Here is a 70,291-nt window from a genome sequence, read left to right on the forward strand (position 1 = left end):
ATGTGCCTACCTCGCAAGGGAGGGAGGTAGGTTTTATATACTATCTTCTCTGGTGTCATATACATAGACACCAAACAATAAGAAATTTCTAGCTGAAAAGAAAATACATGGAAATATATTCTCTGTTCTTTTGGCAAGCCTTTACTCAAAGAGATAGGTACTGTTTTTTGAGAGAACATTCACTTGATTTTGGTTATCTAACAATGCCCCGGCCCTCTCCCAGATATTCCGACTTTGCAACTTCTCCTTAGCAACTACCGTAGCAACTCTGGTTCAGAGCTGGGCACTTTTCCAACAGAGTGACCAGATACAAAAGAGGGCAGGGCTCCTGCAGCTTTAACTGTTGTGATGAAGAGGGCGTTTCATCAGGTGCTGCATGCATACAAATGATACCTGCTGAAATTACCTTTTCTGTGCAGCTGTTAAAGACACAGGCGCCCTGTCCTCCTTTCCATTCGGTCACCCTACCTAGGACAAGTCTGTCCTATCACTGAACACAGGTAAATTCCCACTAGACAGACAGAAGTTCAACAGGCAAAGCCTTTGCCATCAGAGAGATGCTATGACAGGAAATAGTTTTCCCTATTAACGCATTCCACACTATGACCCTGTTCGGATGACACGCTAAGCATTTTGAGCTAAACATTACGGCTTAGTGTGTCATGTGAACCATTCTTAACCATGGTGACTACATAAACACAGAATAAACATGCTCACTATCACTAACCATTTGCTGCAAAGGGGCTGGCGGACTAACCATGTCGTAGCGTGTTGTCTAAACAAGCTCTACTTGTGATTTGAGAAATCCCTATCATCTGCTGGTTTGGGCCAATTTTGTATATTTTATTTAGTATTGCATTTATATCCCGCCTTTTTTCTCTTGCAAGGAGCCCAAGACAGCTTACATGGTCCTCCTTCTTTCCACTTTTATCCTCACAACAACCCTGTGAGGTAGATTAGTGTGACAGTCAGCAATTGGACCAAAGTTACCCAGGGAAGTTCATGGCTGAGTGGGGACTAGAACCCGTATCTCCTGAGTCCCAAGGTAACACTCTAACCACTACACCACACTGGCTCACCATATCGTGCTGCATCTAATCTTTTGCCAGCTTCACTGGTATATAGAGTGAATTTTGAAACAGGGCTGAAGGAAATAGTTTCCAGGGATAAGGTCCTGTTTGGACTTGCTCCCCTTGGGTCCTGTATCAGAGTCTTTTGTCTGTTCCTGAGGAGAGAAAAGGGTGCTGCCATTCCCATCAAAGGGGAAAAGAAATCAGCCTGGCCGGGTTTTGACCTCTGGGCCACTTGCCAGAATATTTTGTGTAAAAGCCAGGATTAAACGGTGTAGCCCACACATTCACACTAAAGCTCCAGACTCTTCAGCTCCAGCACTGAGTGCGCTGTTTCACACGCTGTCGCATGTGAGTCTATGGGACGCATATGTGAAGTTTGTCTGTGGTCATTCCCCCTCCCACACACACAGGTGGTGGAAACAGAACAACACGGCAACATGGTTTTGGGACTGCTCTCCCACGTGCCGTCCCCGAGTGCCCGTTCCTCCTGAGCTGTCCCACACGCCATCCCCAAGCCTCACCCAGTACCAGAATATTAAAAATTAAAATAATGTTCATCGCCATATGCCTCTTAATACCAGTATCAGAAGCAATATGCCTCTGTATACCAGTTGCTGGGGAACACAAAGTGAGCGGGTGCAACGCGCTCATGTCTTTCTTGTGAATTTCCCAGAGGACATTGGTTGGCTACTGTGGGAACAGAATGCTGGACAAGATAGGCCTTTGCGTGTTCAGAGGAGGGCAACCAGGATGATCAGGGGTCTGGAAACAAAGCCCTGTGAGGAGAGACTGAAAGAACTGGGCATGTTTAGCCTGGAGAAGAGAAGATTGAGGGGAGACATGATAGCACTCTTCAAATACTTAAAAGGTTGTCACACAGAGGAGGGCCAGGATCTCTTCTCGATCCTCCCACAGTGCAGGACATGGAATAACGGGCTCAAGTTAAAGGAAGCCAGATTCCAGCTGGACATCAGGAAAAACTTCCTGACTGTTAGAGCAGAACAACAATGGACTCAGTTGCCTGGTGAGGTTGTGGCCTCTCCCACCCTAGAGGCCTTCAAGAGGCAGCTGGACAACCATCTGTCAGGGATGCTTTAGGGTGGATTCCTGCATTGAGCAGGGGGTTGGACTCGATGGCCTTGTAGGCCCCTTCCAACTCTGCTATTCTATGATTCTATTTTCATAACCCTCTGGGGAAGTGAGAAAGGCTGTAAGAAAGGCCTTATATGGATTAATTTGTGAGGATCCTTAAGCTGGTTTTGTGATTTCTCCCTTGCTTTGGGGAGCGGCCACAGAGCAAATGTTTTTAATGCGGAAGGTTCCAGGTTCAACTTGGAACTTTGGTGTGGCCTGTTGCAATTTAAAGCAGCCCGTAAAGCATTGTGAAAAAAGAGGACACACATCACCAAAAAAGAAGAAGAGAACACCGATTGGCATATGCTTATATTTATCGATATGTATTTAGAAATGATTACTATAATTTAAATAGAAATACAATACATCTGACCATAGTGGGGCAGACTGTGACCAGGCAACCTATGTGCCTGCCTGTTCAGTCAGCTGTTGTTCGGGTGCTAACTATGGGTCGGCAACTTCAAGGCCCCCAGCCTGTGCTTTCTCCGGTCTTACATTTCTTTAGCTTTAACCCGGAATTGGACTGGGCAGCCCTTCAAATAGAGGATGCATTCAAATAGAGGATGGTCCTCTGCAAATTAGGACACATGGCCACCCTAGCACAGATGATGCTGGCAAAGACCCCGGAGAGCCACAGCCAATCAGCAGGGCCGGCCCTGCCATTAGGCAGAGTGAGGTAGATGCTGCAGGCCTCCGGCTTATCCGTCATGAAAGGGCAGCAAATTGTTAGTTGCTTGATTTATTATGATTGTATTTTAACTCCCAGAGAGAAGTGCTTACGTTATTTTTTACCTCAGGTGCCAAAATAACTTGCCGAGGCTTATTTACCATGCAGCTTTGTGGTTTGACCTGAGGGAGAGGGCACCATTCGCTGCTCTGCTTCAGATATCAAAATATCCTGGGCCGGCCCTACCAGCCTGAGAAGATAATACAGAGCTAGATCAGGCAAATAGTCTGGCCTAGTAAAAGGCAGCATCCTAGATTTCCTCCGTTGCTGATCCATCCCTGGATCTACCCATGCCTGCTTAATCACGACCCCTCTTTCCTCAGAAAGCTTTGAGAAGTAATGCTATTGACACCTTTTTTTGAGTCTGAGGGGGCACATCTACATGGCCGCTTTACACCGAAGTAAATGCGCAGATCCGTGTTTTAGGTCACACGACGCAGCCGTCCATTCGCCGCAGCGGTGGCTTTTACCCACGATAATGCACATATTCGCATTTCCGATTTACCGCGACTTTTAGGCTAACGTCCGACTTTGCATCGCATTATGGTTATGTGTTCTTGGGGGAGTTAAATCGCATGCGGGTGCAGCTTTGATCCGATTGGCCGATTTCCTGCCTTCCCAACTATCGGCTGCCTCGTTCCTTCCTGCCGTTTTCACTTTCAATTTTACAACAAAGATGGCGAACGGACACCGAGCAAGCAGTCCCCCCTTCGGTTCCTCGTCTGCTTTTGTCAATAAAGGAGCCACATGGATTGCTTGAAGATTGATGGAAGCCATTTGCAATCCAGTGGAAAAGAAGCAAGGACTGCTTGCACTTCTGACAACAAACGCTGCTGACCTGCAGCCAGTGGGAGAAGGGGTGGGTGGGGAGAGGGGGGTAGTTCAGGTGCTGGGGTGCAACCCAGGGCATGACCCTGCCGGGCAACACCACACTGGCCTCTCCTTTCACCAATATAATTAATGGGATCTCCGCCTATACAATTGTTTTGCTCGGCCCTCCGTCATTGCAGATGTACGAATGTGCGCAACATCACAATTTGAAATATATATATAAATCGCTGTTGCTGCTGCAGTGTGACGCTCGTTGACTAATTCGAATCAGCTAAAAATTGGGTTAAAATTTAATGAGAAGCAATTCCGCTGTCGTATAGACGAGGGCAGGGTTATCGGTTGAGTTAGAAAGTGAAGCTTGAGGCGCGGAAGGTGCTAATTTTAAAACAGAGCCTATCCTCTTTTTTTTTTAGCTGATGTGTTAATTTTACATTCAAATTTCAACATTGAAATCAAATTAAGCAGCGGAAAGGCAGCCGTGTGAAGAACGAGGCCCCCACAAAGCCCGCTTTCCCAGCATGCCTTGCAGCGGTTTCTGAAAGCAAAGGTTGAGCCAATAAAAGGAAGAGAAAGCTGCTTGCTGCTGTGCCTTTCTTCAGCTGCCTTTGCTGGGCCAGGGGGGTGGGGAGATAAAAGGAAGGTTGACGTGGGAAAGGATCTGTTGGCTTTTGAGAGCCACGCAGAAAACCAGCGGCAGCAGCACTAAGCAAGAGCAGGAAGTGGTGGTTTCCCGTGTAGAAATAGGGGCGTAGCCAGGCAGAACGGCAGACGAAGGAACCCAAGGAGGAAGAAACAGCCCCAGTGGGTTGGGGATGCAAGAACCCGAACCGGTGGCCAAGCAAGAGACAGAAAGATGGGGATTTGGCCCTCTCGGCGACTGTGGGATTAAACACCAGACGAACCAAAAAAGGTGAGCGCAAAACAAGCAAAAACAGGAGCATGAAAGCTGTTGAGATGCCCCACAACGAAAGTTGCTTCATGAGTTATGGGTTTCCTTCATGCAAGTCACGTCCGTGTAGGAAATGGCCTCTCTAAAGTTAAGAGTTCCTCAGAGGGTCGGCCGCTCTCTGCCTGAGGCCGTAGAGCGAGGGTGGGCCACTTGTGGCCCTCCAGATAGTTTGACCAACTCCCATCAATCCTTCACCGTTGGCTATGCTGTCAAGGGCTGATGGGAGTTGTAGGCCAAACACCTGGACCGCAGCGTTGCCCGCTCCTGCCTTAGAAAGTTGGTACCAGTCAGAGTTGGCGATCCGGGGTTGGATGAACCAATGGGCTGTCTTGATATTAGGTAGCTTCAGGCGTCATTTCTCATGTGTGACCTTCTGACATGCGATTGTTTGTCTGTGTACATGAGGGGCCAAACGAGGCGTGATGTTACTCATGTCATTTGGTCTTACATAGTTGTTTATATTAGCGAAATAGCTGGGGGGAAGAGTTGGGATTGGGACCCTTTGCTGTCCCCCATAGCAATTACAGCTGGATTTGACACACACACACCCCACCTCCGCTATCTGCAATGGGAGGAAACTTCATGCTGGCGCTCATGAGAGCTTTCTTCCCATTGTGAATAGGGTGTGTATGTGAATCAGATCCGGACTACGTGTGTGTGTGTGTGTGTGTCTCTCCTCCCTATACCCCCAGTCTGATTCGGGCTGGGGACCATGCCGGGGCAGTATAGAAATGCAATAAATAAATTAAAAAAAACTCCTATGGAACGCAAGGTCAAATAACGTCAACAACATCTGTGCGCAACTGTCACGTCACAACCTACAAGAGAAGTCTGCGCTGTTTCCTGGGCAGAGAGCGCTATCTGGTTGCCTTTAACAGCTGCATGCCAGGTAGTAATTCAAAAGGTGAAGCGATTTCCCTCCAGCGCATCTCCACACCGGCAAAAGGTTCTCATGCAGAAGTTCTGCCGGTTGCGCAGTTCTTAAAGGCACAGCAGCATTTAAGATTCAACACTGGTGACAGAGCAGAACTAGGGGTTGCTGACTTCCGAGGCCAAAAACCCTGGCACGTTGTGTTGAATGTCAGGTGCAAAGGTATCGCCATCCATTCTCAAGGGTCCATTTTTTTGTTTAAGGGTAAAGGATTTCTGAGCATGTGCAGAGTGCTGTCCTCCGAAGGGTGTCGATGAAAGCGCTGAATATGTACAAATGTTTCTGGCTGAATGATCAAATTGTGGCTGATTGGGAAATCCTAAGGAGGTCCCACGGGTCACATGTAATATAGCTTAGTATATACAATTAGGAAACACATTCTCTGAGCATGTATCGTTATGTGAACAAAATGGCACAATCCATGCACAAGAGGGAGGTAATACAAAGGCTGGGAGGAAACCCAAATGCTACAGAAGGACAAAAATACTTGGAGGGAGGGACCCCAGAACTGCCCAATAAGGGTTGAGCATTCTCAGTGGGCACAAAAAAGGGGGAAATGGCATAGAATGAATATATTCGGGAGAAAGCAACCCTCAACAAAAGCACTTCACACTGCAACATTTTGTTGCAGGTCCCGCCAGTATTGTATATCCCAGTCACTTCTGCCAATGAGGGAAAGGAAAAAAGAAGCTCTGAGGGTATGCAGTTTGAGAGAAAACTTTACTTTGTACATGTTCAGAAACAAACCCTTTCTTTGGTGTTGTGCTTCTCTTGTTCCATAGCTACATCCTGACTTTAAAAACAGCCACCCATAGGCAAGGAGAGGCTGAGCTTGCCTTGCGGTTTCTGACACAAATGATGCCCTGTGGCTCAACCTGGAATTCAGAGAGGAAGCTGTAACAAACCACAGGCCTTAACATGTTTTACCTGACACCAGTAAGAGGGAAGGGAGGCAGAGCAAGAAATCCGATAGCCGGTCATGCAAGGCTACGCCTGCTGAAATCCCTTCTTCTGTGTACCTTTTAAAGGTGCAGGAGCCCTGATCTCTTTTTCACCTAGCTGCCCTAGCCGGAAAGGAAGTGGTGCACCAGTATAGAATTAAGGGGAAAGGAGTGAAGTGGCCACCTGCTTTTCCCAATCAGGGCTCCTGTGCCTTTTAACAGCTGCACTTCATACAGAAATTCAAAAGGTGAAGTTATTCCACCCACTCCACCCCATCCAAGTGTATCCCCATGCCTCAAAAAAGTTCTGCCGCTTTGTGCAGCTCTTAAATGCACAGGAGCACAGCAAGAACTTCTTTTTGGCAACCCTGACAAAAAAAACACAGACATTGTTATTAAGCTAAACTAGGGTGATCACATGGAAAGGAGGACAGGGCTCCTGTGTCTTTAACAGTTGTGTAGAAAAGGGAATTTCAACAGGTGTCATTGGTATGCATGCAGCACCTGGTGAAATTCCCTCTTCACCACAACAGTTAAAGCTGCAGGAGCTATACCAGAATGACCAGATACGAAAGAGGGCAGGAAAAATGTCCCGTGCCCATGGACCAGCATGGCACAACTCCCCTCCCCCATTTGCCAATTTCTGCAGATCTCCAGCTATTATAAAAGGCACAGGTGCAGAGCGGGCAAAAGCAAAAGCAGCAACCCTGACTGGAACGAAGTCTAAATTTGCATACCCATATTTGTTCACTTTCATCTCAGATTGCCAGCTTTTGGTTACCAGCATCTGCTCCTGTGCTTTTAACAGCAATGTGAACTGCGAAGTATAACAGGCGCTGATGCTTATCACCAAAGCTCAAAAACACTTGGCAGCTGCCTTTTTTTCTGCACAACAAGCCACATTAAAGGCACAGGAGCAGGCAAAGCCATTTCCCCCTCATAAGTTGGCAATCATACTTTCATTCCTCCGCACCCTTGCCCCTCCCTTCCCTTTATTTGCCAGGGTGGGCAACCTGTGTATTCCTCAGGATGTCATTGGACTGCAACTCCCATCAACCCTTACTGTGCTGGCCAGGTTCTGTTAGGTAGGGTGACCATAAGAAAAGGAGGACAGGGCTCCTGTATCTTTAACAGTTGTATCGAAAAGGAAATTTCAGCAGGTGTCATTTGTATATATGGGGAACCTGGTGAAATTTCCTCTTCATCACAACAGTTAAACCTGCCCTCTTTTAAATCTGGTCACTCTAGTATAGCTCCTGCAGCTTTCGCTGTTGTGATGAAGAGGGAATGTCACCAGGTTCTCCATATATACAAATGACACCTGCTGAAATTTCCTTTTCGATACAACTGTTAAAGATACAGGAGCCCTGTCCTCCTTTTACATTATTAGAATGTAATTACATTATTTTACATTACGTAATTTTACATTATTAGAATGTAAGCCTATGCGGCAGGGTTTTGCTGTTTTATTGTTTTATTCTGTACAGCACCATGTACACTGATGGTGCTATATAAATAAATAATAATAATAATGATGATGATGAAGAGGGAATTTCACCAGGTGCTGCATGGATTAAAATGACACCAGCTGAAATTCCCTCTTCAATACAACTGTTAAAGGTACAGGAGCCCCATCCTCCTTTCCATAGGGTCACTGTACTGTTGGGAGTTACAGTCTAACATCTGGGAGGCCATGTGTTCCCCACCCTTACATTATTTTCTCCCTAGCTGCCCAGATTTAGGGTGAATGTGTTTAGATCCTCATGGTTATTTTTGTGTATGTTTAAATGCATGCACACCATCGCCCAGTTTTAAACCCTGAGTGGTTGTGAATGAGCCAGTGTGCTGGCACAGGCTTCCGAATTGCTCCGGCTGCAAGCGGGAGCAGCTAAACAACTCTGGGACGCTCCGTCCCTGGCTTGTTGGCTGTGACGTGTAAAGCAGGAACTCTGGCTTTTCTCTCCCCTGACAAGTCAGATTGGGAGCCTGAGTTAAATGTCACCGGAATCAACCCAAGGATGGCGCGTCCCTCGATCGTTTAGCCGCTCCCACTTGAAGGAAGAGCGATCGGGCAGCCTGTGTTGTTGTGACTTGTGAACCAGGCCGGTGTGTGTATGTTGACGGCGGTGCATGATTAATTCATCCGACTCAAGAGTGGTGTTTTCACTGGAGCACATGCTCTGGCTTCCTCTCTCTACCTCCTCCTCCTCCTCTTCTCCTTCTCCTTGGAAAGCAGGAAGTGCTCCATTCTGAGACGAGAGTCTGAGTCGCACTGAATCTGTTTTATTTCTTCTTTTACGCAGCAGGAGGAACTGGATTCTGTGTACCTCCTCCCTCGGGAGTCTCCAGTGAGCAGGTCAGGAGCAAGCAAAGAAAATGGAGCAGGAAATGGATTTGATGGAAGAAAGAGAGATGCTGGTGGGAGCTGATCCTGGTACAAGAATTTCAGAAGAACAGGTAAAGGGCATACCTGTTAAAGGTCGAAAGAAGAGGCATACGGGTCAAAAACTAGATATTATAGGGTGACCCTATGAAACAGAGGACAGGGCTCTGGATCGAAAAGGGAATTTCAGCAGGTGCCATTGGTATGCATGCAGCACCCGGTGAAATCCCCTCGTCATCACAACAGTTAAAGCTGCAGGAGCCCTGGCCTCTTTTGTATCTGGTCATGCTAGGCAGGGCTCCTGCAGCTTTAACTGTTGTGATGACGAGGGGATTTCACCGGGTGCTGCATGCATACCAATGGCACCTGCTGAAATTCCCTTTAAAATTCAGGAGCCCAACCATCCTTTCCATAGGGTCACCCTGTTCTAGGAGCCAAGGAATATTGAGTGTCAGTTAGGGGGGCGGGGAACAGTGTAAACAAGCTTTCCCCAACCTAGTGCCCTCCAAAAGTTTTGGACTACAGCTCCCAGGATCCCTGTCCATGGGCCAATCTGGCTGATGGTGATGCATGTTGAAGTTCAAAACTTCTGGAAGGCATCAGGTTGAGGGAGGCTGGTATAGACAACGATCAGCTAGTCAGCCTTCCTCAAGCTGGGGCGCTCCAGATGTGTTGGACTGCATCTCCCAGAATGCCCCAGCCAGCTGGAATTCCTGCTGATTTCTGTAGATCAAACTGCTGTTAAAGGCCTTAGCTAGACCTACCTGTTAGCCCGCAATGGAGGAGGGAAGATCTCGCATTGTGTTTAATGCGAGATCCCTCCTCTGTTTACACACGATGCGCGACGACCTCAGAAGGAGAGGCATTGCGCCCGCCATTTTTATTATTATTAATGAGCCAGCAGCGCACGAACGCTTGTACGCATAAGGTAAGTGTGGTTTTTTTTTTAATTTAAATTACTTTCACCAGGTCAACCCACACCACCTGGCCACACGTTCTGCGGCCTCGGGCTCAGCCTGGGACCATGGAAAAAACGGGGCCAAAGAGGAGGGCGAGATTCTGGGGCAAGGGAGGGATGATCCCTCCCTGATCCCGGGATCCCCTGTGCGTGATGTGGACACACAGGGATGATCCCGGGTATCACCCCAGGATAAAGCCCCGTCTAGCTATGGCCAAAGTCACAAGAGCAGACCAGAGCAGGGTGTTTTTTTTCTGTTCAGTCAGTATCCCGACCCGGCCCCTGTTCTTATTGCGGTGCTTTGGAGCCGCAGGCGCCTTGCACCCGCACTTGCGTTCCTTCCCGGCATCTGCACGGGAAGTAAGACAAGTGCAAATTTCCTGGCCCCCGTGCCTCCAGAAAATTAAACAAATTAAAAATGGGGGTGGAGGAGGAGAGGAACAGTGCCATTTCACTCCCCCTTCTAATTTTTTTTTATAACCTGTATCTGCGGAGCTCCACAGATACAGATAATGAAAACAAAAATGGCGGGGGAAGGAACGAGGCAGCAGAGGAGGACGCGAGAGGGACTGGACAAACCACGTCTTCTCCCTCTCGCTGCCCGTTCCTCCCCACCCCCATTTCTTTTTATTTCATAGAATCATAGAATCATAGAATAGCAGAGTTGGAAGGGGCCTACAAGGCCATCAAGTCCAACCCCCTGCTCAATGCAGGAATCCACCCTAAAGCATCCCTGACAGATGGTTGTCCAGCTGCCTCTTGTATGCCTCTAGTGTGGGAGAGCCCACAACCTCCCTAGGTAACTGATTCCAAAGTCGCACTGCTCTAACAGTTAGGAAGTTTTTCCTGATGTCCAGCCGGAATCTGGCTTCCTTTAACTTGAGCCCGTTATTCCGTGTCCTGCACTCTGGGAGGATGGAGAAGACATCCTGGCCCTCCTCTGTGTGACAACTTTTTAAGTATTTGAAGAGTGCTGTCATGTCTCCCCTCAATCTTCTCTCATCTGTATCTGTGGAGCTCCACAGATATAGATAATAAAAAAAATTAAAGGGGGAGAGGAACAGCCTGTTCCTCTCCCCTCCCCGTTCTAATTTGTTTTACTTTTTCAGAGGCACAGATGGTGAACCCATGGCAACCAATCAGAGGTGCCATGGGCGCCCCTGCCAAAAAAAGTCAGAGGAAGTACCTAACTTTTTTGGAGCGATGGGTTTGCCCCAGGGTGGATTCGGAGTGGCTGCAGGTCATCTACCCGCCACAGCCGCCACTACGAAGCCACCCAGGGACAAACCCCTGAAGCTCCGCTTTAGAAAAGGGGGTCGCTTACCCCGACTTTTTCCTTTCAGCAAGACGCGGACAAGCACCTGCCGTCTGTCGCCTGGCTTTGGAGCTGCTTCCGAGGCGTGTCTCTGAGCAGATGGCGAACCCTGATTGGTCGCCATCTGCTCAGACTGTGGGGAGAGGGCAGGCCAGCGAGCTGAACGCCCGCTGCCCTGCCTCTGCGCTTCTCCAGGACAGGGAGAAGCCAATTTTTTTTTTAAAAAAAAAAACAAACTTAGAGGGATGTGAGGAGGCCTGGGTGCCAGCAAAACCAAACCTGGATGCGAGGAGGCACGTGCGTCCCATGCACCGGGTGTCCGCACCTCTTCCAAAGCTAACAAAACATGAGGAGGCGTGGGCAACCCCTTGCACGGGCACTGCTCCTCGCCTGCGAACCCCTGCACTTGCGCTCCTTCACACGTGGGTGATGCGAAGGAGCGCAAATGCGGGGATTTTAGGGCTCGCGGCGCTGACGCACCGCCGTCAAGATGAGGCCCAGGTTTTGACCCAGCAGCCATAGTTGCTCCTTGCGCAGGAGCCCTGCCAGAAAAAAAAGGTGGTGTCACCGAAAATATACCTTCTTCCCTTACATTCCCTATTACATCTTAGGGATACTGAGCTCCTCCACCCCACAGAACTATTATCGCGTTCCAACCTTGCTTTTTCTCCTCCCCCACCTCAGACCCAGGCGTCCTGTCAAGATGACCTCAGCATCCAGCCAATCCAGGGAGCTCTGTTGCGTCCAAGGCAGAGAAATCGGCAGCATGAGTCCGCACGGCCCTGGAAGTCTCTGCCAGCCACCCCTACAGGGGAGCTTGAGAAAGACACACCGGGTAAGATGGCTCTGTCTATCTGGTCCCTAAATCCCCCTTTTTTTTAACCAGTGCTGTGCCTGTTCCTTTTAAAATAGCTTGATTTACAGCCATGTTCCTCAAACTTTTGCCCTTCAGATGTTTTGGACTACAACTCACATCGACCTAGATCACTTACCCTGCTGGATAGGGCTGATGGTGTTTGAAGTCCCTAAAATTAGGGTGACCATATTTTGGAAACCAAAAAGGAGGACAATATGGTCGCCATATTAAAATTATTTAAAAATAATAATTTTAAAACCTCAAACTCTTTTTAAAAATCCTAAAACTCAATGAATGGACAGATCTGTTTCAAACTTGGCATAGCTAAAGTCCTTGTAAAGAGCAATAATGGTGCCAAGTTTCATCTCTTTATCTTTAAAAATAATATTTTTTTTTAAAAAAAATAAATTCTCACATTTTAGAAAATCCCTAAAAATCAATGGATGAACAGATCTGTTTCAAATTTGGTATGGCTAAAGCTCTACCTAAAAGCTATCATGGTGCCAACTTTCATCTCTTTATCTTTAAAAATGACAATTTTAAAAATAATAATTTTAAAACCTCAATTTTTAAAAAATCCCTAAAAAATCAATGGATGAACGGATCTGTTTCAAATTTGGCATGACTAAAGCCGTTCCTAAGAGCTACCATCGTGCCAAGTTGCATGTCTTTATCTTAAAAAATGACGGAGTTATAAGCATTTTTGTTAATTCCCATTAGAGCTGCTCTTTGGAGAAAATCCGGATTTCCCCTCCCCCTCCCGGACTTGTCATCAAAAACCCGGACAAATCCAGGCAAATCCGGCCATATGGTCACCCTACCTAAAATAGATATTGTAGAGTTGGAAAAGGGGCAGAAAAGAGCAACTCTCCTCTGAGGGAAGGTTACAACGGCTGAGACTGTTTAGGACAGAGGCGTACAAAATTCTGCATGGTGCCGAGAAAGTGGATAGGGAGACATTTTCCTCCCAATCCCATAATATTAGAACCCAATGAAGATCCAGGATGAAATCCCCACTCAGGCGCAAAGCTCAGTGGGTCACCTTGGACCAGTTCATATCTTTCAAGCTGACCTGCCTTGCAGTCTTGTTGTGAGGATAAAATGGGGGCAAGGAAGGACCTTGTACATTACCCTGAACTTGTTGGAGGAAAGGCAGGATATGAGATAAAATACATTTCCTTTGGTCAGATTTCGCCTTTAGACTGTTTTTGAATTTGTGCATGATGGAAGATTGAAACCAAATGTTTGACAACATAAGCTACAGCTATTTACTCAGTGCCTAATTATAGCATAAGCTATTTTTTAAAAAATTTAACCTTTAGGTAACCCTTGTTCATTGTGTAATATTAAACTTCCGGAAGATCTTGTGAAACGAGAACGATTATCCGTCATTTGGTTCAAGGGGGCTGTAATTAATTTTGCGCTAGATGGGACTTCCAGAGGAGCCGTTCAAACTCAATCTGCAAATCTATTCTTTTTTTTTTTTTGCATGAAGTGGTGATGTTGATTATGATTTTAAAGAAGGGGGCATTTAAAAGTAGGTAAAAGCTTCTGATCTGAAACCCCCCCACAAAACGTCTTTCTGATGCTAAACAAATCGAAGCGGCAAAAGACTAGTAGGCTTGGCAACAGCTTACAGGCCCCGGCCTTGATGGAGGTGGGCTGCTGCTGCATTTAAAAAAGCCCGCGCTTTCTCTACTGTGGGGTGGTGGGGGCTAATCCTGACGCAGAGGGAGGGCGCGGGGCTTTCTGGCAGCATTTGGCAATCAGGGGATGCCGCCCACCCAGGAATGCCTCCGCTGCGACACTGGAGCGAGACTAGGCGGCAAATGTGCCGTATTCGCCTCACTCTGGTGAAAAAGGTGAGGTACTGTAAGTCCCCGACTTCTTCACCTTACAGCTTTCCAGGGAAGCCCTGAGATGGCTGCAAGGAGGCTGCTGCGTCGTATAACTGACACAGTGCCACCGTGGGGCTTTCAGAGCGTCTTGGCAGCCCCAAGATGTCCCCAGTCATGAAAAATTCACACTGATTATGAAGCCACAATGAATCAGCCTTCTCCAGCCTGGTGCCCTCCAGACATGTTGGCCTGTAATCCCCATAAATCCCAGCCAGTATTGCAGTCCAACACAGGGCATCAGATTGGGGAAGGCTACTGCAGATGCTAGTTAAGTTTGCCAGGCTCAGGAAATGTGTTTCTCGGGCTCAGTAGTGTTCACCTCAAAAGAGAGGCAAGCATTAGAAGATCCCTAACTCTCCTCCAAAGATTTCCAGACTTACCTCACCCCATTCAAAAAGCTGACCAATCCCTGGGGGACCCTCATATCCCATGGAAAAAGGGATGTCTTTTGGCCTCTGTCCCCAGTTTTCCAAGGAGCAATATCTTTAAAGTGGACCCCTTGCAAAAGAATGGAGATGTGTCCTGATTGCTTCGCCTATGGGGCTGCTTGGAAGAGCTGCTCTGTGGGAAACAGCGCAGATTCATACACACCCTACACCTGGAGTGGGGAACTTCAGGTTCTCCTGTGATCCCCAGAGGGCCATGCCAGCTTTTCCTGGCCGTACCCCTTTCCTCGGCTCATTTGGTAATTTGTCAACTTTTGCATGTTTTTTTATCCATTCTGAAAGGAAATGCCTCTCCTAAGGCCTAGGTAGAATGATAGAATCATAGAGTTGGAAGGGGCTGTAAGGCCATCGATGTCAGGATTCCCTCCGCCAGTGAAATCATAGAATCGTAGAGTTGGAAGGGGCCTACAAGGCCATCGAGTCCAATCCCCTGCTCAATGCAGGAATCCACCCTAAAGCATCCCTGACAGATGGTTGTCCAGCTGCCTCTTGAAGGCCTCTAGTGTGGAAGAGCCCACAACCTCCCTGGGTAACTGGTTCCATTGTCGTACTGCTCTAACAGTCAGGAAGTTTTTCCTGATGTCCAGCCGGAATCTGGCTTCCTGTAACTTGAGCCCGTTATTCCGTGTCCTGCAGTCTGAGAGGATCGAGAAGAGATCCAAAAAACCATTCCCAAAAAACAACGATGGTTGGGCCATAGGCACTCATGAATGTATTTTATTTATTTTATTATTTTATTTATATACCACCTTTCCCACAAAAATAGCACTCAATGCAGATTAAAACCAACGTCTTAATTAAAACATAACCACCGAAGTCAGATTTGGCTCCCAGAAGCTGGCGGTACGAAGGCGACCTTCCCATTTAGACTTGGACTATATACCTAATTGCATTACTGCCCCCTGCAGGACCATCTTGAAAATGCATCTACAATGCTGTTCAACCATCTATTTTGGGCGTGGGCAGAAGGGAGATCTCCAGATGTTTTGGACCAATTCCCTGAATTCCTGACCATTGAGCATGCTGGCAGGGGCTTCTGGGAGTTGAAGTCCAAAACCTCTGGAGATCTCCCATCTGTCCAGCTCTGCTCTATATTGTACACCTTTGGAACTTCAACAGGCAAACAGCTTTGCTCTGTAAAAATAAGGAGTAAAAAAAATAATACTTTAAACAAATCAAAGCTTTGTTTGGATGGGTGAAGTTTCGGTGATCAGTGTCTAGGATTCTCTGCTCTTCTATTTATTTATTTATTTATTTATTATTATTATTATTCATTTATTTATATAGCACCATCAATGTACATGGTGCTGTACAGAGTAAAACAATAAAATAGCAAGACCCTGCCGCATAGGCTTACATTCTAATAAAATCATAATAAAACAATAAGAAGGGGAAGAGAATGCACCAAACAGGCACAGGGTAGAGTAAAACTAACAGTATAAAAGTCAGATCAAAATCAAGTTTTAAAAGCTTTAGAAAAAAGAAAAGTTTTTAGCTGAGCTTTAAAAGCTGTGATTGAACTTGTAGTTCTCAGATGTTCTGGAAGAGCGTTCCAGGCGTAAGGGGCAGCGGAAGAAAATGGACGAAGCCGAGCAAGGGAAGTAGAGACCCTTGGGCAGGTGAGAAACATACCGCCCAATAGCCGGAGCTCTCTGGGCGGTTCACAAAAATTAAAAACATTCAAAGTATAAAACAACAGTATAAAACCATAATATAAAATACAATATAAAAGCTCAACCAGATCGAAACAGCAGCAATGCAAAATTACAAATTTAAAACACCAAGTTAAAATGTATTTATAGACTGTTAAAATGCTGGGAGAATAAAAAGGTCTTCTTCACCTGGCGTCTAAAAGCATCTAATGTGGGTTCTTCTGTCTTTGGGTCGCTGTTTGTGGTTGTTCCTTGATGCAAAGTGTTCTGTTTTCTGTCTTCTTTTTCCAGTCTACTTCTCTTCCCTGACGTCTCTCCAGGCGGAGGAGTTTTTCGATATGGTGGCCAAGGTCCAAGCCCGGAGGCTCAATGATCAACGTGCTGATTTTGCAGAACCTGAAGATGCAAGTGAGGAGAACCCGGGGGTCTCAGAAGATCAGCTCTATGACACCATACTAGCCCATCAGGTGAGCGGCACGGGGCCCACAGAAGATCCAAGGCTGATCTGGCCTTTTGATCCCATCATGCTTCCGGTGATGTGGTTGAACCGCCACCTGTCCCCCTGCCTGCTTCCGTTCCTCAGCACTTGGACGGTGGCCGAAGCAGCGATGACAACGCAGTCTTGGTGGAGGTCTTCGTGGAAGGCCACCCAGTGACTAAAACGCTGCCTTAGCAGGGAGCCTGGGAAATCCAGTTCCCCAGCACTCCTGAGTCCATACAAGCTCAGCTGGAGAAAACTGGTGGGTGAGGGGGAAATGGAGTTTACTTCGTGATGAAGAGGGGCGTTGTGACCTAGGGGCTGTCTTGATGTCACCTTTGCTTCGGGGTGGCTCCAAATCTGTGATGCATCGGTTATAAGACGTGGACGCAGATTCGAAGCCACCCTGGGGCAAAAAGGCAAAGATAGGCGGCTGAAAAGCCAGGGACTACTTAACCCCAACTTTTCCAGGCAGACCCAGGTCAGCCTGACTCTTCCTCCAGTCTGTCCTCGCTCGGAGCCGCTCCATTCCCGGGCGGAAGGCAACCTCTTATTGGTCGCTGGAAACTGCGGGAGGGGGAGGGGGAGGGGGTGGGCCCGGGAGGCCTAATGGCTGCTGGAAAGCCCATGCTGCCTCCCGTTGTGAGGACAACTTGCGATAGTGCGGGGTTTCATGGAATCATAGAATCATAGAATAGCAGAGTTGGAAGGGGCCTACAAGGCCATCGAGTCCAACCCTCTGCTCAATGCAGGAATCCACCCTAAAGCATCCCTGACAGATGGTTGTCCAGCTGCCTCTTGAAGGCCTCTAGTGTGGGAGAGACCACAACCTCTCTAGGTAACTGGTTCCATTGTCATACTGCTCTAACAGGCAGGAAGTTTTTCCTGATGTCCAGCTGGAATCTGGCTTCCTGTAACTTGAGTCCATTATTCCGTGTCCTGCACTCTGGGAGGATCGAGAAGAGATCCCGGCCCTCCTCTGTGTGACAATCTTTTAAGTATTTGAAGAGTGCTATCATGTCTCCCCTCAATCTTCTCTTCTCCAGGCTAAACATGCCCAGTTCTTTCAGTCTTTCCTCATGGGGCTTTGTTTCCAGACCCCTGATCATCCTGGTTGCCCTCTTCTGAACATGCTCCAGCTTGTCTGCATCCTTCTTGAATTGTGGAGCGCAGAACTGGACACAATACTCTAGATGAGGCCTAACCAGGGCTGAATAGAGAGGAACCAGTACCTCACGTGATTTGGAAGCTCTACTTCTATTAATGCAGCCCAAAATAGCATTTGCCTTTCTTGCAGCCATATCGCACTGTTGGCTCATATTCAGCTTGCGATCTACAACAATTCCAAGATCCTTCTCGTTTGTAGTATTGCTCTTTCGCAGTGGAGCGGCACCAGCTCGACACTGTGAAGGCAGCCTCCCCGAGAAATTCACTTTCCAGGCTCAGTAATTACAAGTTGTAATGGCCTCACGAACAATCAGTAGGCCCCCGCCCCCATCTCCACAGGAATCGTCTTTCTCCTGTCCACTGGCTGGCCACAGACACTAATAGCTTCATCCCACGTACCTGTTTCCCTCGAATGATCCCTTACAGGGTTTAGCTGCCATTGTTGTTGTTGTTGTTAGCTAAATCACACCCCGGGCGGCAGCGCTCCTAAGATCCTTTGCAAAGGGTTTAAGGGGGGGAAGTGTAAAAAAATCATTGAAAAATCAACGGATGACTCAATCTGATTCAAAGTTGGTATGCTTAAAGCTCTCCTTCATATCTATTACTGTGCCAATTTTGAAGTCTTTATCTTTAAAGCTTAGGCAGATGTAAGCATGTGTTTAATTCATATCAAATCCTGCTCCTGCGACCCCCAGTGGCCGCTCGGAAAACACGCTCAGAAACTAGTAGCAAAATAGGGCAGGTCTTTTGCCTTTATAGCACAATTAAAGCAGGATGCATGGGAGTACTTCACAGTCAAAGCAGATTATAAACTGGAAAACTTCAGAGTACTTCACAATAAAACTTCGGAGTCCTTTGCACGCAATTCACAGTGATTGCACAGCATAACATTGTGTGATAAAGCTCGTAATGGCCTCACGAACAATCAGTAGGCCCCACCCCACCCCATCTCTGCAGAAATAGAATCATAGAATAGCAGAGTTGGAAGGTGCCTACAAGGCCATCGAGTCCAACCCCCTGCTCAATGCAGGAATCCACCCTAAAGCATCCCTGACAGATGGTTGTCCAGCTGCCTCTTGAAGGCCTCTAGTGTGGGAGAGCCCACAACCTCCCTAGGTAACTGATTCCATTGTTGTACTGCTCTAACAGTCAGGAAGTTTTTCCTGATGTCCAGCTGGAATCTGGCTTCCTTTAACTTGAGCCCGTCATTCCGTGTCCTGCACTCTGGGAGGATCGAGAAGAGATCCCGGCCCTCCTCTGTGTGACAACCTTTTAAGTATTTGAAGAGTGCTATCATGTCTCCCCTCAATCTTCTCTTCTCCAGGCTAAACATGCCCAGTTCTTTCAGTCTCTCTTAATAGGGCTTTGTTTCCAGACCCCTGATCATCCTGGTTGCCCTCCTCTGAACATGCTCCAGCTTGTCTGCATCCTTCTTGAATTGTGGAGCCCAGAACTGGACGCAATACTCTAGATGAGGCCTAATAGAGAGGAACCAGTACCTCCCGCGATTTGGAAGCTATGCTTCTATTAATGCAGCCCAAAATAGCATTGGCCTTTCTTGCAGCCATATCGCACTGTTGGCTCATATTCATAGCCTTTCTCCTGTCCGCCAGCTCGCCCCAGCCACTCACTCCTCTTTCCCCACAGAGCCAGCGCATCGAGGACCAGCGCACTGAGCCCCCCATCCCGGTAGGAATTCAGGGCCTGCTGGATCTGCTGCTCAGAGCCCAAGGGGCCCGGATGGAAGATCAGCGCTCAGCTCTTCCTCCTGGCCTGGCTGCCCCATCCTTGCTCGCGGGGCAGCCCTCTTTCCTGCACAGCGTATGAATCCGTCGCCCGACGGCCTCCTTTCAACAGCCGTGGTTCTAGAGACGCCAGACGCGGCCCCCAAATGTGAAACTCCGCCAGACCTAAACTAAAGGTACTCGGGACTGAGAAGCCGAGCTGTGCCGTGTCAAAAAAATTTGCACAGCGGAGGGGACCCTGCAGCAAAGGTGGACGAAACGAAGGCTGGCTGTCTGCAGACGCGGCATCGCAAACTGCTATTTTTTCCCCGACCACGTTTTTCCCCGTCCTTCCTAATCAACGGTGGAGTTGCCTTCCACCCGCCGCCTGGCATGAAGCCTGCACTGGCAGCAGCAACAGCAGTAGCCCAAAAAATGTATTGAAGATACGTTTGAGAGCCAGGGTGGGACTCTCAGCTTAATCTGCCCTATAGGGTGGTGGTTGTTGTGAGGATAAAATGAAGAGGAGGAGGACCAGGTAAATTGCCTTGGGTCCCTTGCAAGAGGAAGAAAGGTAGAAAATAGAAGTAATAATAAACAAACAAATCGATCAACATTAAGAGCCATGAAATGTAAAAAAAAAAGAGAGAGAGAGAGAGAGAAGTGAGTTTTTGAGTTTCAAAGAACTCTGGTTGGTTGTTAAAACACAAAGGCAGGAGAAAGGAAAAAAGAGGAAGGGTTTTTAAGCTTCATCCCACGTACCTGCTTCCCTCGGATTATCATAGAATCATAGAATAGCAGAGTTGGAAGGGGCCTACAAGGCCATCGAGTCCAACCCCCTGCTCAATGCAGGAATCCACCCTAAAGCATCCCTGACAGATGCTTGTCCAGCTGCCTCTTGAAGGCCTCTAGTGTGGGAGAAGAGCCCACAACCTCCCTAGGTAACTGATTCCATTGTCGTACTGCTCTAACAGTCAGGAAGTTTTTCCTGATGTCCAGCTGGAATCTGGCTTCCTTTAACTTGAGCCTGTTACTCCGTGTCCTGCACTCTGGGAGGCTCGAGAAGAGATCCTGGCCCTCCTCTGTGTGACAACCTTTTAAGTATTTGAAGAGTGCTATCATGTCTCCCCTCAATCTTCTCTTCTCCAGGCTAAACATGCCCAGTTCTTTCAGTCTCTCTTCATGGGGCTTTGTTTCCAGACCCCTGATCATCCTGGTTGCCCTCCTCCTCTGAACACGCTCCAGCTTGTCTGCGTCCTTCTTGAATTGTGGAGCCCAGAACTGGATGCAATACTCTAGATGAGGCCTAACCAGGGCCGATTCTCTGTAGCGCTAAACTTTCGCAGTGGTTGTCATTTTTGCTACCGATCCTTTGCATACCAGGAAGTGAGTATAAGGGGGGAAATGTAAAAAATCATTAAAAAAATCAACGGATGACCCAATTCAATTCAAATTTGGTATGCTTAAAGCTCTCCCTAATATCTATTACTGTGCCAATTTTGGTGTCTTTATCATGAAAGCTTACGCAGATGTAAGCATTTGTTTAAAATCCTGCTCCTGTGCCCCAGCGGCTACGCTCAAAAAGTAGGGGCTCAATATGTCAAATCTTTTTTGCTTTATTGCACAATTAAGGCAGGATGCCTGGAAGTACTTCACAATCAAAGCAGATTATAAGGTGGAAAACTTCTGAGTCCTTTGCATGCAATTCACAGTGATTGCACAGTATAACGCTGGGGTGATAAAGCTCTTTGTTGTGAAGGGGCAGGATGGATGCCTTGTTTGCAATAAGTGACTGTCTTAAGACAGTGCCTTTGAAAGCTATTTGCACTTCAGGCTATAGGTTTCACTGTGCTGGGTCCAAGGGGTTGCCTGTACCAGGGAAAAGCCCCGTGGCAGCTGTGGATCTGCTCCACGCCGCAGCTTCGCAGCCCCCGCGGGGCTTTCCTGCGATGCTGCGTTTTGAAGGAGTTAGGGATTTACCCCAGCTTTTTTAAAAGGAGTGACGTCAACACAGCGGAGCCCGGTGGAAGGCGACCGGCAATTGGTCGCCTTCCACCAGGAAAAGGACGTGGGTGGCTCCGGGACCCAAATGGCCACCCAGAAACCCTGCGCTCCCTCCTCGGCGTTGGGATTATCCGACGCCACCCCAAGGGAGAGAAAGCGCGGGGTTGACGAGGGAGGCAGTGCCAACCCAGCGCCGTGAAGACACCCCCCTCTGGTTTTGGAGGCCCTTAGGCAGGATGCCCTCCATGGGCCTCCTACCTGAGTGTGTCCACCTCTTTCGCAATTCTGCTGCCCATTCGCTTCCTGTTTCCCTCTGATCTCAAGAGGGCGATTCCCAAGGCAAAGGAAGGAAGCTGCTGTACCTTCTCACTCTGTTTATGGCTTGCGCAGGGCAGGTGAACAAGCAGCCACATCCAGAAAGGGGAGCATCAGGGTCAGGAGGCACCAAAGGTTATCAGTGGGGCCTTTGCAGAGGGGGGCACGCACCTCTGCAGAGGCCCAACGATGCCTGTCTCTGGTGCTGGGACTGTAATGGTGGCTCCAGGCTTTTGAGGTCCTTTGGACAAGTCACACCCTCAATGGGCCTCCTCTCTCAGTGAGTCCTCAGCTGCTCCTGCTTCTCCTCTTTCTCCCCATTGCTCCAGCTTGTTTGCTTGACAGGCAGAAAGCCAGTGAGCAAGTAGGCCGTGGCATCTACTGCTGCTCGTCCCCATCACCACAGTTGCCTGGGCCAGGACTGGAGGCAGGTGGACAAGCAGGTTGCCATGGTGAAGAGGAGGAACAACTCCAGGAGAATCCTGTCAATGGGTCCCTGCTGGGGTGTGGGCCCTTGGCTGGTGCCCATGTATGCCTACCCTTGACGCCAGCCCTGCAGCCCTGGCAGGTTGGACTAGCTAGCAGGTAACCTGATGATGTAAAAAGCTCCATCACACTGGGGTTTAACACGCTCCCTACCTTTGCTTCTCCACTGGTGTTTTCGTTCCTCAGTTACTTCCTCTTTTCAAAAGAGGAAGTACAGAACGAGCACGAGGCCCATGGAGTCTGCTGTTCTCTCCTGCACACAGACGTGCGCAAAAGCATCACTGCTCAATTGAACTCTGCGCAACCACTGGCGTCAAAGTCGAAACACAGAACGAAGAACTTTGTTGGAATACGGATTGCGCCTGGCCGTACTACGAGCCACCCAGGAACTCAGCGTGGGTACATGGCCATGACTTCCAAAGCGAACAGAATTCCAGCAATTGACCACCATGGCGAAAAAGTGCTGTCGTGTATGCACAATTGCGCTTTGAAGCACTCATAATAAACCTTTTGTCGTTGAGTTACTGTCCTTCTGTGCCAAAGAAATAACACATTGTAAAAAATAATAGTAGTAGATGCTAATAGCAGGAGGCTGCAAGGAAGGTAATGGCAAAGGTGCAAACAGGTAATGCAAGGGTATTGAGCCTCCTTCAAGCAGAGGGCCTTATTCCCATTTTGGAGAAGCTCTCTGGGGCTGCATTTCAGCGGTTGTAAGCCTACACACACACACACACACACACACACACACACACCATTTGCTGGGGAACATGGGTGGGGGGTGCTGTTGCACCATGCTGTTTTGTGGGACCCTGGTCGACAGCTGCTTGGCCACTGCGTGAACAGAGTGTTGGACCAGTTGGCCCCTCGGTCTGATCCAGCAGGGCTCTTCTTTGGTTCTTAGTGGTGGGAGAGGCCAAAGGGGCAGTGACACCCCCCCCCCAATGCCAACATTTTAGCTTACAGTTATCATAGAATCATGAGCCTCGTGTGGCGCAGAGCGGTAAAGCAGCAGTTTCTGCAGCTGAAACTCTCCCCACGGCCTGAGTTCGATCCCAGCGGAAGCTGGTTTCAGGCAGCCGGCTCAGGTCGACTCAGCCTTCCATCCTCCCGAGGTCGGTAAAATGAGTACCCAGTTAGCTGGGGGAAAAGTAATAACAGCCGGGGAAGGCAACGGCAAACCACCCCGCTATAGGGCCTGCCAAGAAAACGTCAGTGAAAGCTGGCATCCCTCCAAGAGTCAGTAATTACTCAGTGCTTGCACAAGAGGTTCCTTTCCTTTTTTTCCTTATCATAGAATCATAGAATAGTAGAGTTGGAAGGGGCCTACAAGGCCATCGAGTCCAACCCCCTTCTCAATGCAGGAATCCACCTTAAAGCATCCCTGGCAGATGGTTGTCCAGCTGCCTCTTGAAGGCCTCTAGGGTGGGAGAGCCCACAACCTCCCTAGGTAACTGGTTCCAATGTCATACTGCTCTAACAGGCAGGAAGTTTTTCCTGATGTCCAGCCGGAATCTGGCTTCGTGTAACTTGAGCTCACTATTCCGCATCCTGTACTCTGGGAGGATCGAGAAGAGATCCTGGCCCTCCTCTGTGACAAGCTTCAAAGTATTTGAAGAGTGCTATCATGTCTCCCCTCCATCTTCTTCCTGCCAATAGCTAAGACTTGTGGGAGGGGGGGCATTTCAGCCTTTTATAATGGGGAAAACACTGCATAAATCCCAGGAACCCACCAATCAGTGGTTTGGGGAAAGGGGGTGTGGCCCTCTGGGGAAATTCAGAGGGCCAGGTTTGGTCCTGGGCCTCCCCAGAGGTAATGCAACAGAGAAATAGAAAGGTATGAGAAGCCAAGATTCCTGGGTTCGTTTGAACAAATTATGATGGCGTGAACAGTCCATTGGCTTCCGCTTTGTTCCTTTGCTCGCAGATAAACAATAACTGTTTGCTTAGCGGTACATCTGAACCTTATCCATGCTTTAAAGGTCTTTAAAGGTCTTCCACAGAAGACCTTTTTTCAAGTGCCCCCTTATTTTGAGGTTTGAAAGTTGGCAATGAGACAGGGCTTTTTCAGGGGTGGCCCCTCAGTTCCAGAATGGTCTCCCTAAGGGAAACTTAGCTGTCATGCACAGTTACTATCATTTCAGTGCCAGGTTAAGATTTTTCTATTCTCTCAGGCTTTTAAAGAAGTTCAGGATACACTGTTTTATTCCCTGTGTAGTGATAAATTCAGAAGTGCAGGGGGTTATCGTGACAGTCCTCATAGCTACGCCCCCAAGGAGAGTCAAAAAATCCAGGCAGTTGTGTTGATTCATCCCTCTGGCCCAGTTCACAAGTAAAGAGAAGCCGCCATGGGTGAATTCCCCACAGGGCTTCTCATGGCGGCAGCAGCTGCCATTTTGAACAATTAGGCATGGTGAGGGTGGGCCTTAGCTTCTCGTTTCATGTGAACCTGGCAAGGGTGGGTTGTTGACAAACCACCCACAACCCTAAAACAGCTCATGGGCTGTTGGGTGCCTGGTCAACCACCCCATAATACCAAACAAAAAGTTAAGGATATATATACAATATAACAACAATATTTAATGTACCAAAATAAAATAAAGGTTAACAATGGTATTGCATTAAAAGTGCAACCTCATATTGCACGAAAACAAATATCTAACAGAAACAACGTGAAGTAAAAAGGCCAAACGCCTTTCAACACGAGGTCTTCATCAGGGGCCAATGTGGGCTGCTGTATGCTCCCCGGAGTCTTAATTGGGCTGACTTTATAGTTCCCACAGTTATGTGGTAGAAGGAGTCACTCCCATTTGAAAATAATGCAGGGCCTCATGTTGAAACACGTTTGGCCTTTTTACTTCACGTTGTTTCTGTTAGATATTTGTTTTTGTGCAATATGAGGTTGCACTTTTAATGCAATACAAACATTATTGTTATATTGTGTATATATATATATATACTTAACGTTTTGTTTGGTATTATATGGTTGTTTGTTAAGGACTTCACCTTTTCTTGCGTTTGGTCCACCACCCCAATAACCCACTCTTGCCAGGTTCATACAAAATGAGAAGCGTACCTTCACTGGCTTGAACACTCAAAATGGTGACGGCCGCTGCCACAAACAGCATTGTGGGGAAATTCACCCACAGTGGCTTCTCCTTACCTGCAAACCAGGTCTCTGTGTGTACTGTATATAATCCTTTTGTAAGGCTTTGGTAAAGCTAACGGGTCTTAATTACCCATTCCAGACTAAGCTCCCGTCACAACAGTATATTGTTGCTGGGAAAAACCAGTTTCACCAGGTACTGTGAGGATTGTAGCCAAATTCAAAGGAACAAGGGAACTTTGATGCAGTGGCAGAGGATGTCAGCGTTGCTGCAAATTAAAAACAGATATTGTAGAGCTGAAAAAAGTGCAGAAAAGGGCAACTAAAATGATCAAGGGGCTGGAGCATCTCCCCTATGAGGGAAGGTTACAACAGCTGGGATTGTTTAGCTTGGGGAAAAGGAGGCTGAAGGGAGACCTGATAGAGGTGTACAAAATTATGCATGGGGTGTAGAATGTGGACAGGGAGATATTTTTCAAGTTTTGTGCTTCTTATTTTTTCCAGGAAACGTACGTTCTTAAAAATCAAAGTTGGCATTTTTTGGGTGGGTGGGTGTGAAAGTAGCTCACCTTGCCTAGGGCGCAAAATAGTCTGGCACCGGCCCTGGGTGTAGAATGTGGATAGGGAGATATTTTTCTCCCTCTCCCATAATACTAGAACCCAGTGGGGTCATCCCATGAAACTGATTGGTGGGAGATTTGGGACAGATAAAAGGATGGACTTCTTCACACAGTGTAGAGCTATGCAGGAGCATGCAATCCTACTTGAAGCTGGGAAAAATTATTATTATTTTATTATTATTATTTATTTATATAGCACCATCAATGTACATGGTGCTGTACAGAGTAAAACAATAAAATAGCAAAACCCTGCCGCTACGAAAGAGCAGCAGGAGTACAATGGCTGGGTCTGGATCATGAGGAAGCACCCTTAGTCAAAAAGGAATTAAATTAGTGAATTTGAGAAGTAGAACACTTAAGACTGTTGCCTTACAGTTTTTTTAAAAAAAGACTCAAGGTTTGCTTTCCTGTTATATTGTAAAACAAGTCCATATCTGGAATTTCTGAGTGGGAGGTGCAGTTTAGCTAGATGGGTGTTTTTGCCCATCTAGCGGAGGCTTCGGGGATGGGGGCATAAGCCATCTGCTCTCCTCACATTTGCAACTTGTACAGACCGTTGGCGTGATGCATTGGATACTCATAAGCCTCCGAGTTCGTAGGCTTACGAGTACCCAGGGCAGATCTAACAGGACTGCACGCTAAGAAAACCCCATTACCGGTAGATCTGGCATGATCTCCATTCAGTTCTGGCACCCAGAGCAACTTCCTGGTCTCAGAATTCTTTCATTTTAAAGCTCTATTCAGGCATTGGCTTGAATGTGTGAGGGCTCAAAGTGCATACTGGGAAGGGACCGTACATGTTGGCCCCGCCCACTTCATCTCTGGACACGCCCCTCTCATTTCAGATCTTGATCAGGGAACCCTGATAAAGTAGGGTCTGAAATAGCTCTGAGGCATCTTCTCACGTTCAAGCGAACATGGATAGCTCTCCTTTTCAGAAGAATATGGAGGGCAACCAGGATGATCGGGGATCTGGAAACAAAGCTCTATGAAGAGAGACTGAAAGAACTGGGCATGTTTAGCCTGGAGAAGAGAAGATTGAGTGGAGACATGATAGCACTCTTCAAATACTTAAAAGGTTGTCCCACAGAGGAGGGCCAGGATCTCTTCTCGATCCTCCCGGAGTGCAGGGCACGGAATAACGGGCTCAAGTTAAAGGAAGCCAGATTCCAGCTGGACATCAGGAAAAACTTCCTGACTGTTAGAGCAGTACGACAATGGAATCAGTTACCTAGGGAGGTTGTGGGCTCTCCCACCCTAGAGGCCTTCAAGAGGCAGCTGGACAACCATCTGTCAGGGATGCTTTAGGGCGGATTCCTGCATAGAGCAGGGGGTTGGACTCGATGGCCTTGTAGGCCCCTTCCAACTCTGCTATTCTATGATTCTAAGTCTGAACTGAAGGAGGTCAGGCCAGTGTGCCTGGAGGTGATGGGGCAGGGGGAAACTTGCACCCCATTTCAATAGACATACCAAGCCCTCACACATTCAAGCGAATGCCTGAACAGGGCATAAATGTATGCCCCTTGTACCTGTTTGTGGATCTCGGAGTTGCAGCAAAAAAATTAAGTAGATCTCACATGTTGTGCTATAGCTGGACAGCTCAGTTGTCAGAGGGAACAAAATGCAAAAAGGAGATAATTACCTCAAATATTTACCATTCTCAAACATAGACATCTTTGGAAGCATAAACAGATAAAAAACACACACATATGGGGAAAAAACACACCCTTATTCAAACCACAAGAAATAAAGTTGAAACTCTTCAAAAAATGCACTTCAGCAATTTCATGAGTAACGCAACCTATAATATTAAATAATATCAGCATTTATTAATCATCATAATGTTTAACAATTAGCATTTATTAATCATAATAATCATATTTAAATAACATCAATTAGCATTTGATGATGTTGTTCAAGTAACACAGCATTTAGTGATAAAAATGATGTTTAAATAATATCAATTAGCATTTAATAATAGTATTGATATTTAAATACTATCTACTCAGATTGAATGAAGTTTAATATCTATATTTAATAATAACAATGTTTAAATAATAACTAATAGAATTTAATAACGAGGATGATGATGTTTAAATAACAATTAGCATTTAATGATGATGATGTTTAAATAATGTAAAGTAGCAGATAATAATAATAATAATATAGTGACCATATGAAAAGGAGGACAGGGCTCCTGTATCTTTAACAGTTGTATAGAAAAGGGAATTTCAGCAGGTGCCATTTGTATATATGGAGAACCGGGTGAAATCCCCTCTTCATCACAACAGTTAAAGCTGCAGGAGCTATACTAGAATGACCAAGTTTAAAAGAGGGCAGGGCTCCTGCAGCTTTAACTGTTGTGATGAAGAGGAAATTTCTACACTACTGCTTTAAAGCGCTTTAACTGCTTTAAAGTGCTATAAAACTGTTATAAAGCGCATTAAAGCAATAGTGTTCTCCGTATATACAAAGGACACCTGCTGAACTGCTTGTTTTTCCTCCTAAACCTTCTCCTCACCTCTCATTCTCTCTTACTGTCAACGATGTCACGCTTACTCCGGTCAAGGATGCTCGTAGTCTTGGCTTTATATTTGATTCCTCGCTCTCCTTTACTCCTCACATCGAGGCAGTAGCTAAATCCTGTCGTTTCTTCCTGTATAATATTGCCAGGATTCGACCATTTTTGTCTGTCTCTTCTGCCAAGACTCTCGTTCACGCACTGGTTATCTCTCGGTTGGACTACTGCAACCTTCTTCTCTCTGGCCTTCCCTCGTCTCACATCAGTCCGCTGGTCTCTGTCCACCACTCTGCCGCTAAGATCATCTTCTTGGCTCGCCGCTCTGACCATGTCACTCCACTTCTGAAATCTCTTCATTGGCTTCCAATTCACTCCAGAATCCAATATAAACTTCTCCTGCTGACCTTCAAAGCTCTTCACGGTCTAGCTCCTGCCTATCTCTCCTCTCTCATCTCACACTATCGCCCTGCTCGTGCTCTCCGCTCCTCTGATGCCATGTTTCTCGCCTGCCCAAGGACCTCCACTTCCCTTACTCGGCTTCGTCCTTTTTCTTCGGGACGGTGTAAAAGCCGGAACGGAACGGAACAGGCCGGAACAGCCCCATTATATTAAAAAACCATACCAAAAACAGTGGCATGTGTTAGCAACACTTGAGAACAATATTTTAGGACTAAAACCATACCAATATTATATCACTATTAACCCCAAAACTCCCAAAACGACGTCCGGAACAGAATGGGATGGCCGGAACGGCCACTAGGGAACGAGCGATACCAACCAAACTCACCAGTCATGCATAACTAAATGGCAGGGATGCAATAAGCCACAAAAGTTGCCCCGAAACCACGTTCAGATACCCGTTCCGGGCAAAAAAACGTATTGCGCAAAACGGGCCGTAACGGCAGCTTCCCTATGAGATAAGTGAACCAAACTCACCAGATGCACATAACTAGGTGGGACAAATATAGAAAGCTCCAAAAGTTGCCCCCAAACCACGTTCAGATAACCGTTCTGGGCAAAAACGCGTATTGCGCAAAACCGGCCGTAACAGCAGCTTCCCAATGAGATAAGTGAACCAAACTCACCAGATGCACATGACAAGGTGGGACAAATATAGAACGCTCCAAAAGTTGCCTCAAAACCACGTTCAGATACCCGTTCCGGGCAAAAAAAGTGCTTTCTATATTTGCCCCGAAACCACGTTCAGATACCCGTTCCGGGCAAAAACGCGTATTGCGCAAAATGGGCCGTAACGGCAGCTTCCCAATGAGATAAGTGAGCCAAACTCACCAGATGCACATAACTAGGTGGGGCAAATATGGAAAGCTCCAAAAGTTGCCCCGAAACCACGTTCAGATACCCGTTCCGGGCAAAAAAGCGTATTCCGCAAAATGGGCCGTAACGGCAGCTTCCCAATGAGATAAGTGAGCCAAACTCACCAGATGCACATGACAAGGTGGGACAAATATAGAACGCTCCAAAAGTTGCCTCAAAACCACGTTCAGATACCCGTTCCGGGCAAAAAAAGTGCTTTCTATATTTGTCCCACCTTGTCATGTGGATCTGGTGAGTTTGGTTCACTTATCTCATTGGGAAGCTGCCGTTACGGCCCATTTTGCGGAATACGCTTTTTTGCCCGGAACGGGTATCTGAACGTGGTTTCAGGGCAACTTTTGGAGCTTTCTATATTTGCCCCACCTAGTTATGTGCATCTGGTGAGTTTGGTTCACTTATCTCATTGGGAAGCTGCCGTTACGGCCCGTTTTGCGCAATACGCGTTTTTGCCCGGAACGGGTATCTGAACGTGGTTTGGGGGCAACTTTTGGAGCTTTCTATATTTGCCCCACCTTGTCAAGTGCATCTGGTGAGTTTGGTTCACTTACATCATTGGGAAGCTGCCGTTACGGCCCGTTTTGCGCAATACGTGTTTTTGCCCGGAATGGGTATCTGAACGTGGTTTCGGGGCAACTTTTGGAGCTTTCTATATTTGCCCCACCTAGTTATGTGCATCTGGTGAGTTTGGCTCACTTATCTCATTGGGAAGCTGCCGTTAAGGCCCATTTTGCGCAATACGCGTTTTTGCCCGGAACGGGTATCTGAACGTGGTTTCGGGGCAACTTTTGGAGCTTTCTATATTTGTCCCACCTAGTTATGTGCATCTGTTGAGTTTGGCTCACTTATCTCATTGGGAAGCTGCCGTTACGGCCCGTTTTGTGCAATACGTGTTTTTGCCTGGAACGGGTATCTGAACATGGTTTCGGGGCAACTTTTGTGGCTTATTGCATCCCTGCCATTTAGTTATGCATGACTGGTGAGTTTGGTTGGTATCGCTCGTTCCCTAGTGGCCGTTCCGGCCATCCCATTCTGTTCCGGACGTCGTTTTGGGAGTTTTGGGGTTAATAGTGATATAATATTGGTATGGTTTTAGTCCTAAAATATTGTTCTCAAGTGTTGCTAACACATGCCACTGTTTTCGGTATGGTTTTTTAATATAATGGGGCTGTTCCGTTCCGTTCCGGCTTTTACACCGTCCCTTCTCCCACATGGTCATTTCCAACCCCGCCCCAGTAACATGAAAAAGCTTGCCTGGGAGAGACTACTAATAAAGTTCCTTCCTAGAAAAGAGGGCTGCTTTGACGGCACCACATTGACACCATGTTGCCCCTAAAGCCCGCAGTTTTCCTCCTGCAGGGTTGCGCTTGGTAATCCTCACGCCAAGGAGGGAGCACAGAGTTTCCAGTGTCCTCCTCCCCCACCCGTTTCTGGCTTGAGAACCAATCATCAGTCCAATAAAAGGGGGGCACCAGTTGAATTTGCAATTAAAAATAAATGCTAAAGAGCACACAACTCTACAAACAATATTATAATGCGTGACAAACCATAACATAGGAACGATGCAATTAAACAGAAAATAGTAAATTGAACGAGTCTACACAAAACATGCTAGACACTCAGTATGAAATGAAGACGTAAATAAAGTGCAAAAAGCAATGAGGTTTAACAGCTGGGCGACGGAGAGAACATGAGAGCGTGCATTGAACACAGGTTTTCTACAAGATAGGCAAAGTATAACATGCACCCATTTCAGTCCTGTTTTGCCATGTTTTGGCTTCTTCAGAAAAGCAACGTAATCTGTGAAAACCAAAAAACATACATAAGACAAAGTTATTGGCAAATAGCAACAGATAAGGCTCAGAGACTTTTCTGTTAGGACTCGCTGCAATTCACAAGCAATGTGGTGGGAGTAAGGGAAAGTTGAAACACCTTAAGTAATCTTTCTGTCCCAGAAACTTATTAATTCCCCACCCCAGGAAGTTTGGCTGCAAAACAAATACAAAGTTTCAGAAACATGATCAAATTAACAGCCAAATGTTAATTAAGGAGCTCAACCCTCAATCCCAAGCAACTCTATTGAACAGATTCAATGGTGGCCAGTTCTGCAGACAGGTGTGTTAGTTTAGTCTTTATCTACCTGTATCTTAAAGGTACAGGTAACACTCTAGTCCAGACTAGAACAGAGGTAGTAACCCATCCTGCAGCTACTGAGGGAAGTAACAAACAGGAAGAGGTCACCTTCCAGGATTTCTCTAGCAAAACTCGAGCAACATGAGGTAGCCTTAACCCTGGTCTTAAACCAACACGTGTTTTGATAATGAAATAGTATGGTGTCTAAAGTTATATGGGAAGCACTGCAGAAAGTGATTTGATTTAATTCCCTCCTGCCCTCCCAAGTTAAGGGCATTTCCCCCCTTCTGCAGGGGACAAATGGTCCTGTGGAAGGGAAGGGTGTGATATTCAGCCCAGCTGAAATAAAAGCAACAGCTTCAAAGTAACTTAAGAGTTTAGGAGAACACAGAATTAAAATGGAAAATCAGCCGCAATAATTAAATTATTTTTTATGTTAAATGGGAAGGATCCCTCTTCCATATGCATGTGAAGTGGGCTGTTAAGCAAATTAAAGCAACTGTAGTTGCTGTTTCAATTCATTCCTGGGCAAATATAATGTATGCATCCCTTCATTCATTCTTTAGTTGTCAAGGTGGTTCAGAGCAAAAATAATAATAATTCCTAAAAGGTATAAAACCAATAGGCATAGCAAACCAAAACAAGAAAATACCAAAACCAATATACGTAATTGTTGGGAAATCACACTCTGAACCAGAGTTGAGCAGAAGTAGCAGCGGCTCTCAGTTTAGGACGCAGCAAAGACTCGATGAGGCAAAGGATTCTTTGTAAGTTAAAAGCAAACCCTTTACTGACAGTTGAAATAATTTAGTTATGGCAGCATATATACAAATACTCACAGACGATCAATACACATCAGCATACATCAAGATGGGGTAAGATGAAGAATAAGAAACATGAAAACATGCAATCACTAATTGATTAATTGATGAAAATGCTTCCATACAATAATTCAATAACTGTCCAGCTGAGACCTTGACATTTAAGGGAATTGCGCGTTCTGCTGACTCCTCATTTTCTTCAAGATCCAACACCCGTTCTTTTGATTTTTACGCAACAGTTTTTACAACACAACACTTGTACAGACGTTTACATTTCATCCTGCCTGAAACCTAGTGTTTCCCAAATCTCCCTGTGTTTTGTAGCTCCTAAAGGTTTTGTGAATATGTCAGCAAAGTTTTCTTGTGACTCACAATAACACAACTTCAGAGTTCCACTACTTATGTGTTCTTTCACATTTTGGTACTTAATAGCAATGTGTTTGGATTTTGACTTGAACATGTCTGCGTTTGCCAACGCAATACATGCCTGGGAGTCACAGAACACTGTGATTGGCGTTTCAATTTGGATTTTGAAATCCTTTATTAATTGCATTAGCCAAGTGATTTCTCCACACAACTCTGACAGTGCCCCATACTCTGCTTCGCAGGAAGATCTGGAGACAAAAGCCTGCTTTCTGGACTTCTAAGAGATTAGTCCTTTTCCCAACATTAGCACAATTCCAGACGTTGACTTCCGGTCTTCTATACAGCCTGCCCAATCCGAATCCACATAACTCAAGAGCTTTTTATCTGGCTCAGCAGATAACTTCAAACTGTAATTTAAGGTGCCTTTGAGGTACTTAACACTCTCTTGGTTGCATGCCAAGCAGGCACTGTTGGCTTGGCAATGAACCAGGGGGGGATCCGCACGTCACTCCCAGAGCGCTTCTATGGGACCCCAGTGCACCCCGAAAACGATAGTCTGACTTCCCTGTAAAAGAAACGAGGAAGAGCCGTCCATGCCGCCGAAGACGAGGAGGAGGAGGAGAGCTCTCCGCTGACGAGGAGAGCTCGGCAAAAGAAGGCGGGCTCTCCTCACCGAGCTTTTGCCGAGAGGAGAGCTCTTTTGCCGAGCTCTCCTCGCCGGCGGAGAGCTCTCTGCGGCGGCGGCGGCATGGACGGCTCTTCCTCGTTTCTTTTACAGGGAAGTCAGACTATCGTTTTCGGGGTGCACTGGGGTCCCATAGAAGCGCTCTGGGAGTGACGTGCGGATCCCCCCCTGCTTAAGATAGCAACCGCAGCAGACAGATCTGGCCTTGACCAGCTTACCAAATACAATAACATACCCACCACAGAGTGATACAGGCTTGGATCACTGAAACTTTCTCCTTGCAGGTTTTTCTGGATATCCAATTCCATGGGGCTTTTGACCCCTTTGCAATCCTGCATTCCAAAATCCTCTAGCAGCTTTAGAATTTTTTGCTTCTGACTGAGCAAAAAACCTCCGTCTTCTGCTAGTTTAACTTCTACTCCTAGGTAATTCTTCACTGGACCTAAGGATTTCAAATTATACCTGCTTCCAAGCTGATTTGCAACTTTCTGGACCTCTGCATCACTAGGACAAGCAATCAAAACATCATCAACAAAAACGATGAGAGCTTTATAATTCTGACCACTCCCCTTTGTGTACAGACACAGCTCCTTTCAAATCCCATCTCACTTACCAAAGTGGTGTTTTGGACAGAATTCCAACACCTGGCACTCTGTCTAAGGCCATAAATTGCTTTCTTCAGGAACCAAACTTTGTTGTCATCTGACTCAAAACCTTCAGGTTTTCTCATGTATATTTTTTCCTGAATTGGGGCATTCAGGTATGCAGTTTGGAAATCATATTGCCTAATTTTTAACTTTTCTTTTGCTGCAATAGTTAAAAATAATCTTAAAGTTTCTGCTTTTACAGTTGAAGTATAGTCTACCTCCTTAACTTGATTAAAACCCCTTGCAACAAGTCGGGCTTTGAATTTTTCTTCCCCTGTCTCTAACTGTTTGCGCTTAAAAACCCATCGACACATTACAGACTTCTGCCCTGGAGGCAAAACTGTTTCTTGAAAAACTTCATTGTCTTTTAGGCTTTTCAACTCACTTTCCATGGCTTCTAGCCATTTCTGCCTTTCTAAAGAACCGAATCTTTGTACATCTGCGTAAGAATTCGGCTCAAAGCTTATATTAAAGGCTTCAGAGGCAAACCGCTTTGGCGGGACTCCTTTATTTGCTCTCTGAGAGCGAGGGGGGATAAATGCCGCCTCCTCTTTCTGTTCTGGCTGCGTTTCTAACTCTGATCCGGCCTCTGTTAACTCCTGTGGTGTTCAATTCAATAACTGTCCAGCTGACACCTTGACATTTGAGGGAATTGCATGTTCTGCTGACTCCTCATTTTCTTCAGGTCTCCAGGTAATTGGAAAAATAGTGGAAAAAGAAAAACCAGATCCAATCCAGGATCCAACAGTAATAATGAAACAGAATGAAGCTGAAGTCAATAAAACCTTTATATTTTTTAATGTACAATATGTTAATATTTTTTTTCATACATGCAGTACATTGTGTCATCACTTCAAAAAACAGGCTGTGCTACTGCTTGGAGTCAGGCATGTGTCAGAGAGAGAGAGAGAGAGAGAGAGAGAGAGAGAGAGAGAGAGAGAGAGAGAGAGGCCTTTGCTAGACCTACCGTTAAATCTGCGACGGAGGAGGGGATTGACCACGATGCAACTATCGTGGGCTGTTGCGCTAGTCCAGACGTCACGTGTGACGAGCTCAAGAAGAGAGCCATCACATCCGCCATTTTTTTGTTTTCTTAAAGGGATGATGCGCACGAACGCTCGTGCACACAGGTAATTTATTTTTAGAAATTAAATTGATTTTCCCACTCCCCCACCCTGCCCCCGATAGGCGCAGCACTCCTGGAGAGTGTTGCGCCATGTGCGCGGCTCCCAGTCTCGCACGAGTAACCGCGTGGAGCCGGGGTCAAGCCACGGAAACGGGCCACACCTTCTGCGGTCCCGGGCTTAGCCCGGCACCGTGGAAAAAGCAGTCCCAAAGTGTAGGGCTATATCCCGAGGCCAGGCAGGGTTGATCCTTGCCGGAGCCTGAGATCCCCTGTGCATTATCTGGACACACAGGGGTGATCCCGGTTATATGCCAGGGATATAGCCTGGTCTAGCAAAGGCCTGTGGGCCCGATTTCTCCACAGTCCCAAGCTGAGCCCAGGACCGCGGAAGGTGTGGCCCGTTTCTGTGGATTGACCCCGGCCCCGCGCAGTTACTCGCAGGTAGCTGGGAGCCGCGCACGGGGTGCAGCGCTCCCCAGGAGTGCTGCGCCCATCGGGGGCAGGGTGGGGGGAGCAGGAAAATCAATTTAATTTTTTTAAAAAACCAATACCTGTGCGCATGAAAACAAAAAAAATGGCAGACGTGACTGCTCTCTCCTTGAGCTCACCACACGTGATGTCTGGATAGTTGCATCGTGGACTTTCCCCTCCTCAGTTGCAGATTTAACGGTAAGTCTAGCAAAGGAGAGAGAGAGAGAGAGAGAGAGAGAGAGAGAGAGAGAGAGAGAAGCCCCAGTTGAATTGACAGCCTAAATAATTGCAGGTCATCAATCCCTCTTCAAGACTGGTGTTCTTCATTCATGTTCTTAAAGGGCCGAACTTGGAAAAGGCTTCCGTATCTTTCCTGGAGAAAGAGTTATGAAGGAAAAAGCATTAGTTCTCATGTGGGTTCAACTGCACTGGCCACTAGGGCTAGATGAGAATTTAATTGGGTCTCCATTTTACTGCAGACCTATCCAGTTGGCACACCCCTCAGACCAAAACGCATTCCAGAATGCAGTTGTAACTGGAAATCTGCACTTTCTTGGGCAGCTGGGCTAAAGTTCCATCAATTAAAAAAAATCTGTCCCCAAATTGTGCATGTTTCAAAAGGCACGTCATGTGGGCAAATACGTGCACTGTCGCTTTATCTGATGGGGAGAGCAAATGCATACATGTGCACCTTTGGATAATCCACACACAAAACAAGCCATGGATTTGTATCCTGCAGATTAGTACAGAAATGAGTCGGAATGATTTTTGGTGTGCAAATCCAAGAGCCTGTTTTGAAAAACGACTTCACAGCACTGCCCGCTTATTGTACAGTTCATATCACTCCCCAGTCCTTGGCTTCCTCTTAAGAAGCCATCCCCTCTAGTTACATTGAATGGCAATTCATGGTATCCCAAACTTTAAAATATAAGGATTATCGAAATACGTTTGGTACCGTAAAAGCTGAGTCAAACAGGCAACCATCCCTTCAAATTGACACTTACTGTTGAAGCAATCTTTTCAATAGACTCCACCAGTATGTTCTGGATGTTATCCTAAGTGGAATAGACAGAGAATATCTTTTAAGTCCCTCTAGTGCTATTAAGAAACTTGTCAGAATTTTGTAATGTGAAGATGTGAAAAGCTTACGGTGCAGATATGCATGACTACTCGGAAGTAAGCCTCAGGGAAGTTATTTTCACGTAAATGTGTGCACATCTCCGAACAGGGAAAATGTACACTTATTCAAGCAAGAATGCAAATGCCCCCACACCACATTAACCATGGTGTAAAAATGTGTCCTTTTTTGAAAAATGCTCATGTTAGAGTGTGCATTTTTCAAAACGGATACACCCTTCCAAATGTGATGGCAAGCTCAAGAATGCACAAGTTTGCATTCAGGGTGCTTTCCTCACATTTTCACAGGTGAAGGAAGTTCTCATACATCCCTAGTATAGGATTTCAGCCTTAACTGGTAAAAGTGACTTTTTACTTAGAACTTTCCTAGCTAATCAAATTGTATAGTGATGTTAATCGACAATTATGTGCAAGTATGAAGAAGCCATCAGGGATCAAATCTCACGAACAGGATATCCCTATGTTACATCAATTCACAAATGAACTTCCCAGTGCCTGCACACTTTGAAGCTCCTTCAAGTCATCCTGCTAAAAAGCCCTCCAAAGGCTGGCTGGTTTGCCTGCCTGGCTACGACCACATAAACAAGCATCAGGCAGGCCATCATGATACATGATTAGTTGTCAGGTTTGTCCTGGAAGCTCCTGATTTATGCTGGGGGTGGGTGAGCAGAACATGGATCTCCATGAAACACTGAAGTCAAAAACATCTGGAGATCTATCTTCTGGCCACCCCTGATGTACAGAGCCCCAGTTCAGTGAGTGAGGAGAGACCATAACTTCTCGCACATGCTTAGTGTGCTGGCTCACAGTTCTTCCCAAATGCATTATCTTTCTGACATGATACCTGATGAGGTTCTGATGAAAGGACCTCCTCTGAAGAGTACTTCTTCAGGACTTTGAAAACGGACTCGATATGGCTAGATGCAATAAGCCCGATGGCAGAAAGAATGCCCTAGGAAGAATCAGGGGTTATTCAGTTGATTCCTATTTCCTTGAGAGTCTGAAAAACATTTATCTGATGTATTTTCAAATTATTGTCTCCCAAAGTGGTCCACAACAATTGAAAAGAGAGACAGCTCTTGCCATTAGGTTGCAAAGTAAAGAGACAATAGAGACAAGGAGTAGAGGGAAAATGTAAAGAGGAGGGAGATTGTTTTTCAAGGCCAGAACAAAGCACTGAGCTATAGCAGTGGCATTTAAATGGACATTGGGCCAAGCGGGTGTTCTCTCCCTGGGGTTCTTGCTCAAATACTATTTGGTGGCTATTTGGCCAATGGATGGGACCAGAGCATTCTCTCTGTTGATACTGTAGTTGCAGAGCTACAGGCAGTAGGAGCTGAGTGGTCTTTCTGGCAAGGAGGGAGGAGAGAATTCCCTGCAACCGCTCCTTCTCTGGCTGAAGGATGGGTCAGGTTGGTCTCCCCCTTGGCATGGTGTTATTCCTGGGAAGCAGGAGAGGCAGCCTCCCAGTGTCCCTCAGTCGCCTGGCGGATTTTGGAAGCCAGGGTGTGCTTCCTTTCTGCTCTCCAACTCCAGGGCAAGAAATACAGAATGAAAAGGGACACGGGGCTCCATTTATAGCTCCATTGTGAATGGGGGTCATAGATCCCTGTTCAATGCGCGATATCTTCGAGACATCGCACATTCATAATTTCATCGTGCATCCCACAAAGGCTGAGAAAACAGAACACTCTAGAAGCCTGTGGATCTCCCCTGCTATGCTTCCCCATATTCTAACAAGAAATTCTCTTCTCCAAAGTATGAGGGAAGATGGTTTCCTTTCCAAGCTCTGTTCAGCCTATGATCTGCTCAGAGACATATTCCTTTGTAGCGCAGGTAGGGAAGTGCATTAAATACCCAGGTCTGATTAAGGGGCGGACTGCTAATGTGCACACATGGGGAAGCAGGAGGAGTATTTAATTGGCAGTGAAGTAAGTTCCCTCTTATCAGGTGCCTGGATGCCGAAGGGGGAGGGATCTCAAAGGATGTAAATTCCCGCTTGCTGCAAACACAGTCACAATCCGAGAGGGTCACTGTAGCAACACTTTGAGGGCCTTTTCAAATCATACCAGGATGGAAGGCAAGAAGCTAAAAGTGCAGGATGGTTTCACGTTGTAAAATATTAATACAATGCATGGATCAACGTTATGTATCAATGCATGTATCAATGTAACACTTTAATAATCATGATTATGCTAAATAGAGCTAAAAATAAATATCACGGTTCCAAGCCTGACAGCTGTATTCCTCTCACCTCCTTATCTGATGGTTTCGTCAGCAATGACTGCAGGAGGTTGTTCAGAGATTCCTCCACGAGGGCATGATCTCCTGAGGCATGGAGAATGGCCCCATAATATTGGTACAGGAAGAGCTGCAAGAAGGAGTGGCAAAGATTGCATTTATTGGGACAGCAAATGTAGATAGACTCCATTATCTCATGATTTCATCTTGCCCTAAAGAAAGTTGGATATTACTATTATTGTACCACCATTACATCTTCATGGTAGTTTACAAAGTGCAGGTTTTGGTCAATATACAATCTTTATTTTGACATAGGGGAGATAACAGAAGGAGGGGAGGGGAGGGGAGGGACGGGGAGGCAGGAATGAATGAGCAAGACTTCCATGTCATGTCAATGTCACACACTTAAACTTAGTCATAGTCTAAACATGCTGTATTAGCACTAGTCTGTACCCCTGTTCATTTGTGAAGAGAAAAAGACAAAAAGAGAGACACCTCCCTGCCACTCTGGACCAAACCTCATTATCAAAAAGAAAATACAGAAGCAGATACTGGCTCTGCATCTAGAAAGACATCTCCAAACTGGACTATTCCACCTTGCTTTACGGTGAGCTTGGTCACCATAAACTTTAGACAGCTTCCACTGACCTTTGGCAGGGCAGAATCCCTTGAGGTCTTTCCCTCCTCCCTGAATACTTGGTGGAGGATTCCAGATAATTCCTTCTCCTGGTGGTAGTGAAGGGATCTGGCGCCAAGCTGTTGGAAAAGAAATCAAGCCTTTCACCATTCATGGATGTCTAACCCTCCCACTGTCCGAACAGGCTTGATCCAGCATGCCTTTCCATTGCGCCCTGTCATCTTCTGTTCCTCTCTTTTATTTTAGATTCCAATCTCAGGTCAAGGTGCTCTGAGGATGGCCATTGTATCCCTGACACTGAAATAGTCATTCCCGACTACCACCACGCTTAGGCTGACAGGTTCTGGCTATGCCACAGTCTACTTCACAGGTTCTAGTCAGAGTAGGCCTCCAGGAGGGCATGAGTTACACAGGGACACTTCTCTATCATCTCAGGTCTTGTTACCCAGCAAGCCTAGTTCAGAGCTCCACATTCTGATCAGCAGTCCTTGGCCATGCCATGCTGGCACAAAGGGGGGAACCCCTCAGATAACAGTGCTGGGGAGATGCAGGAGTCCATCAAAGCAGAGCTGCCACTGATGAAGATGGATAGTTTTGCAAGGCAGAAGTTTCACCTGCCATGTGTTTTGCCTCATAAGACAAGCAAACATTTTATCTGCCCTGGGTGTAACATCAATATGGCTTCCCTGCCATTAATGGGCCCCATCCTGGGCATAACTTCCAGAATAATTTATTAAATCGACCATCATGTAGAGAGAACCACGAAGTTCCCAATTCTATGCTTTGTTCTCTGATGTCAACGTTAAACCCAGCCGAAAGCAACCCAGATGCAAGAGGTGGAGATCCTTCCTTACCCTCTTCAGTTTGCTCCTCCATTCCTCTGCTTTTGAGGAATCCTCCTCTAAAAGTTCTGTGGAAGAAGAAGAAGAAGAAGAAGAAGAAGAAGAAGAAGAAGAAGAAGAAGAAGAAGAAGAAGAAGAAGAAGAAGAAGAAGAAATGCATTGGTTAGGAATATTGTTCTATTGGACAAGATGGCTGTGAGGTTTTCTTTCTAAATCAGACCTGGCAAATCAAATAACTAACATGCCTGACTTGTAAAATAACTAAAATGAGCTCTGCATGAAACCTCCCATTTACAATATGTCTGGGAGCTTTAACTGACCCAAAACAATGTGATAGGCTGTGAAAAAATGGGGTCCCATGTTAGTACTCGCTATACTTCAGGGTTAAACTACACGTTACATTAACTAACTAGTGTGCTGCTCCCCCCTTCTATTATTTATTTATTTCAGAGTAAACACACTCCCTGCCAACTGGATTGGAACTGCAGTGTGTGGGGAGGTTTAATTCTTCTCTCCCCAGCTGGGCCCTCCGATGAAAACACCCCCATGTGGCAGTTAGCAGCAGTAAAAAAAAAAAAAAATCCTCCTTGACCCTCAGACAGTGAGGGAAACACAGAGCAGGCTGCTGTGGGAGATATTAATGGGCAGGCAGGTTCCTATGGGAGAAGACAGTCCTTGAAGTATCTTGGCCCCAGCATGTTTAGAGCAACTGAATGGGCTTGCAAACCAAGTAGAAGCCAAAGAACATGTAAAATCAGCATTTGTATGCTCCACATGGCCAGCCCCAGTACAATCTAGCAGCTACTTTTGAACCAGCTGCTCGTTCCAAATACATTCTAAAGGCAGGCCCACATTGAGCGTATTACATCTATCTAATCTAGATACCCGTGGCAGGAATTTGCATGAATTAGCTTCTCTTTGCCAGCTTTCTGTCATTTTCTCCCACACTGATTTCATTTTATCCAACTAAGATACTTAACAATAAGAACTAGAAGCTTAGTTCCTTTTAAAAGTTGGGTCATGGAAGATCCAATTGAAGATGGCAAAGGCTTCTTCGCATTACCCACTGATTCTTCCTTCTATTTGCTCAACTTCTGCAATGCGCTCTACATGGGGCTACCTCTGTGCCTAGTCCGGAAACTTCAATTAGTCCAAAATATGGCAGCCAGGCTGGTCACTGGTAAATAAATAAATAAATAAATAAATAAATAACAGGGACTGGCCGGCGAGATCTCATTATGCCATTCCTTTTACAACTTCATTGGTTGCCAGTCCAGGTCCGGGCCCAATTCAAAGTGCTGGTATTGACATTTAAAGCCCTAAACGGTTTGGGGGCAGGTTATTTGAAGGAACGCCTCCTCCCATATGTAGCCCCGACCTTAAGATCATCTACAGGGGCCCTTCTCCGTGAGCCCCTGCCAAAGGAAGTGAGGCAGGTGGCTACTAGGAGGAGGGCTTTCTCTGCTGTGGCACCCCAGTTGTGGAATGAGCTCCCCAGAGAGGTCCGCCTGGTGCTTTCACTGTACTCCTTTCATCGCCAGCTGAAGACCTTTTTATTCTCTCAGTATTTTAACACTTAATTTTAACTTAAATTTAAATTTTACTGTTTTAACCCTGTATTTTAATTTTATATCAATTTTGCTGCGAGGTTTTTATCCTGGTTGTGCTTTTTATACTGTATTTTGTATTTGTGCTTTTAACCTGTTGGTTGTTTTATTATGGTTTTAATTTTTGTGAACAGCCCAGAGAGCTTTGGCTATTGGGCGGTATAAAAATGTAATAAATAAATAAATAAACACGGTATATAAAAGCCAGGAGCCACACTCCTGCTTTATAGTGGTATTGAACTGCACTGACAACTGTTGGGGCCCATTGACACAAACCACATACTGCTTTCACAGTGCTATATCCTGTTCGGTGTGGCTCCTGCCTTTTATATACCGCTTTCATACCACTTCCATAGTGCAATATCCTGCTTGGGGTAAATTAGGCCTAGGCCTCAGTGAGCTGCACACATATGAAGAGATTCACTGCTGCTGTTATGGTAATACGAAATCTGTGCTCCTGCAAACATCAAAGTGACATGGTGGGAGACCCTCTTCTACCTTTGGAGGCAAGTGTCCTGAGCACTTTCCAGGAGCTGCGATCTGATAACAGCTGGCCCTGGAAAGTCTCCAGCAGCTTGGTGAGGACTTCTGCTGGGATGTAGCTCCAGAGAGCTTCGACGATGGCTCCAGCTGCATCGTTGTACAGATTCTGAAGATCCTACAGCACAAAGAGAGATCGGCATACCCTTTTGGGAACCATCTAAGGCAGGCCTCACAACTTTGGATCTATCAAGCTAATGGAACCCCACCATCCATGTATTGTACCGCATCAGGACCTTGGCAGCCTCCCTGCTTGCAGTCCTAGGCAGGCAGCAAGTTCAGGAGATTTCTCAAGCTCATCATGGGCCACTATACAGGGCAAATGGGGTACATTAAGCTTAGTGGGTCACAAGTTGCATAGGCTTCATCTAAGGAAGAAGGGGAGGAGTTTCAGAACAGGTTAATCAAGTGGCAATGTTTGGAATAGGGCTTAAATCAAAGCAGGGCTCAATCTGGGAACCTGCATTCCAATATCAGTGGGCCTTATGAAAACAAGGGGTAGGAGGTGGGAAAGCAAGCACAGAGTGCCTTTTGGCCTGTAACTGGCATGGCTTTTATCTCCCGCCAAGGACCCCCTCCCACAACACCTTATACACAGATCTGGGATTATGAAGAAGATTGACAAGTGAACCAGAGTAGCTGAGCCCCCACACCCATCAAATTAATGGGTGTGGGGGCTCAGCTAGTTAATGTCACAAATTAAGCAGTGTGACATTAACTCTCAATATTAACATGGACTCTGTGCGAACCTCCTTGCAAAGTTCTTTAAATTCATCCAGGGGCCACCATAGCCATAGGAACATGTGGAAGCAGAACCCTGGTTTCTCTCAGTGCATGGCTCACCAAATCGTATGCATGTTCCTCCAAACAATTTGGACTGGTGAGACTGCATTTTTGGAATGAGGAGGCATGCGTTTTTCACAGAATCTCCAAACAGGCCAGACTACATATAAATGTCCAACCTTGCCATTGCGATACTCACTGTTTTCTTATCAATGTCCTCCATGGCAAGATGGAGCAGGTTCATGGCCAAATTGCCACTTATTTCGCTGGCCGACTTGATAAAAGATGGCAGAAGTTCATTGATGCGCATCCGGTGTACTGGTGCGATCTGCATAGGATTAAAAATGAGTAAGAATTCAAATGAAATCAATAATTTCTCAGTTTGCTTGTGTGTGTGTGTCCCCGTGTCTCCAAGAGAGAAAGAGGGGGAAACACCAAATCCAAGATTTCTATTTGCTAAAAAACAAAAACAAAAACCCCACAATAAGAAAGGTCTAACCATGCAATCCCATGCCCAAGTAAGCCCATCACGATCAATGCATTTTACCCCACAGTAGCCATGTTTAGGATTAGAGCCTAAGAATAAAAACAAGACATTTAAACGTTTTTTAAAACAATGGAAGTGGGTGTTAAAATAAAATAATAGTGCCCCAGCTCAATATGGCCTTAGCTAGACTTAAGATTTATCCTGGGATCGTCCCTGCCTGCTCCCCGGATCCCCTGTGTGTCATTTACATGAACAGAGATGACCCTGGGACAATCTTGGGATAAACCTTAGGTCTAGCTAAGGCCTATGTCCCCTTGAACTGAAGGGGATCATCCCAAAAATGGGTTGTATGCAAATGTAAAGTCACAAAAATGAATTTAAAACAAAGCTTCTAAAGAGCAAGTGGATTGTGCTGCCAATGTGGCTGGTAGTCTCTTCTGCCAGCGTGTAATTTGTCTTTTCTTTGTAGGCCAAAGAATCAACCAATACTTTTCTGTGAAAGGAACACTCATCCAAGGTTTACAAAAAGCAAGGAGTTGTTCAGAAACTCAGGCCACAGCTAGACCTAAGGTTTATCTTGGGATCATCCAGGGTTCGCCCCTGCCTGAGCACTGGATCCCCTGTGTGTCACCTATGTGAAGGACTGGGAAAGTTATAAAATGTATTAGGTCCTAGAATACAGTTGTTCCCGAAGTAATTTGTGTTTTCTTGCAGGTAATAAACCTTGTCTTCCTGTTAGGCAGTAAACCATAGTGGTGATAGATAGAGGAAAGATTAACTTGATATGTTTATGGGAGGAATCTGGCCAGCTTGTTTATGGTGCAAACCGGCGCCAGGACCCAGCTTTTGGTATGCGGGAAAGTGGGAGTTAAACTTACCGAGGTCAGGCTGAGGCTTTACACCTGGAGGTTATCTCCTGCCTGGGCTAATTGGGCTTTGTGTGGGAAGAAAGGACCGACTCCCTCATTAGAAGACAAACAGATAAAAGCTGATGGGATTAAGCTGGGGGTTCGTCTTTAGCCCCGAGGCTATGGATGTCTACGGTTGCCCGGTTAGGGAACTGGGAGAGCGTTAGGAAGCCGCACTTTGGCTGTGAGCTGGTTTCTCTAAAGGCAAGTTGGTCGGTTTGACCAGGGAAGGGAAATTTAGTGGACTGACTGTCGGTTCTTGTATGAATGGATTTATGGGTGGTTCTGCCTGACTTGTATTTGTTTTATCCATTCCCTAACCCTATTCCCTCTTATGTTCTGTTTTATGTACCTGTCTATAGCTGCTACCGACCAAGTGCCTATTTAGTAGCTGTCTTTTTACAATAAACCTTTTATCTTGGTTACTTCGGGTGTTGGTGTGTTTTATTCCAGGGAAGTACTGGTTCTTTGGGCGGGAGCAATTGGGGGAAAAGACCCTGGGGAAGGACTGATTAACTCAGACTTCCATTACAACCTAGATGAACAGGTTTGACCCCTGGACGATCCAGGGATAAACCTTAGGTCTAGCTATGGCCAAAGTGTTGCCCAGTATGCAGGTAGAAATACCATATTAAAAAGATTAAGAAGAGTTGTACCCCATAAAACTGCGGCAGGTAGTTGCACGCACTCGTTAAGACTACCACAGGCTGAGTGATCCTCATGGCCCATAGGCTGAGGTTAGAATGGGCCAAGGTGTTGGTGTTACTTGACCCCAAATTCTGGAGGTGTGTAAAGCACAGCTGTGCATCTAGGAAGAAAGAGAAAACAAAAGACCTACAGCAAGTGACACTAACAGATCAGTTACAGAAAACACTTCAAGGACTTCTTGTTCAACAGGACAGCGTGTCCTTATCATGTCTCGTATGTGCACTTCTACCTCCTTTTCTAGAAGGATAAGTAACAAGTAACAAGTTCTTGCTTTTTTTTAGATCTCTCCTACCTTAAAAAGATGCCTGTGACCCATAACTCTCATGTTTTCTACCTTCAGAACTTAAGGGCTGCTATCCCCCTTTCATGGAAGGCTGCTCTTGAAGTCTGTTCCAAAGCCTCAGCTAATACCGAATGTAGTGACACAGCCAGGCCTGGCACCAATACATGTCATCTTTGGACAGATGATGGGGCATTGGGGCTCCAGCAGTGCCCACTCCTAGTCTGGGCCACCCTTCAATTTAATTTTGTATTAGCAGTGGGGAAACAGTGATCTTGTGTGTGTGTGTGTGTGTGTGCATGTGCGTAAGAGAGGGAGAGAATTCATGAGTGTGTGAGAAATGAATGGGAATTGTAGGTCTTACCCCACCCACCACTGCCATTCTCACTATCAACCCTGCTCACTCGTGCAGCCCTTGAACATTTCATCAAGGGCCAGTACAGCACTCAAACCCCAAAAGTTTGCCTAGCTATTCCATAAAATGGACAAGTTTGTTGGGCTATCCCTGCAATTTAATTTTGTCACCATCAGAATGAGACAGCCCTGCCCCTGGATTCAATCTCAGGCAAAGTCTGAAACATGGCAATCCTAAATTGGTGAATGAATGGACAGGTGGGGCCCATTGGTGTCCTCTCTGGGCTTAGTGATTCTCTTCCTCAAAAAGCCTGACGAAACACAAAGGCTCCCTTACAACAACAGTGTCTCTTGGCATGTACAGACTCCCTCTGTTCCAAGAGGCAGAATTCAGTGGCTAATCTGCACTTGTAGCTGAATTTTGGAAGGGTATCTAAAAGGCAGGAGCCACAATACTGCTTTATAGTGGTATTGAAGTGCACTGACAACTGTTGGGGCCCATTGACACATACCCTATACTGCTTTCATACCACTAGATCCTGCTTGGTGTGGCTCCTGCCTTAATGTTTGCAGAAGCCACCCACAGCAGTGCAGGGCAATGATGTGTTCAGATGATGTGGAATATAGTCAAAAGGTATGATTTCTAGTTTAATAAAGCACTGGATGCGTATCAAATCTTATCCCAAAGAGACTTCCTACTGATGGAATAGCAATTCAAAGGTATGAAACCCCAATTCTGCCTAAGCCAATCCTTAGACACCAGAAGTACAAGACTTAGATCCTCACCAGATACACCCAAATCATCCTTTGGATACACATGGGGACTCCTCCAGTTCATTAGCCTTCTTAACGAAGAGAAAAACCTGCAGAAGTGTTGCAAAATGAAACACGTGTAAAATGCCAGAGTTGTGATGAGAGTTGCTGTAACCCAAAGAAATGTTATAAGACATTTTTGTGCAATGAAAGTAGATCAAGAACTTCTTTCAAAATTTCATATCAGCTTGTGGAAACAAAGAAAGAAAGACAGAACGCTGCTACTTAGCACCAACACCAAATTGATGCTAACCAGTTGGCCCTCCCTTCCACAAAGGATTTCCAGAACCAAATGTAAGGCCAGACGTGGGGGAGGTCCATTAGCCTCCAGGACCCAGTTGGGTGCTGTCAACAACCCTAGTGGAGACCCCTCTTGATTGCTGCACCATATTTTATTCCAGCCTTCCCTTATCATCCAGGCCTCGTCTACACCAAGCAGGATATTCCACTATGAAAAGTGGTATCTAAAAGGCAGGAGCCACACTACTGCTTTATAGCGGTATTGAAGTGCACTGACAACTGTTGGGGCCCATTGATACATACCCTATACTGCTTTCATACCACTATATCCTGCTTGGTGTGGCTCCTGCCTTTTAGATACCACTTTCACACTGATTTCATAGTGCTATATCCTGTTTGGTGTAGATGAGGCCCCAGAGTGAAGTCTCTGTATTAGCACTCAGAACCCCCCTTGGCAGCAATGTTAGCTAAAACCTTAGGAAGCTTCCATTGATGGGCTTCTTCTCTGTCTAATACGTGGTCCTATACAACCAGTAGGAGAACCCCTTCCATTTCAATACAAAGAATTGAAGTATTAAACTATCACCATGATGATCACAGTGAGGATAAAATAAATTAGTGTCACGGTATGGATGTAGTTTTGAAGACCTACAATTATAGGCAGACCATGACTAAGTAACTTCCCTTGTATTGCTTGGAGTATGGCTGTAAAGGTGAATTTCATAACCATTTCAGCTGAAGTCTCGGAAAAGTCTTCCTTATATGATAATATAAAACAGAAAATGATATTATCCTGTGGGTCTGGCTTTCCAAGATCACAATGCATATTTAACCATATTTAAATCTTCAATATGGTTTTGTGGATCTCACCAAACCACTCTCATATAAGGTTGGCTCTTTGATGGGAAAAGTGTTTAAAATGTGTATTAATTGCCCTTAGCTTTGGTGGGTTATGAATTGGAAATCCAATCTGCAAACCAGCCCTAAGTAAAAGTTAATATAGCTCCAAAATAAACCTTTTTCAATACCTGTTACGAAGACCCATTTTTACTGCATTCAGACTCAGTCTGACTGTAAACTGTCTTACACTTTGCCAGAACTTAAAGTGTATCCTGATTGTGACATCATCCATGATATTCAAGCATAACATTTGAACTCACCAGGTTATCCCTGTGCCACATAATGCTCTGCAACTAAGTGGCACATAATGCTCTGCAACTAAGTAACCATCAGCCTGACTATCCAAGTGTGATGTTTAGTTTCAAACTCATAACCTACATCTGAAGAAGCATTTAGCATAACCTGAAAGTGTGCTTCCAGTATTAAGTGAAGAAACATCCAATAAAAGGTGCAATCTTACTTGCTGTGTGTATTAATGCTCACATATTAGTCTACTTTAAGGAGAGAATCAGCTAGTGTAATATTATTTTTGTTCAGATAAATCCTTGCCCTGATATCTTTCAGGCGCTAGGTCAAGACTTTCCTCTTCTCCCAGGCATTTAATGGCATTGAACGCGAAGTTTGTTTTTTAATGGACCCAAGAATTGTTGTTTTAAATGGATGCTGCTGTTTTTATGCTGTTGTTGTTACATCTCTGATGGTTTTTAAAGTGAGTGTGTGTGTGTGTGTGTGTGTGTGTGTGTGTGTGTATATATATATATATATAATGTTTACTGTTTTTAGCTTTTGTGAACTGCCCAGAGAGCTTCAGCTGTGGGATGGTATATAAATGTAATAAAATAAATAAATAATAAACAATATCCTTGACTTGATATCTGCAGGTTCCCCCCCCCCAAAAAAATCCTTTATTGGTCCCAATAATATGAAAGTCCAAATGCAATAATAATGTTTCCAAGACTTTAATCCAATCTCTTCCATGGAGCTTTTGGCTTAAGGCCTTAGTTCAAATCTGAAACAACAGAAACAAAGCCAATGTGCATGTGAGTACGTTTGCCCACATTTGCCCTATATTACCCTGGCCTCTCTCTCCCTCTTGTCCAGTACTTGCTCCTCCACACACCCCACCCTGACCAAGCTTAGAATGAGTGTTTGGCCTGCTGTAGGGCTTTGGGTGGCTTGTTACCAATGGCAACAAGCCATCAGGTTCACACAACATGACAAGCCATGCTTTTGTTGTTTATTCGTTCAGTCGCTTCCGACTCTTCGTGACTTCATGGACCAGCCCACGCCAGAGCCACGCTGCCCAGGGGTAATTAGGCTAATCCTCCCACCATGAGACCGACACACACAGGGAGAGGAAATAAGCCATTGTGGCTTATTTGGCCTGCACCTCAGTCCTCCCTTATGTGCAAACCTGGCCATTCTATCCAAGCCTGCTAGCCACGATGATGTAATAGAACCTCTAGGTTCCGAGGCAGTATGGGCCAGGGGAGGGGAAAAAAAGTCAGGAAAGGGCAGTTCCATTTATGAAATGAAAGAGGCCGATGCCTTGGGTGGGCTGCCTTTTATAGGCACAGTCCCTCCCTACCTCACATGGTCTACATTTTGCCATGAGGGGTGCCTCTATTCTGGTCCTCCCCCTCGCAACAGCCGGCTTCCCACCCAAGTGCGGCCTGGTCTTTCTGTTTGAGTCCTTGGGCTCAGTTGAAGCAGCTGCGGGACAGCGGACAGATACAGGTAAGGGGGAGGAGGGAGGGGGAGTTTACCTTGCCCTGCTGCCGCCGCCCATGCGGCGACAGCGGCAGAGCCAGGTAAGTGGGCAAGGGGGAGGGGGGGTCTTACCTGCGTCTGTCGTGGCCCATCACCAGCTTTACTAGAGCCCGCGGCTCAACCTGGAAGTGTAGGCCGCAAGATGGGCCTACAGTTCCAGGTTGAGCTGCGGGCTCTAGTGAAGCTGGCGATGGGCCAGGACAGACACAGGTAAGGGGGAGGAAGAAGGGGGCCTTACCTGGCGCCACCCCACAGTGCTGCGGAGCTCCGATTTGGAGCCGAAGCTCTGCAGCAGATCGGAGCGGACCCTAGGCGGATCGAGGCGGAGCGGGCAGAATCCGCAACTTGCAGATCGGCAGCGGAGCGGAGTGGGGGGTCCGTGCACAGCCCTACTTGATTCTATAGTTACTCAAATTGTCTCAGGTGCATATCAACAGCACCATTTTAATTATCCATTAAAATGGTTCTGCTAAGAGTTCATCTGTCGCTTAGACCTTCTCATTCATTCATAATCTATAATGGACAACTAATGTAATATCTTGTTTTCCATCAGGCTCAGTTCATGCAACCATGAACATGAACTAGTGCTGGGCAGAAAATATGGTTCATTCTTATTCCGAAGATACTTCTATGATACCATTCCATTGCTTGAATGAAACAGGTTTTCTGACGAATTTACTATTTCAATAATGTATGCAAGAATAGAAAATCCTGTTAAATCCTATTGCCCAACCCTAGTAATCTGAACTCCTTATAAATCTCCAATTAATTCTATGATCTATGCCTAATCATGATATGATTTTCATTTCTTATTCGAACGTATTCATAACTAAGGTGTCAAATGAAATCCATCTAAGAAATTTCACTCCTCAGATCTAAACTCCTAACACTTCTATCACATTCCTCAGAAAGCATCTATTCCAGTGCCTCCAAATTTCTCCTTTTCTCTTAGGTTGAATTCAGTGGCAAGTTGGCACCTTGAGAATGTCAATTTCCACAGCCCAGTTGGAGGATTTTGCTAGTTTTGTTGAAACTTTTGCACCTGGGATGTCTGGAGTTTTTACCTAAGGAGGAATATTTGTGAAGGTCTCCAAATCACGCCAACTTAGACAGCAGAATAAAGCTCTAATGTGACATTACTACATTCACATTTTGTAAATATAGCATTTACCTGCAACAGTCAAACAGCGACCTGTGTATTTCCTTATAGCCTTGTGTTATTATAATCAACAGCAAAACAAAGTTACTCCTCTTTAACTAATTAGTGTAATTGTGAACTCAGATTCTTCTTCTTCATCATCATCATCATCATCATTTCACTGAGGTAATGTCTGAAGAACCGCTTACTTTCCCCCTCACATTAAATTGTGTGATCATTAATGTGTAATTGTCATGTCTACAGAAGCTTACACACTGAAAGTTCAATGTCTACTGATAACTAAGGTTAAGATTTTATGTAATTTTGTTGGCTTGCTGTTTGTCAGTGCAAACCTTAAGATGAATTTTGAGATGAGTTGTTGTTTTTCCCTTAATTTTATTACAACTTTTTTATTATCAGCCTTCTCCTGCAACAGAAGAAGAAACTTCAGGGCAATGTACATAAACAATTTGTGCATTGAAGCCAAACATTTCCCCCCTAGAAACATTGCTAGGCTGGCCAGATCACATTACGCCAGTCCTTTTACAACTTCATTGGCTGCCAGTCCAGATCCGGGCCCAATTCAAAGTGTTGGTATTCACATTTGAAGACCTAAACAGTTTGAGGCCAGGTTATTTGAAGGAACGCCTCCTCCTCCTTTCATCGCCAGCTGAAGACCTTTTTATTCTCTCAGTATTTTAACATTTAATTTTAACTTAATTAATTTTACTGTTCTAACACTGTATTTTAATCTTATATCAATTTTGCTACGTGGTTTTATCCTGGTTGGGCTTTTTATACTCTATTTTGTATTTGTGCTTTTAACCTGTTGGTTGTTTTATTATGGTTTTAATTTTTGTGAACCGCCCAGGGAGCTTCGGCTATTGGGCGGTATAAAAATGTAATCAAGAAATAAATTACCTCCATGTTCTTTCCACAAATTGTTTTATGCTTTTATCAACGGTTTTCAAGTCCACAGACCTTCTTTTTTTTAATCTTTGAGAAAGGTAATTAAGGGCCAAACTTTACTCTTGTTTACATTGGTGTAACTCCTGATCCATGCATAGCCACAGAAAACTCACTCAGAAGAGATACCTGGCATACACCAATACAGGATAATCTAGGCATTTAATCATCAGAAAAGCAAGCAACAATGAAACAATAAACACTAACATTTATGTGGCCCTTCTCCTAAGTAATGCAAATGCTTTGTGTACATTATCAGAACCATCCTCACCACAACCTTGTTTTGTAGGCCACTATTATCATCACCAAACTGCACATTACAGTGAAGCAGCTGAGTGACTCATTAGATTATGTCTCAGTTGGTATTTGAACTAAAGATATTTTAACTCTCATCTTGTGCCCCTAACTGCTATTGCCAATGCCCTTTCTTTTAATCTGCATTCTTCTGCTTTCACCTGTTGTCTTTCTGCCTGCGTGCCTGGTCTTGTCTTTCCCCTTTCCAAAGCACAATTTGACCATTGTTGTACTAATTCTATTTCAAGCACATTTGATGCAAAAACTTGTAACCAGAGGGAGACTTCAGCAGTGGCCTATTTCTTCTGCAAGGTAAGTTTCTAGTCATCCACACTTTCCATCAATTCTGATCCAGAGCAAAAACCACCACCTTCTTCACCTAGGTTTGAATCTGGCATCCATCAGTCAGCGCTTTGTAACCCTAACGTTTCTCTAGTATCGCAGTCCGATTTGAGCAGCAGCCTATGAACCAGCCGCTACATGTTCAAAGTCTTGTATGTGATTAAAGGAGTCACTGCAAGAGACAATGGGCATTCTGGTTTCTTTGTGATACTAAGATCAGCTTCTTTACACATGATTTTTTCCAGGTAGTTTCTTCCTCTGCCTTTCTACTACATTTCATTATACAACCACTAGATTCCACTATGGTAAAGCGGAATTGCACAATTACACAAGTCTCTCATTCCAATATTTCTAAATAACACCAGGCTTTCTTGTTAGGACCTCTGTCCTTAAAGCAACAGAAGGGACGTATGAGAATTTCATTTCAGTTTGCTAAACATCAGAATGTGCCCCATTCACACCCCCAAATGGGAACATGAACACATTCTTTGGGCAAAGCTCATTCTCCCATCCCTAAGCCTGAGGTCACACAGGAAGAAACACTGACGGATCCAAAATAAAAAAATAAAAAAATAGCATCTTACCACTTTTCTGAGGATAGCACAGGGCAGCATTGGGCGTAGATAGCTTTCTCCATGAACGTTTGGTGGTCGTTGCTATGATTTGACCAGCAGAATCCATGTCCAGGAAGTGGACTTAACAGTGCAGTCCTACGCCTATTCCTCCCAGGTAAGTCCTACTAGGTCTTACTCCCAGGTAAGAGCTCATAGGATTGAGATTTTAAGAACTGTTCTTCTGGCCTTAAGTCAGAAGAGCAGAGGAGCTTCTCCCACGGGACGGTGTAAAAGCCGGAACGGAACGGAACAGGCCGGAACAGCCCCATTATATTAAAAAACCATACCAAAAACAGTGGCATGTGTTAGCAACACTTGGGAACAATATTTTAGGACTAAAACCATACCAATATTATATCACTATTAACCCCAAAACTCCCAAAACGACGTCCGGAACAGAATGGGATGGCCGGAACGGCCACTAGGGAACGAGCAATACCAACCAAACTCACCAGTCATGCATAACTAAATGGCAGGGATGCAATAAGCCACAAAAGTTGCCCCGAAACCACGTTCAGATACCCGTTCCGGGCAAAAAAAACGTATTGAGCAAAACGGGCCGTAACGGCAGCTTCCCTATGAGATAAGTGAACCAAACTCACCAGATGCACATAACTAGGTGGGACAAATATAGAAAGCTCCAAAAGTTGCCCCCAAACCACGTTCAGATACCCGTTCTGGGCAAAAACGTGTATTGCGCAAAACCGGCCGTAACGGCAGCTTCCGAATGAGGTAAGTGAACCAAACTCACCAGATGCACTTGACAAGGTGGGGCAAATATAGAAAGCTCCAAAAGTTGCCCCGAAACCACGTTCAGATACCCGTTCCGGGCAAAAACGCGTATTGCGCAAAACAGCCGTAACGGCAGCTTCCCAATGAGGTAAGTGAACCAAACTCACCAGATGCACATGACAAGGTGGGACAAACATAGAACGCTCCAAAAGTTGCCTCAAAACCACGTTCAGATACCCGTTCTGGGCAAAAAAAGTGCTTTCTATATTTGTCCCACCTTGTCATGTGGATCTGGTGAGTTTGGTTCACTTATCTCATTGGGAAGCTGCCGTTACGGCCCGTTTTTGCGCAATACGTGTTTTTGCCCGGAACGGGTATCTGAACGTGGTTTCGGGGCAACTTTTGGAGCTTTCCATATTTGCCCCACCTAGTTATGTGCATCTGGTGACTTTGGCTCACTTATCTCATTGGGAAGCTGCCGTTACGGCCCATTTTGCGGAATACGCGTTTTTGCCCGGAACGGGTATCTGAACGTGGTTTCGGGGCAACTTTTGGAGCTTTCTATATTTGTCCCACCTAGTTATGTGCATCTGGTGAGTTTGGTTCACTTATCTCATTGGGAAGCTGCCGTTACGGCCCGTTTTGCGCAATACGCGTTTTTGCCCGGAACGGGTATCTGAACGTGGTTTCGGGGCAACTTTTGGAGCTTTCTATATTTGCGCCACCTTGTCAAGTGCATCTGGTGAGTTTGGTTGACTTACCTCATTGGGAAGCTGCCGTTACGGCCCGTTTTGCGCAATACGTGTTTTTGCCCGGAACGGGTATCTGAACGTGGTTTCGGGGCAACTTTTGGAGCTTTCTATATTTGCCCCACCTAGTTATGTGCATCTGGTGAGTTTGGCTCACTTATCTCATTGGGAAGCTGCCGTTAAGGCCCATTTTGCGCAATACGCGTTTTTGCCCGGAACGGGTATCTGAACGTGGTTTCGGGGCAACTTTTGGAGCTTTCTATATTTGTCCCACCTTGTCATGTGCCTCTGGTGAGTTTGGTTCACTTACCTCATTGGGAAGCTGCCGTTACGGCCCTTTTTGCGCAATACACTTTTTTGCCCGGAACGGGTATCTGAACGTGGTTTTGAGGCAACTTTTGGAGCGTTCTATATTTGTCCCACCTTGTCATGTGCATCTGGTGAGTTTGGTTCACTTACCTCATTGGGAAGCTGCCGTTACGGCCGGTTTTGCGCAATACGTGTTTTTGCCCAGAACGGGTATCTGAACGTGGTTTCGGGGCAACTTTTGGAGCTTTCTATATTTGTCCCACTTGTCATGTGCATCTGGTGAGTTTGGTTCACTTATCTCATTGGGAAGCTGCCGTTACGGCCGTTTTTGCGCAATATGCGTTTTTGCCCGGAACGGGTATCTGAACGTGGTTTCAGAGCAACTTTTGGAGCTTTCTATATTTGTCCCACCTTGTCATGTGCATCTGGTGAGTTTGGTTCACTTACCTCATTCGGAAGCTGCCGTTACGGCCGGTTTTGCGCAATATTCGTTTTTGCCCGGAACGGGTATCTGAACGTGGTTTCGGGGCAACTTTTGGAGCTTTCTATATTTGCCCCACCTTGTCTAGTGCATCTGGTGAGTTTGGTTCACTTACCTCATTGGGAAGCTGCCGTTACAGCCTGTTTTGCGCAATACACGTTTTTGCCCGGAACGGGTATCTGAACGTGGTTTGGGGGCAACTTTTGTGGCTTATTGCATCCCTGCCATTTAGTTATGCATGACTGGTGAGTTTGGTTGGTATTGCTCGTTCCCTAGTGGCCGTTCCGGCCATCCCATTCTGTTCCGGACGTCATTTTGGGAGTTTTGGGGTTAATAGTGATATAATATTGGTATGGTTTTAGTCCTAAAATATTGTTCTCAAGTATTGCTAACACATGCCACTGTTTTTGGTATGGTTTTTTAATATAATGGGGCTGTTCCGGCCTGTTCCGTTCCGTTCCGGCTTTTACACCGTCCCTTTTTCTTCTGCTGCCCCTTACACCTGGAACGCTCTTCCAGAACACTTGAGAACTACCAACTCAATCACAGCTTTTAAAACTCAGCTAAAAACTTTTCTTTTCCCTATAGCCTTCAAATATTGAGTTTGTTCTTACTCTATACTGTTAGCTTCACCCTTCCCGGTGCCTGTTTACACTTCCCTGTGCCTGTTTGCATTCTCTTTCCCTCCTTACTGTTTACTACAACTTTATTAGATTGTAAGCCTATGCGGCAGGGTCTTGCTATTTACTGTGTAATCTGTACAGCACCATGTACATTGATGGGGCTATATAAATAAATAAATAAATAAATAAATAATAATAATAATAATAATAAATTCCCTTTTCAGTACAACTGTTAAAGACACAGGAGCCCTGTCCTCCTTTCCATAGGGTCATCCTACGCTAAATAATAATAGTAATGATGATGATGTTATTTAAATAGTAATAGGGTGACCCTATGAAAAGGAGGACAGGGCTCCTGTATCTTTAACAGTTGCATAGAAAAGGAAATTTCAGCAGGTGTTATTTGTATATATGGAGAACCTGGTGAAAGTTCTTCTTCATCACACCAGTTAAAGCTGCAGGTGCCCTGCCCTCTTTTAAATCTGGTCACTCTAGTATAGCTCCTGCAGCTTTAATTGTTGTGATGAAGAGAGAATTTCACCGGGTTCTCCATATATACAAATGACACCTGCTGAAATTCCCTTTTTAATACAACTGTTAAAGACACAGGAGCCCTGTCCTCCTTTTCATAGGGTCACCCTAAATAGTAAGAATTAGCATTTAAATGACAATGATGTTTAAATAACGATTGGCGGCGACTTCTTCTTCCTCTTCAAGCCACGGCTGAACACAGCACATAGAGCAGCCTTTCTGCAGCCCCAAAGACCCAGCCACCGCGTGGCTTGCTAGATGGGGATGGTGGGATTTGTAGTCCAAGAAACCGGAGAGCCCCGCGTTGCAGAAGGCTGCTATAGACCTTGGCCGGAGGGGCAGGAGCCTAGAAGGCGGCGGAGGCGGAGTCTCTCTTTCTTTCCCCGGAGAAAGGCAGGGAGAAGCTGGGCGCGCGTTTGCTTTCTTCTCGGTTCTTGCCAAAGTTACTTCTTGGCCCCGCCCCGCCTGCCCACAGTTGCACCCTCCGCCCCATCAGCCACGTCAGCCGGGAAGCCGGTGCGAGAGGCAGCCTTGACCGGGGGTGGGTCGCCGGGGGGTGGGCGAGCAGGCAAGAGACCCCCGCCCCTGCCCCGAGAATCGGGACCCTCCTGGCGCGCCCCCACCCCACCCCTCCTCGGCGCCATGGTTCTGCTGACGATGATAAGCCGGATCCAAGACGGGCTTCTCTTAGCAGCGTCCATGCAAGAGACGGAGCAGGTAAGGGAGGAACCCAGGCGTCCGGGGCTCACAGTAACCCCCCCCCCATCCCCGGCTCTAACCATTAGGCCGGCTTTCCGTTTCTCTTCAGGCCCACCTCTCCAGCCTCTGCTTAGAACCCTCCTCGCTTCAGGTCTTCGCTGCCCCCGTATTTCGTTTGGGCAACCCTAAAAACAGTTCGGGGGTAACTTTTAGAACTGTTTCTTTTTTAAAACCTACCCCAGATAATTAATTTATGGATTGTTTTTCACTGGCATGGCCTCATTCTCGGACGCATCATCGATTGTGCCTTATTGGTCTATACACATGTTTATAAAACACCATGCAGTCATCTCTTTTATACTATATATATTGTTTAAGGGTGGTTCTAGAAGGTACTGGGCACCTTGTGTTTTGTTGTTGTTCAGACGGCCTCATTCTAAGGCCCAACTTCAATGAACTTTACTTCCTATTAAGTGTGCTGAATATTGTCACCCATTATTTTATTCCCCCCCCCCCAAAAAAAAATATTTGAAGAGTTTCTTTGCTGTTAACATCTTTGAGTAGATGAATTTTAAAAACAACATCCTGGTAGTGAGTAGGTGATTGAGTTAAAAAGTTTCACCTGCTGTTTTCAGTGGGTCAGTCTTCCCACAGCTTGCACCTTCCAGATGTGCTGGACTACAACTCCCAGCACTCCCCAGCTGGGGGATGCTGGCAGTTGTAGTCCAACACATCTGGCGGGCTCCTGCTTGGGGCAGGTTGCACTAAATACGTAGAAAGGAGCTAGGCCGTTCTTTTCCCAGTCACTTTGCACCCTTGACTCTTGTGCAGGCTTCCCCAACCTGGTGCCCACGTTTGCTGTGGAATGATGGGACTTGGAGTCCAATGCATTGGGGTGGGTGGGGGGCACCAGATTAGGGAAGACTAGTTCTTGCCAGTAGAGCTGCCACCATACCATCGGGCATAAAAGGGACACTAGCAGAGTGTTGCTAGCGGCTTTCAAAGCGTGAGCGGTGAGCCATGATGGCTATAGTAGAGCCTCCATGTTCAGAGCAGGTATACCTTTGAATCCCAGATACTGGGAGCAGATAACAGAGGGAAGTTGCTGGCTTCATGGTCCAGTTTGTGAGCTTCTAAGGTGTGCCTGCCTGGCCAGCTAAGGTTGAAAATACGGATGTTGTGGCAAGGAAATTCTTATGCTCGCTTTAGCTGCATGGAAGGTAGGCGTGGCTGAGCATCTTCCAAGGCCCTTCCACTGGCAGGGGCATTCTGGGAAGAGCTCCTTCGATTTGTTCCTAATCTTCACCCCATAGCCCCAGTCTCCCATTTTTTAATACTGGGAAAATAATACAAGCCTACCATGCAAAACTGTTGTGAGGATTATTGACGTAATGTGTGTGTGAACCCTTGAAGTGTGCTACTCAGTCAGTGACATTCGATTGCCGGTGTCAGGTTACACTAAGAAGCCCTATTACAGCACCAACCACGCGCTGGGTTTTATTTATTTCATCTCCACCTTTTTGACGGTGTAAGCCTGTGCAAGCGTTCTGAGTTACACAGAGCTCTTGCACAGTGCAACACAGAGTTCTTTTCTCCGCAGTCAAACCGGAACTTCCAAGAATATCACAACCAAGCCAAGCAGCTCTTCCGTAAACTTGGGGACCATTCGCCAAACCGGTGCTCCTTGCAAACCGGACCGATGACTTTCCAGTAAGTGCCTGCGACCCTCGGGAAGATGGAGGGCAGGGGAACCCAGGGGTTCTACCGCCAACAGATTGCAATCTGTGCACCTGGGCTAGAGGAGGAAAAAGTAATGAAATCCACAACCCCCATTAATGAATTTCCCCAATTTCTGCCAAATCATACCTCCCCCCACCTCCAGACTACTAAAAAACAGTCCCTATTGGTAGGGAGATGACTCTTGGCTCTCCCTGTAATGTGAAGATAAGCTGTTTTAGGGTGCAATCCTGTGCATGCTTAGACCAAAAACAAATGTCCAACAGCTTTCAGCATTCTGGGAGTTGTCGGACATTTTTCTATCGAAAGATGCATAGGATTGCACCCTTAGGCAGAAATATTTGGGTTGGGGGCATAAAACAGCATCCTGTAGAGATCTAAAAATGCTTTAAGGTGGATTCCTGCATTGAGCAGGGGGTTGGACTCGTTGGCCTTCTAGGCCCCTTCCAACTCTACTGTTCTATGATTCTATGAAAAACCCAATTTCTCTTTCCAAGCCTATCCCAGAGGAACACTGACTGTAGAAACTCATTAAAGAATTTGGCTTTTATTGCTGCAATTGTTAAATCGTTTTTATTGTTGCAAACGTTAAATTAATCTGTATATTGCCAAATCCAGGTGATCTACACCGTTTCCCAGTTAGGGGAAAGGTGGTTCTGTTATTCGTTCAAGTGGTACAAATCCACCAGGAGAAGAGCCTTCAGTGTGGTGGGCCCCCCTTCCATAGGCCCTGCCTTTGGAGGTCAGGCAGGTGCCAACCTTGTATTCTTTCTGGCGCCTCCTGAAAACATCATTGTTCCAGGAAGTTTTCCCTGAATGACCAGCTGCGTTTTTATTTAGTCTCTTCCAGCAGGCCTACCCAGATGAATTTTAAACCTAAGGATTTTAAGATGTTGCGATCGTTATTTTAATACTGTATTGGTTTTATATTCTGTTTTAACCAGTTTTATGTATTATATTGTATTTAATGTTGTTCCCTCTGGATTGGGGCGGATAAGAAATTTATTATTATTATTATTATTATTATTATTATTATTATTATTATTTGCACCTTGTTTCTTTTAAAAATGTATTTTAATGTGTTTCTGTTCTGTTTTTATTCTTTTATTTGTTCACTGATCTGAAATTCTTGAATTGGGAGCTGTGTATAAATATTGTAAATAAATAAATAATAATAAAGACTTTCACAGACGTGTGTGTGCACACGCATGTAAGCTAGCAGAAAATCTTATGGACTAGTAAATTATTATTATTATTATTATTATTATTATTATTATTATTATTATTTATATAGCACCATCAATGTACCTGGTGCTGTACATAGTGAAAGAATAAATCAGCAACACCCTGCCACATACAGTAGGCGTAGATTCTAATAAAATCATAATAAAACAATAAGAGAGAGAAGAGAACGCCCCAAATAGACTCAGGGGACAATAAAACGAACAGTGTGAAAGTAAGAACAAAGTCAAGCTCTAAAAGCTGTAGGAAAAAGAAAAGTTTTCAATTTTTAAAAACAGTGATTGAACTCGTGATCCGCAAATGCTCTGGAAGACAATTCCAGGCAAAAGGGGCGGCGATAGAAAATGGAGGAAGCCGAGCAAGAGAAGTAGAGACCCTTGGGCGGGTAAGAAACACGGCATTCGATGAGCGGGGCAATAATGTGAGATGAGAGAAGAAAGATTGGGAGGAGCTAGACTGTGACAAGCTTTGAAAGTCAACAGGAGAAGCTTATACTGGATTCTGAGGTGAATTTGGAAGCCAGTGAAGAGATTTCAGAAGTGGCGTAACAGGATCAGAGCGATGAATTTTGAACTTGTTTGCAAGGGTGCTCATATTCACTTATCCCTGGATGGGGGAGATGAGTCAAGAGCTGTTTTCCTTCTGGTTTTACTCATTTTCTTCTACTCCCCCCCCCCCCCGCCCTGCCCTTGCCTGCAGTTATCTCATCAGCCAGGGCATTTGCTACCTGACGCTGTGTGAAGCCGCATACTCAAAGAAGCTGGCATTCGCCTTCCTGGAGGAGCTGCAAGCCGAATTCTGGGAGCTGTACGGGAAGAAGGTGGCCTCCGTATCGCGGCCTTATGCCTTCATTGAGTTTGGTATGTGCTAAAGTTAGGGGCACAGGCCCCTCTCTTACCCAGCCCCGCCACCGCTCTAAGCCGCATTGGCCCCATTCAGAAGACACTTTACCATGGTGGTTAAGCTAGGATGCCAGGCCGTGTTCAGAAGACACCTTAAACCATGGTTTCAACCATGGTGAGTAAGACCTTTTAAGCCATGGTTTAAGGTGTCTTCTGAACACGGCCTGGCATCCTAGCTGAACCACCATGGTTAAAGCTGTGGTTTTAGGTGTCTTCTGAACGGGGCCACTGTGTAATCCAGCTCTTCCAGTTTGGTGCTTTCCAGATGTTTTGGAATACAGCTGTCAGTGTTCCTGGCCATTGGCCATGCTGCCTCGGGAAGATGGGAGTTGAAGTCTGAGACACTCAGAGGGCACCAGATTGGGGAAGTAATCTGCATTGCTAACATACATTCCTTTATTCTGGGGGTGTTGGGCTTCTTTCAGCCGGAGGCCAGCATTGGTTTTGGGGGAAATCATGGGGATGTGGGGAGCATTTAAGTTAGGGGGGGAAGAGGGTGAGGCCAAAGGGCAGGACCAAAATACCAAAAATAACTGCATATTTTAGCTTAAGCTCTTACTACCAGTAACTAAGCCTTAGAGGAGGCATTTTAACCTCTTAGGACTGGGACAAAAATCCATGCAAAAGCCGGGAAGCCTCCAATTAATTGGTATTCAAGGGGAAAGGGGGCGGATTGGTGGGCCAGGTGACTCAATTTGACCCACGGGGCCAAGGTCCAGCCCTTCTGGTTTATTCCATGAGCCCTGTTGTCACAGTTGCTTCCGCATGTGGATGGGGTGATTTCTCCTAATGCTAAAATTCAGGGTCACCCCATTGAAATGGATTCAGGAGGGACAAAAGAAAGTATTACTTCATGCAAAGCTTTCTTCTTCTTCTTCTTCTTCTTCTTCTTCTTCTTCTTCTTCTTCTTCTTCTTCTTCTTCTTCTTCTTCTTCTTCCTTCTTGTGGTGGTTCTTCTAGACCAGCCTTCCTCAACCTGGGGCGCTCCAGATGTGTTGGACTACAACTCCCAGAATGCCCCACTGGCTGGGGCATTCTGGGAGATGCAGTCCAACACATCTGGAGCGCCCCAGGTTGAGGAAGGCTGTTCTAGACTGACTTTGCCAAGTCATGCTGTCTTTTACTGATTCAGGAATTCCCTGACTATTGAAGCATGTTTTAAGTATGATTGCTTTCTGGATGTTGGTGTGGATGTATTTTGATGGGCCCAGTTTCTGAAAGTTTTCTGTATACTTTTTTGATGTTGTTGTTATTGTTGTTAATTTTATTTCTATTCCACCCAATAGAAGCTTTCTGGCTTCAGTTTACAACAATTCATAAAATAATAAAATACAATGGGCTTGTTCAGACGGCCGCTAACCCTTTTGCGGCAAATGGTTAGTGAGCATGTTTAAACCATGGTTACGTAGCCACCACGGTTAGGAATGGTTCACACAATACACTAAGCCATAATGTTTAGCTCAAAATGCTTAACCACCGTGGCTTAGTGTGTCATCTGAACAGGATCAATATAAAAATACAGCATAGAACTTTACATATACCAAATTTAAAAGAATTTAGACTGCTAAAAACAGTCAAGAACATCAGAAGAGCCCTGCTGGATCAGACCAAGGGTCCATCTAGTCCAGCACTCTGTTCATACAGTGGCCAACCAGCTGTCGACCAGGGATGAACAAGCAGGACATGGTGCAACGGCATTCTCCCACCCATGTTCCCCAGCAACTGGTGCACCCAGGCTTACTGCCTCGAATACTGGAGATAGCACATACCGTATTTCTTCGGTTCTAAGACGCACTTTTTTCCCTAAATAAGCAGCTCTAAAAATGGACTGCGTCTTAGAATCGATGGCGTCTTAGAATCGAAGCAATACGGTAAGAGGAAAAGAGGAAGCTCCTGCAGCAGCCTCGAGCCATGCGAGCGAGGAGGAGCTGGGAGGGTAAGCGCCTGGTTTTTTGTTAGGCAAATTTATTCGTAAGTCCCATCGATTTCCATGGGACTTACTCACGTGTCGTTGTCCCCTGGTGCACAGACAAGTAAAGAGCAGGACTGGAGAGTTAAGTTTACTCTTTGTTTCAACGCCCCCCCCCTTCTTCCCACGCAAACGGCAGTTTCTTCTCGCACAGAGGGAAAAAAGAAAAGGACACAGCCATTAGAAGAAAGCACGGAGGAGGGGGGAGGAGGTTGGCTGGGCGGTGAGGGAAGTATTTCTTTGATTCTAAGATGCCTTTTTTCCAAATAAGCAGCTCTAAAAATGGGGTGCGCCTTAGAATCGATGGCGTCTTAGAATCGAAGAAATACGGTAACCATCAGGGCTAGGAGCCATTCCTAGCCTTCGCCTCCAGGAATGTATCCAACCCCCTTTTAAAGCCACCCAAATTGGTGGCCATGACTAAAATAAAATACTAGACCTGTTTAGACGACGGGCGTGGCTGCCCAGATCATATGCCACTAAATCCCTGGGGGGGAAGAGGGCAGTTTTCACCTGGCGCCGAAACGATCACAGTGTTGCTGCCAGGTGGGGAGCTCATTTTATTCCATAGATAAAATTTGCCAACAAAGGATGGAGCGACGGCCATGAAGTTTGCAGCTTTCAAGGGGGGATGCTCCAGATTCATGGAGGAGGACAAGGGGTCTATCCAAGCCTCCGGCATGGTCAGACAAATGCCAGGTCTCCGTCCCGGTCTCCAAAGGGTCCTCTGACCATGATGGATGAGGATGATGGGAGTTGTAGTCCAACACATCTGGAGGGTGCCCATTTGGGGAAAACTGTCTAGACTGTAGTCAACAACAGCAGACGCTAACCGATGAAATCCTCCTCTCTAGACCTTTATATCCAGAAGCTGAAGAAGTCCTACCTGGATACCTGGTCCAAGCGCCACCTGAGCAACATCAACATGGAGCTACAGGACGTGCAGAAGATCATGGTCACCAACATTGAAGAAGTGCTCCAGCGTGGGGAGGCCTTATCAGGTATGGAGGGTGGGGGTCAGAACTGTGTGTTGTTGTGTACGTGCAGTGGGGACGGGGATAGTTCTTGGAGGCAAAGGTCTCAGGGGATGGAGTGGGGTACAGTGCTTTGGTGGTAATGGAGGCCTTGGTGGCTTTGGGATTCTTTGCAAATATGATGGCACTTTAGAGTAATAACATAGGAAGTGGCTTGATGCTCATATACAGAACCATTCTTGTAAATTTATAATTACACTTCGATTTACGTTAGCATTATTAGCCTTGTAATGGACGATAGTAGCCTTGTCATTTACTTTTTGTGGTCATTTGGGGTGGAGGGGGCTGTCTAAACAGTTGGAAAGCCCTGGGGTGGGTGCACGGTGGGGTGGCTTCGGTTACACAACGCCACTGCAATCGCGCGCCCACCCCGGGGTTTTCTGCCGAAGCTGTGGAGGCGAAAAGTCGGGGACTTACCCCGACATTTTTCTCTGGAGTGAGGTGAGGAGACACGAGACAGCATGAAGACACTCCCAACGCCTCGCTCTGGCGTCGCAGCGGAGGCATGGCCGGATGGTGCCTGGTGGTGACCTGTGATTGGTCACTTTCCACCAGGAAGAGGGCAAGGCGGGGGGGGGGGACTCTCGTCCCTGGATGGCCGCCCAGAAACCCTGTGCTCCCTCCCCGGCATCGCGATTACCTCCCGCTATCCCAGGGAAGGAAAGCACAGGGTTTGAGAGGGAGGTGGCACCAACCCCCGCGCTGTGACGACACCCTCCTGGTCTGGCTTGGTATTTCTGTTGAGGGCTGCCCTCGCTTTTTCTTTGGTCAGGCCACGGGGTTGTTTCTGCGCCAAAGGTGTGGAACCTCCCGGCCAAATCCGCTCCAATTCTGGAGTTGTTCTCCAGACAGCCCCTCCCCAACCCTGCTTTCCTCTAGGCACCAACTGTTTGCTAATTTCCCAGCTTTTCTGCAGTTCTTCCATTCTAAATGGTTGAAATGCCAAAGGGTTCGTGACTGGCGGTAAAAGCCGTAAGCGAAAATAGGCCGGTCTGTTTTGTGTATTTTGGTCCCGCCTTTTCCCTTCAGCCCCACCTACCCCATGGGCCCCATCTATACAACACTCATGTCCTGCTTGTTTATACCGCCCAACAGGGAGCTTCGGCTGTTGGGCGGTATAAAAATGCAATAAATCATCTTCATCATCATCCCTGGCCGATGGCTGGTTGGCCACTGTGTGAACAGAGTGCTGGACTAGAATCCTAGAGTTGGAAGGGGCCTATAAGGCCATCAAGTCCAACCCCCTGCTCAGTGCAGGAATCCACCTTAAAGCATCCCTGACAGATGCTTGTCCAGCTGCCTAGATCAGCCTTCCTCAACCTGGGGCGCTCCAGATGTGTTGGACTGCATCTCCCAGAATGCCCCAGCCAGCAGAGCTGGCTGGGGCATTCTGGGAGTTGTAGTCCAACACATCTGGAGCGCCCCCAGGTTGAGGAAGGCTGGCCTAGATGGACTCTCGGTCTGATCCAGCAGGGCTCTTCTCATGTTCTTATCTCTGAATACATATTCTGGGAGTTCATTAGGCAACCCTGTCTTTTGTTTTCCCGTCTCTTCCCCCGGCCAGCTCTGGATTCCAAAGCCAGCAACTTGTCGACTCTCTCCAAGAAATACCGCCACGATGCCAAACTCCTCAGCAGCCGCTCCGCTTACGCCAAAGCTGCCGCCACCAGCCTGATCTTCGTAGTGCTGATGCTCTATATACGCTTTTGGTGGCTGGTGTGATTGCGCCGCCTTTCCTTCCTTCCTTCCTTCCCGTCCCAGCTCTTCAGTCCTGCCTCGTCTGGGATCGCACTCCCATCTCGTCCAAGACAGAATCGAGACCCGCGGCAGCGTCACCGCTGGGAGAAATGTGAACCGTGGAAGCGTTCCGCTTGGTTATGAAGGGGTGGTGAATGATTTTTAACGCTGCACTTTTGCCACCTTGTGGCCAAAACTGGAACGGCAATCATTTAGATGTCCGGTAGAATGACGGCTTATTTATAATTGTTAAAAAAAAAATTGCTTTTCATGTATAAAGTGTTTGACATTGTTCTCTGTCTTCAATAAAAGAGGGAAGGCAGAGAGGAGAGCAGCGCGTCCCTTGAGAGATCCTATGAGCAGCTTCCGCACGCAAAGTGTGCTGTGGTACCATTAACAGATTTATGGTGGCAAAAGCTTCTAGCACGATAAATCTGTGAGTTTTTAAGATACCACCAGTCTGGGTGTCTTTAGTGGAACAGACTAAAACATGGGCAGGGGGACCCAACCCTACTGGGTTCCTCTGCCCATGTTTCTTTTTGGTGGGGCTCCTTTACCTTTGACAGCAGAAATTCAACAGGTCAACCTGCTGTAATTGCATCTCCGTGATGGAAACCAACCACCTTTTGGTCTGCCTACCAACTATTTGAGTTTCTCCTCAAAGGAAACTGGCAATCTCACTTATGGGCATCTGGAACATGTGGCCCTCCAGGTGATGTTGGACTACAAATCCCATCATCCTTCACCACTGGCCATGCTAGTGAGGGCAAATGGAAGTTGCAGTTCCATGTCTGGATGAGGGCTTGCATGTTCCTGACACCTGCTCTATAGTTATTGCCAATCTGCACTACCAGACCGAATGAAGTGAAGTAGCCACACTAGCTATGTACGGTGGCCCATCAGGGCCATGATAAAGCTCTCGTGATGCTGCAAACCTGTGACAGCAAAAGCTAGGGGAGTTTTAAGGCCGGAGTTTTTAAGCAGGATCTGGAAGATGGATTGTATTTGGCTTGGAGGCTTGGCTATAGAGTTACACTGGCCTTCCCTAACCTTCTACCCTACAGGACTAGAACACTTGTAAGTTCCAGGCCTACAGCTCCCATAATTCCTGGGCGACATGACCTGCAACTCCCATAATTCCCAGCTAGCGCAAGCTACAGCTCCTGGCAGAAGGCTGAGTTGCACATTCTGTGTTTCCTGGCAGACATTTTAAGTCTGTTGAATGTCTGCCCTTTACGAAGTTATTAAAGGCACTGGTGCCCTGCCTAGAGGGCAAAAAGAAAAAGTGTCAATTGGAGAGAATTGTCATCACACCAAGCCAATGAATGACTTATTGTGTGTGGGGTGGGTGGGTGGATGTTGGTTTTAGCCATGAGAGCGGTGCTTTTCCAATAAACGTTATTTTCCATGAAAGTGGCATTGGATGAGTTGACATGAGAAAATTACCCCTTAGAAAAAAATGAACACAATTTGATTTGAACAAACTTTGGCAGCTGGGGATAATTAAGTGATTATTTTGGGAGTACATTTAGGGCTTAATTTGAGCAACAGCTTTGTAAGGGTCAGTTCCAGAACCTATTTTCAATCCCAGGACATGTGAATTGTTTTTTTTTTTTAAAGGGAGAGTGAGTTTGAGCATGTACAGAATGTAAGAAGTTACCTTTTTTGGGGACTGGCCACGGTCCTATCACTTTTAACAGGAGCCTGCCCCCCCCCACACACACACACTTCAAGCAGGTGATGCTTTCCCCAGGGAAATCTTCACTTATTTAAATTGTTTTGGGTCAGGCTACTGTTAAAGGCATAAATTCAGTGTCCAGGGTGGGGGGAATCCTTCGCCATTAACTCTTGTTAGCCACCCAAAATGCAATAGTGCGGTTTTCTTCACCCTGATAACCTCTGGATGTTTTGGATTAGAATTTCCCCGTTAAAGCTATCTTATCATATTTGTGGCCATGAATTCAGATGCAGCCTAAGGTAGGGTGACCATATGAAAAGGAGGACAGGGCTCCTGTACCTTTAACAGTTGCATAGAAAAGGGAATTTCAGTAAGTGTCATTTGTATATATGGAGAACCTGGTGAAATCCCCTCTTCATCACAGCAGTTAAAGCTGCAGGAGCTGTACTGTAGCTATACTGTGACCAGATTTAAAAGAGGGCAGGGCACCTGCAGCTTTAACTGTTGTGATGAAGAGGAAATTTCACCAGGTTCTCCATATATACAAATGACACCTACTGAAATTCCCTTTTCAATACAACTGCTAAAGATACAGGAGCCCTGTCCTCCTTTTCATATGGTCACCTACCTAAGGGAATTCACTGTTTGCAGGTCCAAATTTTCTCCGGTTGGAGGAGGGGAGAGCTAAGGGAGATGTGCCCAAGGGTCCCCCCAAAATCCTGCAGCCAACACTGTCCCCCGCATTCACCCTGTCATATGTAGAATGGCTTTGCAGCAGCTGTGTGATCTCAAAGACACTTGGACTATTTCATATGTGCTTCTTTGCTCAAATTAAATCCTATGCCTGAAGGAGAGGATGTCGAATCAAGGAGAAAAGAACAATTTCCCATGATTACGAAGTCTGACAGCTAGGATTTGGGGTTGTCAAGGAAGCAGGGAACCAATAATGCCATCCTATGCCATGTTTACTCAGAAGTATGCCCCATTGAATATTCTGGGGACCTACTCCAAGGAAAGCGTGTGTTGGATTAGCAGATAGCTGAGATACAGAGTGACCTTGATGTGCAGCAGCCTTCTCCAAACCAGTGCCTCCCAGATGGCCAGGATCTCTTCTCCATCCTCCCAGAGTGCAGGACACGGATTAATGGGCTCAAGTTAAAGGAAGCCAGATTCCGGCTGGACATCAGGAAAAACTTCCTGACTGTTAGAGCAGTACGACAATGGGACCAGTTACTTAGGAAGGTTGTGGGCTCTCCCACCCTAGGAGGCAGCTGGACAACCATCTGTCAGGGATGCTTTAGGGTGGATTCCTGCATGGAGCAGGGGGTTGGACTCGATGGCCTTGTAGGCCCCTTCCAACTCTGCTATTCTATGATTCTATGTTCTGGACTACAACTTCTATCTTCCCCAACTATCAACCATGCTGGCTGGGGCTGATGGGAGTTGTTGACAAAAAATAATAATCTGGAGGGTCCCAAGTGGAGGAAGGCTGATATACAGGCACATGCAAATACACACACAGTTAACAACAGAAGGGAATTCCTCCTTGCTTCCTTTGACCTGCTTTCGCCTGCTTTCCTCAAACTATTTCCGCCTTGCTCTGCTTGTTTACAGATGTAAAGGCTTCCTTGCTACAGGTAAAGAAAGTTACGGAAGCTCATCCTTTGCAGTTCCCCATTTTTCTTGGGGCAAGGAGACACTCACCTGCATCAAGTTGAGCTCTGGGCTCATCTCTATGGGAGACATGAGAGCACTCTTCAAATACTTAAAAGGTTGTCACACAGAGGAGGGCCAGGATCTCTTCTCGATCCTCCCAGAGTGCAGGACACGGAATAACGGGCTCAAGTTAAAGGAAGCCAGATTCCAGCTGGACATCAGGAAAAACTCTCCCACACTAGAGGCCTTCAAGAGGCAGCTGGACAACCATCTGCCAGGGATGCTTTAAGGTGGATTCCTGCATTGAGCAGGGGGTTGGACTCGATGGCCTTGTAGGCCCCTTCCAACTCTGCTATTCTATGATTCTATGATTCTTTCGCTGATGACTTTCCTTAGCCGTTGGGAAGGAGGCGGTAGGGAACATCCGCCTCAAGAGAGCCATTCAAGCTGCTGCAGCTTTATTTGCCAATCAGGAAGGAGCTTTCAAGGTTCTGTAAACAGGCAGAACTGGGCTGCTT

The 70,291-nt window shown here is 46.2% G+C and overlaps 2 protein-coding genes and 1 long non-coding RNA gene across 5 annotated transcripts; all 3 read left to right on the top strand.

The window, feature by feature from the left end:
• Nucleotides 1–4,438: 4,438 nt before the first annotated feature.
• Nucleotides 4,439–20,470, top strand: GPSM3 (G protein signaling modulator 3). 3 transcript variants are annotated; one of them, XM_063123540.1, is made up of 6 exons: nucleotides 4,439–4,675; nucleotides 6,674–6,724; nucleotides 8,929–9,043; nucleotides 11,927–12,077; nucleotides 16,386–16,561; nucleotides 19,387–20,470. In XM_063123540.1, exons 3-6 carry the CDS (start codon nucleotides 8,963–8,965, stop codon nucleotides 19,564–19,566), a joined length of 588 nt encoding a protein of 195 aa, XP_062979610.1. In that variant the 5' UTR covers nucleotides 4,439–4,675; nucleotides 6,674–6,724; nucleotides 8,929–8,962; the 3' UTR covers nucleotides 19,567–20,470. The 3 variants fall into 3 exon arrangements, with proteins under 3 accessions (XP_062979610.1, XP_062979607.1, XP_062979608.1); XM_063123537.1 differs by lacking the exon at nucleotides 6,674–6,724 and having other exon boundaries at nucleotides 8,890–9,043; nucleotides 19,387–20,469; XM_063123538.1 differs by lacking the exon at nucleotides 6,674–6,724 and having other exon boundaries at nucleotides 8,893–9,043; nucleotides 19,387–20,469.
• A 128-nt stretch (nucleotides 20,471–20,598) lies between these two features.
• LOC134396930 (uncharacterized) lies at nucleotides 20,599–22,788 on the top strand. The gene is made up of 2 exons (XR_010025307.1): nucleotides 20,599–22,367; nucleotides 22,532–22,788. It is a non-coding gene; the product is annotated as an uncharacterized LOC134396930 (long non-coding RNA).
• A 34,970-nt stretch (nucleotides 22,789–57,758) lies between these two features.
• LOC134396931 (vesicle-trafficking protein SEC22b-B-like) lies at nucleotides 57,759–67,111 on the top strand. The gene is made up of 5 exons (XM_063123541.1): nucleotides 57,759–57,836; nucleotides 59,419–59,528; nucleotides 61,497–61,657; nucleotides 64,523–64,669; nucleotides 66,267–67,111. The coding sequence occupies exons 1-5, from the start codon at nucleotides 57,762–57,764 to the stop codon at nucleotides 66,422–66,424; spliced, it is 651 nt and encodes a 216-aa protein (XP_062979611.1). The 5' UTR covers nucleotides 57,759–57,761; the 3' UTR covers nucleotides 66,425–67,111.
• The last annotated feature ends 3,180 nt before the right edge of the window (nucleotides 67,112–70,291 follow it).

Source organism: Elgaria multicarinata, chromosome 3 (assembly GCF_023053635.1).
Source record: "Elgaria multicarinata webbii isolate HBS135686 ecotype San Diego chromosome 3, rElgMul1.1.pri, whole genome shotgun sequence".
NCBI classification, from domain to species: Eukaryota; Metazoa; Chordata; class Lepidosauria; order Squamata; family Anguidae; genus Elgaria; species Elgaria multicarinata.

Coding starts and splice junctions, on each gene's coding strand:
- LOC134396931 (XM_063123541.1), top strand. CDS start 57,762: ATGGTTCTGCTGACGATGATAAGCCGGATCCAAGACGGGCTTCTCTTA. Junction 57,837..59,418: donor CCATGCAAGAGACGGAGCAG/GTAAGGGAGGAA, acceptor TTTTCTCCGCAG/TCAAACCGGAACTTCCAAGA. Junction 64,670..66,266: donor GCGTGGGGAGGCCTTATCAG/GTATGGAGGGTG, acceptor TCCCCCGGCCAG/CTCTGGATTCCAAAGCCAGC.
- GPSM3 (XM_063123540.1), top strand. CDS start 8,963: ATGGAGCAGGAAATGGATTTGATGGAAGAAAGAGAGATGCTGGTGGGA. Junction 12,078..16,385: donor GCTTGAGAAAGACACACCGG/GTAAGATGGCTC, acceptor TTCTTTTTCCAG/TCTACTTCTCTTCCCTGACG. Junction 16,562..19,386: donor ACACCATACTAGCCCATCAG/GTGAGCGGCACG, acceptor CTTTCCCCACAG/AGCCAGCGCATCGAGGACCA.